This window comes from Vanessa tameamea, chromosome 9, assembly GCF_037043105.1.
Source record: "Vanessa tameamea isolate UH-Manoa-2023 chromosome 9, ilVanTame1 primary haplotype, whole genome shotgun sequence".
Classification (NCBI taxonomy): Eukaryota; Metazoa; Arthropoda; class Insecta; order Lepidoptera; family Nymphalidae; genus Vanessa; species Vanessa tameamea.
In genome coordinates this window covers 10,552,423-10,613,370 of record NC_087317.1, presented here as the reverse complement: position 1 = coordinate 10,613,370, position 60,948 = coordinate 10,552,423, and the positions used below count along the sequence as shown (strand labels likewise).

The window sequence follows — 60,948 nt, the reverse complement described above, 5'->3', positions numbered from 1 at the left end:
TTATATTAAAAGTGAAGATATATTAATCAAGAACTGTTCGTAGTCAATCATAAAGAGGACTTATCAACAAAACACTCGTGATATTGAAAACCGTACGGTTTGTTTTGGTTCTTTCCCATTGGAATAGAGTATAGTTATACATAGGTACCTAGTTGTTTTCTGTCTACAGCGCACCCAACGACACAAAATAGACCATGAGTGAATGAACTGGCCGGCGTTTATTACTTCCATGTCAGAAGGGAATAGAGGGCGGGGGCTATACAATGATAGATAGACACAATTATGTCAGCTAATCTATCTGGAGGTCGAAATATTTCGTAACGAAGTAACAGTCGCCACGCCAGCTGCGTGCCGGCTGACGTGCTGTAAAGAATATATTTTATATAAATTAATGACAATGCCTTGAGTTATTTCTTAGAAGCGCCAAGGTTGGTAATTCTGGGAAGTGCGGGCGTGCCGAGTTACGTAGAGAGCGAGCGAGCGGCGCGATGTCGCTCCGCGTGCGCCGCTGCCCGCTGCCGTGTGTTTACCTCCGCTTCGTGTGAGCGGCGCGCTACCACCAGTCGACTTTCGTGCACGACAGAGGAACTACGCCGCGACGGCCCGTAACGTCGAACTTTCACCTCCCGTCGCGATATCTGTATCTGTGATAAATACACCGGCATCGAGTGAAATTGAATGTGCACGTTCTTAGAAGAGGTTTCTGCGACGGCACGCGGACGAACGGCCGCCAACGTCGTCGATTTCTGCAAATTAATTTCTCCAGTGCATTTCGCTTCCACGAAACAGCTTATAAAGAGTTTACCGAGAAGCGAACGGCAATAAAGTGGATTTGAGGAAATATCAGTAATTATAAGTGAACTGTGTGTTTCCGTGTTCTGTTGCTACATAAGACGTTTACATTGGATCCCAATCACCCGATCGCACCTCCAATGGTGGTCAAACTACCAGGTGAGAATATAATTTATATTATGATTGCACTCGTTATTATTAAATAAATAATATAGTCTGCATTGTGTCAGATGAAAGTCATCACTGATTTAAATAAGAACACGAATACACTCAACTTGTATGTGGCGCCAAGTGATATCGTAAAGGTCTCCAGGTCATCTACATTACAAACTTTGCTGTCCCGGTTCCACATATTTCTCGTAACAGTGGTCGTATTTTCGATTACTACAGAACCATAATAATTTAACGTTCGCACGAAGTTTCGAAAGTAAATTCACTTCACACATACAAGCCGACTTTCAACAGATTAACACTTGCTCACCTTGACGAGATATTATACTATTCGATGAAAAATCCTGTTCCGTGCTAACAAGATTTTTATTTTCATTTGAAGTGTTAATATATTTTTATTTAATAATGTTATTAAATGAAATCTAAATGCAATGTAAAATTTTAGTTTTAGTTTTGTTTTCAGTTATTAAATTGTTAATATTGATTATAATAAAGAATATTGTTTAAATAAGTTAAATTTGATACTTGCTATATTATTAGACATTGTGGACACGCTAAGAAATTTGAATTTTTTATTAAATATCAATTGCATCAAAATACAATATTATATTCGTTCGTATTGTGTAATCAAATATATTTAATTCCCAATAATTTTGTTATGTAATATAGTAATAGTTACCGCATTTTTAAAATACCATTCACATATCAAATGCATAAAAATATATTTTACATTAAAACCATATTTTCAATTACCACTAGTAATTTAATGCTTTTGTGCAATTGGCCTTGGTTTCGATAAAAATGATAACTAGGCACTAAATTACTCAATTTTTCTATCAATTGAGGGTGTAATCTAACTCTTAAGTCAAAAATATAGAACCAATTGGATATTTTTCAAAAATTACGTTTATAGCACAATTGAGTAAAAAAAACCTAGAAATAAAGTTTTATACTAATCAAAGGTTTTATAATACTATTGTGCCGTGATAAACTTATTATGACAAAAACAAAAATTGATACAATACCTGGATCCTCGACTTTCGTATTGTCTAACGACTATTTTAATTTTGATATAAAATTCACTTGCGAAATCCTTAGTAACTGTATTATGACGACGTAATTTTATCATGTTTGATCTAAGCGTATTTCCTTTCGTCATATGTAAACAATATTTCTATTGGACTAACACATGCGTAAATGATAAATCTTAGCATTGCGAAGTCAATAAACAGTTAAGTAGCAAATTTTTACGCAATGTTTCTTTTTTAATCTTGTTAGAATGACGTAACGATGCACGGTTATGTTGATACGATATCGATATGTAATCGATATCGTATTCGAGTAGCCAATTTTAAGTTAAATAAAAAATATTGATTGATTATTTCCTTTTCAAACTGCCCACTTAATCAAAAATATTGATAGTAGAATACATGACTTATCTTCTACGATAAAACATAATATCTTATAACACTAATTATTTCTTCTCTTAGATTAAACAATGTATTTGAAAAAATGTATAAGAGTAATTAATTTTTAAAACTATTGTTGATTGTGAATTTGAGAATAGTTAGTTGATTAGTTTAATAACTTATTTGCTAATCGTTAGTTCAAATTAAATTGTGTGCATGTGCAATGCGTGAATGTTATCTACGTAAATTTAATTACACTTTCATTTATACATTTTAAATATGATTTAATTCTAAATAAAATGTCACACTTTTAAGTAAATTACCTATATGTAAGGGTGTACATCGATCGACTTATTCTGTTAAAGGGGACCTTAAAATATACATGAGATATTTAAATACCGTTCCATAGAACCTCACGTTTCGTTTCGTACGAACATAATTTAGTCGGGTACATGTAATATACAGAAATCACTTTCTCCAACATAAATAACAGGAAGCAAATTTTTAGCCTAGCTTTTTTTAACTCTACACTATTTGAGCTTTGTCTTAAAAGTTACCAATTTTTAATATTTGTCTAATTGATATAAATATTGCACAAAACATTTTATTATCATAGAGTCATAGTTAATAATCATAACATCGATTGAATTCCTAATAAAATCAATGTGACGTTCTCAATTTCTTATACAGACTTTGCAATAGACTAACTTAAACACAATGTGCACCTTCGGATGCCCAACCCTATTTTAATAAACCTTATCAAACCACTGGTATTATATTAATCCTAGTAATCCAAGAGAATAAATAAACAGACTGTTAAGCTGGGGTTCGACCTGTATAATTTGAACGTAATGTAACATGTAAAAAAAATGTATGATCGTCCGTTTACACAGTACAGCAAGTTGAGCGTCAAGCCGCAAGATCCACGTGATTCATTCGGTCGTCGGTAGTTCAACAAATATATTTGAGTGTTTCGTTACAAGTCTGGTCGCGACGTCTATTTTTAACTAATATCGATATTATCGTCTGACATCTTCACTTCTTCTATATTTGAAACAAACAGGTAACGCACATCTTTAGCAGACGACGTAACGTGTCACGCCTGTTACGAATGTTACGTTATAATGATATCTTAGGTATTATCATAATCTATATTTTAATATATAAAAGCGTAATACCACTCATGGGTTAATCACTCAATCTCATAAACTATAACACCTACAAACTTAACATTTGGCAGGTAGGTTCGTTATAGGGTTCGTTATAGGGTAGGCATCCGCTAAGAACGGATTTTGCGAAACTACACCCCTAAGGTGGCTGGAAGTTTGTATTTTATATATTTCGCGCGGGTAAAGCCGCAGCTTCAGTTTAGTTAGTATACCTCATATATTCTAAGAAACCATTTTTTTAATCAAATTCAATTTAATATCCTTATTATTTTTACCAATTTAATACTATTTTAACTCGTCGTTTTTTATATTGGTAGATATTTTTCTCAATCAGAAAGAAATAATTCGACTCTTATTTCTAAAAATAATGCTGTCAAACACTAGAAGTTAAAATGGCGTTTGGCGCCAATGATATTTACTTTAACGTGACAGACCACGTATCCTATATATAATACTTATTAGTAAAGATTTGTAGAAATCCAGGAACCTCGTCAGTATTCTAAGGCTATTGCTGTGCTTAGGTTTCGTTTGAGCAAGCCAATGTATTAAGAGGTACAAGGGAAAAAACATCTTAGATCGAACCCAATAACAATATTAATAATAAAAACTATGTAGATAGATACAGTGGCTCCTTTGGTGTAAGCTAAATAAGTTATTTCATACACAGTAAACAATAATTTAAGAGCAAGTATGTGCACTAGTTTAATGTATAATTTAGTTACGACTCAGCGTTTAATTGAGAAGAACATTCCCAGTTGTTTCCAACGGATGCTAAGTAAATATAAAGTTTCCTTTGTTATATCCAAGGTACATTACCTTAATAGTTTAATTCCCTGTCTCTAAAACAGAACATTAACTTAATAAATATTGGCATTTGACTATTTTTGTAATGGAATTTCTTCTATATTGAAGGTGAAAAGTGATTGTATTCTATGGAATTGCAATTATAATTACAATAGCAATTCATACAATACCGATTTACATACAAACAAAATGTTAAGGCAGTCCTTCATAAACATATTAAACAGTTAACTTTATTGTTTGATTTTCCTTTGTTTAAATACTTAGAAACCTGCATTCCTGTTCATTTTATAGATTATAATAATTCTAAATAACATATATATGAGGGTCGTACGCACCACATAATATTCATTTACTAGCTGTCCGTCAAAAGGACTATTTATAGATCTATTCAGTTACAAAATAGCATTCAATTAATTGATTTATAATAAAATAAATTTATGATATACTAAAACCTTATTGGTATTTTTTTTTGAAGGACGCGCCTTCATTAATAGATCTATAAGATAGTACGATGATGATCTTGACTGATTTTGGTGGGATGCGCCCATCGCAGACATTAAAGTGAACAAGTGTTTGCGTAAATCGATAAATATATGTTCATTCTGTATTCCATCACTCATATTCCGATAGCACGGTAATTGAACACAACCAACCAAATAGTTAGAAAATCCAAATAACTTGTCACCCGTCCGAAAACAGGGCCACGGGATCTGCAGCCGTATAAAATGTCCAATAGTCTTACGAGGTAGTTATTTAAGATAATAAAAATGTCTAAATAATAGTATCGTAAATATATTCGAATCCGGTTATAATTACCGCACCTACACGCTCCGCTACCTCCTCACTGCAGACCGGTTACCGCGAACAATCGCACATTGTTCTTGTTTTACCGGGAACGCAGGTAAAACGAATACGGGGAACCGTGCATTTGTTTCGCTAACAGAGACAATAGAGTTTTTTACCAGCTATTTTTAAGTTTCTAAGAGCACCTCGACTCATTCTATTGTTAAACCTTTATTATAGTATGCCTTGTTCTAATTTTGGTTTCTTAGAAGTTATAGCCTCTGAAGATTTTCTCTAATAATTGTGTCAAGGAAATTATTTCTGTTGAATATACACGCATTTGATAGCACGTTAGTCATCGATATTTTAGTATAAGTTGTATTAGATACAGACGACAGACAGACAGACACGACACAATACAATTATTATATTATAAGTACGTATTTTTGTGTAAATGTTATCATTTATGAAAAGTTTTTATTTCAAAAATAATAAAATAAACAAAGAACCATGGAAATAAATGTAAATAAAACTTACTAAAGTACACGCAATTTTTATATTAATAATGCAAACATCCCAATTAAAATGATTACGTCCGAAGTGATGAGTAACAATGAAATGAATACTGGGTAATTTATCATAAATTTTCACTCAACATTTCATCTTTAGGAATAAAATTAATATTCATATTTTTATTGTCATCGCGTTTGCGGTATTTAATTTAGTAGCAAATTATAGAATTATTGCGGCTAATAATTAGCATTATTCATTGCGATGCGTTTGACATAATATATTAATGCCTGCACTACATTGCATCTAAAAAAATAACCGGCTCTGAAATAAAATAAAAGTGTAAAGGTGTGACTAACATTTTTAAAATTTTATAATCTATAAATGAAAAATTTAAATGATCACATTGTTAACAATATTGCACAATGCAAATTAATGTGCCAGATATTTTTTATTTTTCTTCATAATTCATTGCTGGTGAGAAATAAGTAATAAATACTTACATCTTTTTCTACGAATTGACAGGTGACAGAAATAGGTATTATGCTTAATAAAAACTCATTATCTCTTTGAATTTTATCAAATAAAAAACACAAAGCAAATTACTTTACTCGATTAACAACCGACGCTATATTTAATGAGGCTCTTAACATGTAAAAACGTCGGCTTATATCGCAACGATGATTAAAAATATCTTTTTATGCATTGTTATTCAGCATTTATGGGCGTAAATTCTAATAAAGCGTTGTGTATTCGTCATAACTATACACCGCCATGCTTTTATGGTGACCGCACTTGCATAATGTAGGCGGCATAAGTTTCCTCGAAACAGTGTTAACGACATCGGTCGACTATGAGTGCTACTTATCTTGTAAGCCAACTTTAACGAAACGAACATCGTATATTAAATAAAGTTTCTAATACAATGTTTTTGTATTATGCAATAGATAGAATTAAATATTTAAAATTTTATTAAAGCTTCTTGTGCGTAAAATTGGATTCGATTGATTTTTAGCATTTGTAATTGAATTACGTACGAACTGACGTCAAATGACGAAATTAATGACAAAACCGGCTTAATTATATTTATATACTGTATTAATATTACTAAAAAATCATTTCTAAAGTATATAAGCATTAGTTAAGGTTTTAAACAAATAAAATTCAATATTTGTATACATTTTTTATTTTTCTACAAATTCATAGATATTATTGTTATAAACCACAGTTGATTCCGTTAAAATCCTTCACTTCTGTTTAACTTCTACGAAATTTTAAATATCTACTTATGGATTAACGTCGAAATATGTGTTAAATCAATAAACAAATCAATATTGTCTATTCGTTTAAACAAAGCTATTTTATTTATTTCTTATTATTTGGTCTAGGGTATATATAGTTTATATTTTATTTCATTATTTTTTATCTGTAGTTTGTACCGTGTAAATATTTATCGCATTCTTAATTACGCTCGGTAAACATTTTTAACTGCCAACACGTTCGATCATTCATTAAAATACTTCATTAGTAGAATTAAAAATAATTTGTTTCACCGCTGTACTTGAAAACTTGCTGTTTCGATAAGAAATACTTGCCTTTATGTTAAAATATGTATCTACCTACGAATTCATGCAACAAATAAACTAAAATTAAAGGCTTAACTTTGTATTTATAGATTTTTTCTTCTCTTGCACTTTTAATTACGGCTTTTATTTTGAATTACATGCTATTTTAGATAATGCTCAAAGTTATTCAAGTAAATGAAGATGTTTAAACGTTTAAGAAAAAATAAAACACATTTTATTATAAATTTATATTTTAAATATCCTACCACAGATAAAAAAAGATTGTTTTCCTTCCTTTTGGGATTTAAGGTCTTGAATTTGTTTGTGCGATGATAATATGTAAGTATTAATAGGATTATCATATTTGCGCTAAAGTTTAATAATAAAATTATTCATTGGTCCATGTGCATGTCCGCTCACTTACTAGGTCAACGAACTATCGTCATTCATGCTACAGATACTCGATGCGTGGGAAAAGTTTATATAAATAAGATATGATAATGGTTATGTACTTTATTATCAAAAGTTTTTTATGTTCTACTTACGTAGTTCGTTTTTATATATTTTTCGAAAAATTACTTTTAATAAAAAAAAAAAGGTACCAATGACATTGAAATATGTCCCCGAATGACCTTAATGCACAATGATATTTATTTACATTTTCTCTCTCGTGTTTTTTGAAAGTGGATATTTCATTTACAGTTTGGAATTTTAAATGAATTAAAGCGAGACAGAGTCTTTAACAAGCGTGTTATCTCTAGAATCTATAAATAATATACAGTCTAGAACTCTAATGTATTCATGTTTACTATATAACTTGTTTGTGGAATACTAGTACATAAGTAGTATGTTTGTAATAAAGAAAGGAAATAATTTCGTGGTCATATGCGAAGTCAAACCTCTAAATATTTCATCATAATATGTATTAACATATATATTTTAAAATATGTTTAATGACTATAAAATCACTGATAACATTTAAAATACAATGAATTAAAGATTACTATTCAGTATTAATAAATGAACATGAAATATTATCATAATAGATTAAGGTAATTAATATATATAATAACCGTTATTTTTTCGCCGTAATCGGGTAAAAAGATTCAAAGTGCGCTACTAGGAAAATGTGCGTCCGATCGAAACGTAGGAACGAGGTGGGATGGGTGCGCGCGCGCAGGTACGCTTGTTCTCAGAACATGAAGTTTTTGCTCCTTTTTCGATTCGAGTTTACCGAGAACCCGGCCCGGTGGCGGGTCTACTCGGAACGCGTAATTAATCCTTAGAAGCCTTCAGAGGGTTGTTACGAGAAATCGTCGTATTTTTTTTTATTTCTCATAGAGAATTGACTTGTTGCCTTTGAACTTCGCTTCGATTGTGTGCTTCAAAGATGGTTTAATTCAATTTCATGCATTTATATTGTTTAATAATTGAATGTTTTTGTCCCTTGCATTTTTACTAGTAAATTATTTGTTTTGGTTATTCTTGAACATATATAAAAAAACATCATTATTATTCGTTCTGTTATATATTTAAAGGTACAAAATAGTTTGAGATTATATAAACGTTAATTTGCATAATTGCTTTAAGTTATATAACTTAATATTTATTGGAACGAAATTGATGGACTTATCTTAATCGTCGTTTAAGCCTTTTTAGTGATAAATATGTATTAAACGTGGGTAAGGTTTATAGCACAGAAATGTGTGCGCAAACACAGGTTCACGCATTATATATTCCCCCTCTCTCATAATCCGGTATAAAATCTGAAACCGTCGGAAAAAGTTCGAACTCAGGAACAATTGCTGTCAACACTATCAATTTTCATACTACGAGTTGATTGACGACGCGACTCGATTTAGAACTAAGACATGGGAATCTGCAGGCTTATAAGATAGACGGCGAAGTTAAATAAATATAATTGTATTGTTTTTAGTGCTATATTGTCCTATAAATAATTATGATTCTTAGTCAAAAAGAGCATCTGGTTATTTGTACTATCTAAATTGTTCTAGTTTAGATATCAATTGAGCAATATCGAATTAATTCACTAAGGTCATTTTCCACGGCTCTGAACACATACATTATGTAGATATGTATGTATGACGTCCGTCTCACGGCGCTGGTAGAAAATCGTATAAGATATATTCAAATAAAATTATGCAATCAAGCTAATTTTTGGTCTGTGAGATTATTTTAAGCGATTCTTGGTCTATCTCTTTATTTGTAATTAGTTTTTTGAAGCAAATCTCCTTTGGACGCATTAAGAGTGAAAATCAAAGTTGAATTTGAATAATACCATTCCAGCTCAAAAAGGATGGAGAATGGTTTGAGAGGGAGATAAAAATATCTCGCATTTAGTTTCATTTCTATCACGTGTACCTTAAACACAACGCACGCTCGTTTAATGAATAAAAGACCGAATAGAAATTAATACAAACGAATTTGAAAAATACCCTACATTAATACTTAGTTATTAAGTACGATTTTTATACAGTATTCTTAAATATACACATTCCAGCTGTTCACCGACCGCTTCGCTGGTCAAATAAGGGGGAAGAATCAACGGAATTTAAAAAACTACCTTTTTACCATCTACGGACGATTCGAAGTTAATTGATCAGTGTAATACCAATACGTTCAGTAGTTTTCACGTGACAGACGCACAAAGAAAAAAAAAATATATATATGTAGTTAAATATAAAAATAACGTAAATCTTTTACCTACCGCCTTAGGCTAAGGCCTAAGGCTAATTAGAATAATTAACGATTTGGCATGGGCGATGGTTACCTTTCATATCTTTAGAAACACTCAAGTAAGTCGAATCAATTCGTCTCGACTCAAGATGTATACGACCATCGACAAAAGTAAATCTTTTAGAAAGTGGATATTCGTATCGGTTTCTTTTATTGGCGCAGCACGAACACTAGAATGAAGAATGGAAGTCGATTTTTTTTCGTTCGTCGCTGTCTGTCAATCGATGTTTTTTGTTCATGGAAAAAATACTTGTAGCCCGAATCGCTGATTATCTCCGCGGTTGGACGCAACAAATATCGTTGACCTAGGATGGGGACCGGTAGAAGCATAAAGACGCGCCGATTCCAAGAAACTGGGCTAGTTTAAAATTTCAATGGCCAAGTACTGCGAAGCCGATCACCATTTTTTCCTGACGTATTGATTGAAACAATGCTTTGATCTTAGATAGTTTGCGAGAGTGATCCGCAAATGAGGGCGATAAGGTCGAGTTTAGAATGCTTGGGAAGTTGGGATCGATTTTCCTCTCCAAGTTCGTTCCGTTGGTTTAATATTTAAAAATATACTTCTATTTTTTACATAAAATTCTTTATATTTTTACAATATTAACAAAAATCTACTCAAATAGAAAACAGATTTTTGTCAAATTTTGACCACACTGGAAATAGATAACTTAATAAAATATCATTGTCAGCTGTTGTAACTTGATACGGTGAAGGTTGAGTATCACCTTACGGTCAGTCAATCTGTCTGCACGTTACGTTCTTGGCGTCATGACGTAGAAACTACGTGGACGGTAAATAAAATATTTACTATTAAAACTATGAACTATGTGGGTTGTCGTGATTGTATTGAAAAAAATTACAAATCTCGTTACGGTTGAGAAATTTTAGTACAAGAACTGAAATAAAAACGTGAATGGAGGCAAATTTGTAATCCAATAACCCGTTCAACGAGTTCACAGTAGGAAACCCCTTTCACTCACAAGCGCGGGCGCGGGATAAAAATAGTCACTCTTATTTACAGATTACAACATCTAATTGACCGGCTATAAATCTGAACCTATGCCGGTAAAATATAACGGAACGCGTTTATTTAAAAATCGAATGGGCCACGGAACGGCTTTCCGAGAAGCGCGGCGCAACGTCGAACGACCAACCGGTCGGCGAAGTTCTCGGAACACGCGAAGGTTGCTCGGCTAAACTCTTACATTGGAGCGGAACGTTCATTGCCGAACTCTTAATGTGCTTTTGACTCCAGCATACATACACTATACTTGACTTTTTATTGCCAGTCTGCCGGCTATCCTCATTGGATTTAGGGCAACGTAACCGCCATTTTGCGTTTAGTTTTGTATAAACAAGATCCATTCCACGTTCAAATTACTTTCATTTGCTTTTTAATGAATGTATAAAAACGCGATGGAAATAAAAAGGACAATTACATCCTTGAGAAATGATGATTAAAAAGTATAAATTGCATATAAACAAAATTACTTTACCGTGTTCTACCTCAATTTTAAAGGATTTTTTCTCCGAAAATTACTTAAACGATGTTATTATAATAAGAATTACTAAAAACTCATTCAGATGCGTCTGAGGGTTAATTTCGTGCTCTATTTTAGTTAATTTTAATGCTTATTATGCGTATTGCAGGTATATCAGGTAAGCATTCAAATTTCTGAGTACTTAGCTTTCTACTCGGTTACAAGAATTCCACAGCGTACGTGTGATGAAATTGATTCTCGTTACGCTGGTTGGTGTCAAAGGCCAGGAAGAAATTGAGGCTATCTCATTTGGCAGTAAATGGGGTTACCAGCAATATGAGAAATTCAACACACGGCTTAGAATAAAAACGACTCAAACAAATAAGAGAATATAAGTAAAATTTTTTTTTATGAATTGTTTACCTCAGTTTTTTTACTTTAATTATTGTTAAATGATTCGCAGAAGTAAAAACCAACTCAAAGTCGTTTTCAATGAAATGTCAAACCTATTAAGTTGCTTAATTATATTATCTGCAAGCGAATAAACTCGACTTGTGAGTAATTGTGATATTTCTGACCACTACCATCCATCTGGGTAAGCCATTTCATTTAATATCAAATGAAATGCCAAGGAAAGTTGTCATAAAAATTGAAACAATACTATATTTACTACATATATAATTTACATATGCCAGAAGTATTAATTATTTACATTAAGGAAGTAAGAAATAAAATATAACGTGAAATTAAAAAAAAAATAACTACTACTACTGGCCACGCTGAATATTTGCAAAAATGCTAGAAAATAACATTTTCCTCTTGAAGCCCTGAGGAATTAAGACGGAATGTTAAATCTTTATGATTTTTTTGCACTATTACCCGCTCCATAGCTTAACGTTTCAACTGAACAAATAATGAAACATATTTAAAACTATTTCATTATTGAATGGATATTAATATATATATTAAAGTTAAAGAAAATGCTACTTGCTCTTTTAAAATTTAGTCCGAAAACACCGTAATGACAATCCAAAGTCAAAACACATACGTAAACATTTTATACCATGACAAATACATTCATATATTTGTCAAGCACAGAAACTATTTCCATAACATTTACGAATAAGTATTCAATAAAGCGTTGCTCTTATATTTAAATTTATTCTATTGATACTCAAATTCCCCTGAAGATTTTCTAATATTTTTAAATATTAGTACATACTTTGTATCGAAATACTAGTTTTCTGTAGAAGTTTCAACCGGTATAAACACATATACAAGTGCCAGAGTTACGAATTCCAGGAAGCTTACTTCTGCCGGCTATTAATATGCCGGCTATTTTCATTCTAGATATCTTAACGAGTTGCCCCAAAAGTCTGGTGTTTGAATTTAAAAAATTCGTATCAGATGTTATATTTTGCACGTGATTTATTGATAAGTGTAATCGATTTTAACGTTTATTGATATATGTTAAAAATTGTCAAACATCCATTCTTGTCAGCAATCTGAACCACTTAAAATGCTAATATAGTTTGATAAGGAATTGTTCATTCAAAAAACAGCCAACAATGAGTAGTATGTCATATATTTTAATTTTATCTTGACCTAACAATTTCAGTTTCAATATTTGTATGATTATATATCAACTTAATAACTGTCGCACAAACAATATAAATTATTGCTATTCCATCTCTCTCGAAAAGATAAAGTGGATTCTTATAATATCAGCGGACGGGTAGAATCAGGTCTAAATATATATAATTTTAGCTCCATACTGTTTACTGATAAGTATTTAAAATATAGACTGCTACAAAACAGTATTGTTACATAAGGATTATTAAAACAATAATGTATTTACATACGTAAATTGAAATAGGTTATCAATAAATTGATATGTACAACTGGTTATTAAACAAAAACCTTCTTGACGCGAATATCAATTATTTATCTGTTCCGAGAAAATTATACGTTCGAAAACAATTTGACGCTCGGAATGTCTGTCCAAAATTACAATACGGCGAAAAATATAAAAGCAAATGAGCGATATTGTAGTATTATTATATTACGAACTTCGTGAAGGCTATTTGAATATATTTTAATGAGAATAGTGTCACTTTATGAATAGGTGTTTTATTTTCAAACTCGTATCGCACGTGAACAAAATTTGTTATACGTGAATATTTATTTTATGGCTAACTACCTATCCATCCCGGTTTCACACGGTTAAAATAAGAGTCGAATACAACTTTTAGATTGAAGAACAAATATAAAAGATACATAAATGTTTTGTCCGGCTAGGAAAGTTGAAATTCTTGGATTTTCTCTACTATATAATGCACGTATTATACATACAAACCTTTCTCTTGAATGAGTCTGTTTATTGATGTAAACCACATTAAAATCCGTTGCGTAGTTTAAAAGATCTAAGCGTACAGACGGCGGAAAGCGAGTTTGTTACTACTTATACTATGTTTTTAAAGACGAGAAATCATACGAGAAGATTGATTACACGTTGCCACCTTTACTCCAATAAGCAGTATCAACACTGTAAAAATATTATTATATGTGTTTATTTATTGATCGTCGTTCCAATAATTTATTTATATCAATAGGTATTTGTAAGTAAAATGTTTACTTAATTCGATGACAAGAGCAGCCCATAGGTATACATATATATATATATATGTCGGAGGAGCAGGATGCCGAACAGTTGGGTTCGGGGATTGATCCGACATTTGGAAGAATCATAATAATATCAAAGGATTATATATATTGTCAAAACATAACGACTCGCGTTGCCATGACACTTACAACTCCATTCGGGGTGACCCGCTCTTAAAAGTAAATCAGCCATCAAACATTATTGCCAACTATTCATTAATTATCCAAATCAACAATCAAAGTAATCTCGCCCCGTTATATATGGTAGTAATAGAAGTGTGTTCACCCACTAACTACTATTTTTGCGGGCTTAATGTTGTGTAATGCAGAAGCTCGTAATTGTGTTTCAAAGAAACATATCGAACGAAGATATAAAAATGATAATTATACTGTTCAAAAGTTGCTCATACGAAAGAAGGTCTTCGTTCCATGCCACTGGCAAATACTTTGGATAGTAATATAGGTATTGGGTGTTATTATTCAATTCATGTGGTTTTTTTTTATTCATTCTGTTACATGGGCCACCTAAGTAGTCATCATCTCCTATAGACATTGGCGCTCTAAGAAATATTAACCATTACACCACATTACCTAAGCTAAGATAGTATGCCGGTTTGCCTGTAGTGTTCACACATTCTTCAAAGAGAAATACATAAATACTAAGTATTGCTGTTTGGCGGGCTTGCAGAAAGCCCTACTACCAAGTAACGTTATAGTGTTATGACAGACATAATCCGCTAAAACCATTTCCTCCGCGTTTTGGCTTAGCCAGTGTCATGTCATGTACTCGCACAAAGCCCTACAACTGAGTAAGTTAATTCATTGTCCATTGCTACCTTTACTCCTAGCAATATATGTGGTATGTTTTGTTAATAAACATTGAGAATCAAAGTAATTGATACTGTCGCCGACGTTTAGATATTGTGTTACAAAGGATTCTATAATTTTACTGTAAATAACAAATAGCTTTGCATGTCGACTTTGCTCTTTGGATTATATTAACTATAAGTGATCGATATCGGAACTGGAACAAAGGTACGATATTTTTCTGTTAGAAATTGCTACTCCATAGATATCTTATATAAAAATGCTAGCTGTATATATATTAAATTCTCATGAAATAAATATCGTTTCTAAAAGATCTTCGTATCTTAAAGTAAATTGCATCGTCGCGATAGATATTGCTTCTGAACAATATATGGCACGATTTGTTTGATACAATTTTATAAATAATGCTTAACAGGAATAGAAAGGAATCCACGTTTGAAATTTGAACGAAATTATTTTCGTGTCGTAATAGGTTCAATATTTTAATTTATATCATTTGATCCAATTGCGATAGATACATAGTTATATTGCAATCAATGTAGATGTATATTGTCTTTTAATATATTATATTATATTACACCTTGATTTACTCCCCCAAATATGTTCTTTTCTTTCGAATATTTAATGAATAATCGATTATTGCTCATACTCGTCTGCATGGATTATTATCAAAGCTAAAACTGTTAATAGATAGCTTCTAATTCATTTTTAAAATCCTAAGCTAATTCCTTTTTTGAGTAATTATATTCAAAAAGATAAATCATAGCTTTGTTTTTTGTTGTTTACTTTCAACCATTTTAAAACTAGAATATTTACTATTCTTAGCGAAATGTTTAAACGTCGTCCATTTCTCTTCTCGTTTCCGACAGCCGGACTCTTTGAACATTGCGGGTGTTCAAGCGAATAATGACTCGTTTTTTTGTTGATCCCTTGCTTTATTCACAACTGTTATGTTTCAGAAGCACAGTTTGAAATACATAGTGTGTTTTTGTATATGTTGGTTAGCGACGCAGTTGAAAGCCTTATGATCTTCATCTGTGTGATGAAATGGGCGATCTAACTCGAAGAAATTACGATCAAAACGATCGTTTATTAATAGGCAATAAATAACACAAATATAATATAATGCATTCCAGTAGTCATTTATAGGATTTCTTTAAATGCTTTGACATTAAAAAAATAAAAATATAAACCTGATACCAATGGTTACTGCTTAATAAACTATTACAAATACTGAAGTAGGAAATCATTTAGATCGGTTTTCTAAGTCCAAGATTTAAGGAAATTAATTTAATTTATATCTGTTTTCACACAAAACTGTTTCAAAATTAATCTTGCTTGAAAAATATGTCCCGAATTTGATTGAATAAATAATCAAATGTTCTAAACAGTTAGGACTATCGATAGATTTGTGGTTGTCTGTTAGACGGAAAAGATTGTCCTATGTTTTTGATTTTAATGATAATATCATTTATTCAAGTCTTATAAGAATTTTAGACACGCCATTTTAAAAGAATATAATTATCATCTTATTACCGGTTCGGAATTTAGATTTTTTGAGTAGAACTAGTTCAATAATAGTAGATATAAAAATTACACGACTTGTCAAATGTTTGATGCCAATAAAAATATATATCTTTCTGAAACTCAAAAAGTTTGCTTATAATATACAGCCAACATTCCAACGAGAACAAATTATGAAAGAATTACGAAATTTTCAATCATATATTTTTTTGTATGCGGGCATTTTTCTACATATGTTTTTTCTTTAGTACAAAATAAATTGGTTCTGTATAAAGCATCTGATATTTATATTCAATTTATATTTAATTTAACTAATTAAGTCAAAATATACTGTTATAAAGTTTACAATAAGAAACGAACGAAGAATTTTATTTTGATTATAATTGTATATTGGGGTAGCTTCGAAAAGGAAAATGACTACCATTGTATAAAAAGTTAAATAATAATCCCTGAATGTCCCCCAGCGAAGTAAAGTTCACTCGTTTTGGAACTTATTCCACTGCGCTCTAGTATGGACTTATACACATTTCAAAGAATTTTGTACGACATAATGGCGGACTTCCTCACGACGTTCTCGTTTGCTTAATTTGTATTTATATTTCATCGTGCTTGGCGGGGGTCTTTAGATTTAGCTCAACTTGTTCATTATACTCTCACAACAAAACACAAAATGCCCTTATTTATATGCAAAGCTTTCTTACTCTTAGTTACTTTTTCATATATATGAATGACATATATATGAAAAAGTAACTAAGACGAGGAGGGAGCGTCGACGATATAGTCAAAGTCATGCCTCCCTCCCCTTTTATTTTTCTGACACATTATTTTCCTGGGACCATGATGTTATATAAGAATGTTGATACTAATATTAATTATAAGTATTATTTATCGCAAAGTCGCTTCAGATATATTTAAAGAGTTACGTTAATTTAGAAAATATAACCTTTTAATGTTTTCTCAATGTTTTGTTTTATTTTTCTATTAAGAGACAATGATTAAAAGAAACGTATACGAAACCAACAACGTTATACTCGATGGGTCTAAATGTTTTCCGACTTAGGTTTTCCATCTTAGAACTCATTTTATTGTTGCGTATCTAAAAACGTATATCAAATTTCAGTACAATTCGATAGCGGGTATGAGCTAAAATCAATGATACTTGGGTGCGCTAGGCGCAGGTCAAAGGCTTTCCAAGTTATGTAAAAAGTATAACCATGCAAACACAATAGTAATATGTATTTATGAAATAAAGCCTATTTCATAAACAACTTTCAAATGTTGTAATCTGTGCAACGAATGACACAAAGGATACTGTTTCGCTTATATTAAATACTGAAACCAATTATAAAGCAATCATCATTCGCTTTGTGGAATAGATTGGTTGATTCTAATACATTAATCTAAACATTTTATATAATGGCCATGTTGAATCCAGGTCATTTATGTAATAAACGATTTTTTTCGTGTATATAAAATACATATATGTATATATTATAATATTAGACCAAAAGGTAGTAACATAACTTTAATATTTTTATTTTAACTGACCAAAAGTTATAGCATATAATCAAATAGTTCGATATATTCGATAGTTAATGAGATTTTAGAATACTCTTATTTACCTCCTCGTACTCTCGGGACGGACAAGCTATATCTTAATTTTGTTTTGTTTGTGTTATTATATTTAACGTAAACAAGATAACATATATTTTTGCGGTAAGTCCCGTAAGAGAAGAAGATTTTTTTTAAACTATCTATATTAGTTACCCTTAGACTTGAAAAGACAATAGCCAAACAGTTTACGGTCGTCAAATCGCCAACCTTTGCTCTTTAAAAAAACTCACTCTTTAAAAAAAACCTCAATGTCATAAGACTTATTCTTTTCTTTTAAAAACTTTATAACATAAAAAAATATAAATGAATGAATTAGACAAAATAAAAGTAACAGTCCATGTCCTATTGCTGGACTTTGTATCCGATTTATGTACAATGCAATGATTATATTTCTACACATTAAGTATAACTTATGTCAGAAAAAGATTTTAACTTCATTCCAAAATTCCAAATGTAGTCATTCGTAAAAAGAAACGACTTACGGATATTTCGATGCATGCTTATTGCTATTATTCGCTCCAGCGTACTCGTACATAAAAAATTGAAATTATATATTCGGATATTGCTTCTGTGAATGCTCAATTAGTAACTATAATCTCATATTATGAAATATAGTTCCGATAGAGCGGGCTGAACATTTTGGTAAAACAACTAATCGAATGTAAAATCTAAAGCAAATCCCGGTAGTGCGAAACGACTCGTGTTTATGTAAATACGTCAAAAAGGCTGTGATTATTATATTAATTATTATTATTATTATGACTAAATATTAAAAAAAAAACTGTTAGATTAACGGACAATAAATATAAACTTTAGTCTAATTTTAGATTAAACTAATTGATGAAAACAAGATATCGATTAAAAGGAATCGATTTTTGATAACGGAAAGTTATGTCAGACTCTTGACTAGACTATTGACTAAAACCCTGTGGTGTTCAGTTGTTATATGGCGCAACCGCGGGTACGCCGGTATATTTAATATACCTAAACTAACCCCTTAGATATATAAATAACCACCAACCAATGAAAAACATAACGCTCACATATTTTTGCAGTCGGTTATCAAGAATATCGATTAAAATATAAATAGGAAATTAGCTAAATTAAATATAATATCCCTTGATTACATTTTCCTGTAATTATCGATAATTTCGTTAATTATTGCATTTAAAGTAGCAATTAGTAGCAGATTGGCTCGTTTCGTCGGAACTGACTTTGTTCTTAATTACATCGCTTTAAACACGCTGCCTGGAATTTTGATAGACCGGTATACTTATTACTTTAATACCGATATGATTGTTAATCATATACGCTTAATATTAATTGATAAAACCTATAATATCTGGTTTTATTTACATTAAGCACTTTCATTACCGACGTTTTTTATTTTTATAATGTTGGTAAAATGTAGTTTTATCCCAAGAGCCAACAGTCTTTTTTATTTCTTATATATATGAATATTTCATTAGTACCTACATTCATTTAAAATTGTTACAAATACTAGATATAATAAATATGTAAAATTTGTTATATACTATATGTATATAGTTATATTGTAAATAAAAATCAGACCCTCAGTCATTTAGCTATCCTGTATCTGTATATCTAACCTTGTATTAAAAATAAAAAATAATCTCTATTAAAAATATTTTCATAAATAATTCCAATTAAATCCGAAATAAGAGTGAGATAGATATAACGAGAACATCGATAAATTCCGATAACTAATTACATTTTTATTGACAGATGATCAAACTTTTATTAGGCGTCCTTCCACGAAATCCTTCCATAGCCGCCGTTAAAAACGTTGATTTTTTATCGCAAACACGAGATTACTTTAATATCGACATGATTATTCGCGGAAGATCTGAATATTCTAAGAACGAAATAATGCTTGATATAACACTTATTTAGTTACGTGCAGAGTTGGAACTAAAATATATTTCATGAATACCTACTATAGGTGATATGTTATGATATCGTTAGACATACAACAAACACAGCAGAATTAATATTTACTTAAAGAAATTTTAGAAAAAACAGCAATAACTAGCACGTAACAAAAATTACTCTTGTGCCTCAATGTTTTACTCAAATGTTAAATATAAGAAACATTGCATTCGACATTTAAATTTTTCTCGCGCTGAAAAAACGCTTCCTTACAAAAATGTAAATCTAAATATTCTGTATTCAAATTATTTAGACTTCATTTGTTTCTTAGTTAGTGGTAAGTTGCTTGGATTTAAAGATGATGTAACTACTATTTACGTGTTATAACATGTAACATATGCAAAAGTCATACATGACGAGATAGACGAATAGATCATAGACTCTGATCAGATAGAATCTTTTCATATTCACAGATGGTAAAAGAATTAACCTATAAGTGTCTTATTAGGCCATTCTTACACTTCAATTGTTTCAAGTCAGTTTATTAATATTTGATCAAGTTTTAACCATATATTATCATGAGTTCGTTACCAGCTTAGATTTGAAATTGTATAAAAAAATATATTCTTAAAATTTTGTAAAGGTACATATTAATATAGAATCACCGATCGAAATTGAATATTTGTCATTTTAATTAGATGGAATAAAATGATGTGGTTATTGAGTATATATTTTTAATATGACCATACATATAATTAATTAATTAATATTATATTACAACAATTATGCAAACCCGTCTAAGAATTCGATAATATTACTAACTAATATTGTACCAGTAAAATGGTTTTAATTTTCATTCGACACTCGTATGTTTTCATACGATGTTTTCCTGCGGCACCGAGCACCAGATGAATTGTAAACAATGCAAATGAAAACTCATTATTCATTATTAAAAGCGCGTCCAACTCACCAATATAAACATTTGTTTTTCTTTTTTTAATTGAATGTGACATTCAATTTTAACTATCAACACGTCCAAAGAGGTATAGACGCCTCAAACTGTTTACCATAAAGTTCAATCTTTGCTTAATGGTTCTTAAGCAATACATCTGTTAGGCGCAATGAATTATCTATGAAATATCTATTAAAAACTCATTAATCGTTACAAAATATATAGTTATGATGTGATATTTAAATTGTTATCGATAAAAACAACACAGCACTTATAACTACCGAAATGTTTGTTTAATTTTCCTAAAGAAGAAATGATGCAATGATTACAGGTTAATTATTTGTAATCAAATCGATTAATATATAATGTACACATAGACAGATAATAATTAATTTATTATCGTTTCTTAATACTATTTAAATAATTTATTTCAAGCTATTGGTATTTAAAGTTGTTTTAATTATACGTAACACTTACAAACACTCGAGAAATAAAAAATAAACATTATGCATAGTGCGTGTCATGACTTTTATTAAATAAAATAATTAATAATAAAAAAACCAATCAAAGTCAATGTGTTTATTTATTTTATAATAATACTAGTTATTTTTTTGTAGTTATGCCTAGTAGGTACTTAATTCGCTGATGTGCAGGCATTTAATATTCTGCATGTCAAAATTAATTCTTTGATATGTTTTATCTCCGAATTCTCATGTATTTTATTTGTGTTTAAAAACCATGGCGGCACAGAAAACATTCTGAGGACTCCTTCGTGTGTCGAATATTAGCATCGTAGTGGACTAACCACCAAGTCAGTAAAAGAACATTCAAAGGCGAGGGGCCTTGCTTAGCTGTGAAACATTTACGGGCTAATAACATAAATATATTCGAAGTAATCTACGAAAAAAAGCCGTTATATTTTCTTGATTATTTTTTACAATGTATTTATTAAACATTTAATTTTCAACATATCTATTATTATTTTTTAAATTAGTAGGAGTATTGTCATCAAAAGGGAAGTAAGTGTGTACAGGAAGTCGAAGAAGCGTGTGCTATTCGATTTGACCAATGAGACTTAGAGTCTGTACCAACCTTTATATTACGAAAGGATATAAATGTGGTAGTTGTTACTACCAAGGTGAGATAAGATGTTTCCACATCATGTACGACTACTGTGAGGCTCATTTTTAATTATTTTATTAACTTTTTCATATATCGTTTTGTTGCTGTAGATGTTTAGGCACATAAATTAAACCTTCCTGAATATTATAATATATATTACTGCCGAAGTAGTATATCTTCAGCCCCTTCGTCGCAGACGTGCTTAACAGTTTCAAAGTACTTTTTAAAGACATTTTTTTAGCTGGCGCCGTCTACGTACTGTTATCAATATTCACTACGATAATATGATAATAGTGACTCAGTCATTAATCGCCATAACAAGCATGCTGATTAATTCACGTTTCGATAAAAAGAAATGATTCAAAATTTACGAGTCAATATCATTCGTGCAAAGGATGGACAAAATATCCATATTTTAATTAAATCAAACTCCGTTAGTTACGTAGTAAAAGTGAATGTATGAAACTAAACAGATGAGATCATAAATGTTTTATTTAATTTATAGACAAAAATAAATAAGCAAACGCAACTGAAACTATTTTCAAGAAAGTTTATGTCTGTTTATAGCAAGCTTCTAAAAATAAAACAAAGGCCAACCTTCGCCCTAGGTGAGTCAGATTTAAGTATAAAACGGTAGAGCGGCACTTCAAGAGAAATCGCATACACGCCATGACGCGACCTTTCCAAGTAGTGTATCATTACTCGTTTTGTTTGTATATTTAACTACACGTCAGTACAATCTTTGCTGATTATTTTCGACACAGGTTAATTACATTAGGGAAATATTTACTTTATTTGGCAAAAAAACGAAAGCCTTATAATGGAACCCGATACTAGAAAAGCTAATAATTTAAAATGTTTGATAAAAAAAAACGTTAAATCCAATAGGCAACGTTTTTCTATACTTAGTCGATATTGCCTTTTTTCTATTACACAGACGAGATCCTCAACGAATTAATTATAATATTACACAGATGAAGTCATGCGATCTCCGAGTCGTGACTCGTGTCTTAACATTTATTTATAATTAGTCTACAGCGTGTTGTGATAATTTGTTTTGTTGAATTATAAAACATATTGCATTCTTTATATAAAGCAACGTTTTCATTGGTAGAATAATTACTTAGCTATTCCTTTACCCAGTACACAATAACTTCGAATTAATACCAAAATACAACAAGGTATTGTAGCGATATAAAAAGAGTGACATCATTCTTGTATTCGAAATTCAAATTTGATATGGTTAAGTTTACTTAAATGTTAAAATTTTAATCAAATATTTAAATTGTACTCACACCGTTTCAAAATAAATTTCACTTCACGAAAAATGTTGTATATAAGTATATACAAATGTAAGTTTTATATAATTGACTAATTGTAAGTTTTAGGTATTCGTATTTAAAGATGTTTACGACTGTTAATAAGTGACTGAATAGTATACACACTCAATAACGCACGAATATTAATCACAATTAGGCTATTTGTTGCATGTTAATGATCATTGATGAGGTCATAAGATCTCGTGACTCGTGTCGTTGGACCACGCTCACGATTATAATAAGCAAGTTTTATTCATACGTTGTCTTTACGGTTACGTCACGTTATTTACTAATATTACAAGTGCATAAGATTCTTCAGATGTTTATTATTGCGCTATGCTCGAACGGTATTTAATAACATTCTAAATATGAAATCTATTCAACGATACGGTACTATAAGGAATATTTTATTCAATTTAATGCCTTCGCTAAGTTAGATTATTGCATTTTTATTTCATTTTAATTAAACAAATGGTTTCCAAATTAATGATTTCTTCAGGTTCATATATATAAGCTTAAATGCAATAATGTTAATATGTATATAGGTTATTTAATGTTAGATTCGTATCAAAACATATTTTTATAAATGTAGAAAGAAAATTCGATGATCTATAGAAATGACATCATTTTAATTTTAGATTTATAATTTTCTTGTCAATTCATCCAATCAGATAAAGATTTATTTTATTACGAAGTTCCGTTTAACACTCTAAATTGATGAGATTTTTTAATAAATTAACATACATATTTCTTTAAAACATGACTAGGGTTGGTGACTAATATACAATACAGTTATCTGAAAAGTAACAAAAACTTTAGTGACTCATTATGGATTCCAATATGTAGAATTATTGGTAATGAGATATAACAATATCATACGTTATCCTATACAACAATAATTATAATTCCAGTTAGCGCGGACATTTATCTGATAAAGATAAATTGAGCAGACTTAATTTTGCTGTAACAAATTCGCTATTATATAAAAGCCACAATTTTTTACGTATTCCACTTTTGATTCCAATACGTTGACAACGCCTGCTTTATGAACGTGATAACGGAGGATCTGTCAGATCGTGTCTTCTTTTTTTTAATATCACGTACTATATATTGTTTATTAAATATGTTTGTATTTTACAAATGTATGTATGTAAAAATACAATAATTACGAAAGCAAATATTTCTAGAAATTCAATACATATTCTGTTTTTTCTTATTATTATTTAATGAACTCTTCATTTCCTCGAAAAATCCTATTGGAGTGATTGTTATGAAATCATATTAATTAATTCGTAGAACGAGTAAAATATTCGAATTAGTAACACTCGAATAGTTTTGTTGTCGATTCTCGGGCAGGTTGTCAATACTTAACCGAAGTATTATTAATCATTTTTCCGTGTATTCAAATGCGTGAAATTAACACCTTTAAAATGGCTAAAGTTTTAAAAAACATAATAGTAACAAAAGTTATTCTTAGAAATACGTCGTCATTTCAGGGCGAGTATCGAGAATGATTCTTAGGAACAATGCAAAGTAAAGCGTCGCCAGAGACAATGTAGACGTAGTATCCTCTTGAATACCTGGGTAAAATACGACTGTGGTTATTTTCTGCTTTAATATTTTTTTCTTTTAAGTTTAAGGTGTAAAATTAAAAAAATATATTAAATACAAAAGTAAAAGTAATGATTATATGATAGTTCAATTATTAATTGTTGTAATTTATTCAATATTAAAAAATTAAATAATTACAATTATTTTCGTGATACAAATCAAATTGTTCATAGTATTTTTTTGTTATGTATATTATTATATAATAGTATCGCTATCCATTAATCCATTTAATCCAAGGCTAAATTTCGACCAAATAGATTATAACATTCACTAATCATTATAGTAATTCAAGCAATATTGCTATTGAAAAAAAAAAGTTTTTTTTATTTATTTTGCAATCAATTTTAAATCATTGCTTGTTATATATAAAAAAATACGATGAATAAAAACCTTTTTTTTATTGCTTATTCTCAAATATCTTCATGGTGATACTTATTTTATGTAACTTAAACAAAAGCGACTTTATGTTACTGCAATTACACAATTAATATCAGAAATTCACCATAAAAGGCATATCATGTTTATTTGTATTTTCCAACCGGTTCAAATACCTCGTCTTGTTTACGCCATGAACATGGAGTTCGTAGAAGCACTCATTATGGTACAAAATCATCATGACCACGGACAGCGAAGCATACCTAAGCAATGTTATTGAATCAACAGCTATTGTGTAATGTAGGCTTACAATCATTTTGTTAGTATAATTAAATTAGTCACACATTTCGATGGAAGTTATTTAAATTAGTTTCATAGAATAAAGGGTACGGCCCTTCATAATTTATAGGATTTTTTTAAAACCTACCCAATAGCCAACTTTACAATGCAAGTCAGGTATAAACGGTAATAAAACTATCGATAACCTCGTAAAATAAAATAAAAATGTGATCGAACCATGGACAATTTTGCAGTAGTATGAATGAATAATAAAAAATACAATGTATTAAAAATTAAGGTTTTGCTATTTTATTATGTGCAGCACTGATTGGCATTAACAGATTATTTTTAAAACAATTTCAATTTATAAATATAATATTACCTCAAAGTATATTTTCGCAAATGAAAATAATATTTAAGCTAAACTCAATAAATACTCGCATACTAAACATTATGCTCATTCTATATAACTAAGTTAAAAATACGCTACTAGTTCCTCGATACACTAGTTCCGTCTCATGATATACGGAACCATTATCAGAATGAATTCTGAGAATGTGTATACTCATCGTCAGACCCTAAGTTAAAGAGGTACATACCGAGAACAACGGTATGCTCTGAGAAATTGAAATCGGAGTGCGGCGAGTTCTGTGAACCGCGGTGACCTTCTAAATGTGCACTTATGTTTTGCGAACGGAAATTGGCAAAATATTCTTACTGGTATTAACAAAAAAAACTAAATAATAAATTTTATATATAAAAAATATATAATATATGTAACACTTTTTTTCTTACACAGTAAAAATTTTAAATCCCTTACTCGTAGGGACGTTAGTTAAAAATTAATAACAAATACCACCTTCACAGCCACAAATAAAATTAATATTATTTAATCGATAACATCGAAAGGAAATAATGGATCTCGTACTAAATGTACTATAAATCGTTTATACATTTTCGCAGAATTCATTATATTTTTATCGTTTTATATTAGAGATTACAGTTCAATGGTTTCTATATTGTGAAGTGATTTCACCGAACTATATACAAGGCATTCTAATTATAAAGATTAAAAAAAAACGAATAAAATATGTATGTCGATTTTTTTTGTTAAAATAAAACTTTCACCTGACAATAAAAAAATATAAGACGCGTATAAAACTAATAGTTTCTTATTAAAAAAAAGATATGTATATACCTATATGTATATCGGTATCGGCATTATTATAGTTTTCTTTACCTTTAGTATTAGTTTAGTATTAATATTGTGCTATAAATCACACGATAACAGAAAATATGCATTGAAAGATATTTTTTGTAATAGGTATGTGGTTTTCTGCCAAGTTTCCCATATAAAACAAGATATTAAAATTATCAGCATTAAAGATTTCAAATCGTTAATGACCTCATCGTATAGTTTGCACGACATTTATAGGTATTTATAGTAGGTGAGCAATTTAAGAATAGAACATAAGTTGTTATTTATCATCAGCTGCCTCTTACCAAACTTTTGAAAAGTTTCCTTTGTAACAAAATAATATAATGCGAATTGTATTAAAATGTATGATATAGAAATTGAATCAATCTGTATTCTGTATAAAAGATTGAGCAGCTGCGTATCAAATGTGCAACTGCGCAAGCGGCAGATGGCTTATGGCTGTGAAAGCTACTCGCAGGTAGGGGTTTCTGAGAACGCCAAATATAATCGCACTACGGGGAACTCACTCTCTATGGCACGTTCGAATTTCGAATGTGGATTGAACACCTGCGTGTTCAATAGCATTCGAAATTCAACAATTTAGTGTATAATGTTATCCTGATTCTATGTAATTTTTTTTAATGTACAATGTCGTGTTATATATATATATATTTTTTATATCATAGCTAGGTGGACTTGCAAATGAGTTGGAACTGAGTTGTTATGTCCCTTCTGCCATTTGTTGTACTAGCTCACTCATCTTTCCCAGGCGGGCACAAAGTCTATATTAAAGTAAATCTATCTTAATAACTATCTATATAGGTATTTAAAAAGGGATTTACATCTAAACCAATTAAATGCGTTTTATTTTCATTTTAATATCCTTATTATTAACTTAATGTAAACACAGTTTATTTTTGAAAACCATGATAGATAAACAACTATTTAACATATGGAATTATGTGATTTAGTTAATTATTTTTTGATTTCTATGCATATATAATAGACATAAGATGGTTTTGATAGAACTCGTAAAAAGTTATAGCATTTCATGGAAACGTTCGTGACTAGAGCTGCACGCACAGTTACAGTGGAGTGAACCCACTTGTAACCGGGTCACGCGTTACTTAACGCATTTCGGTCGAAGCCGCTCTTTTTTGTCGGTCGGTCCTACTGTCACTTTTGGTCATTTTTTCCCCTACGTTAATTCTCAGTTTTCAGTTTCTAGTCACTTAACTTTTACTGTTTATCTGCAATGTTATATATTGTAACTACGTATTGGATTTTGTAATGTTTCATAAAGTCAAAATAGCCTTTTTTTAAATATAAGCTTATAATTAAAATAATTGTCATTATTGATGTCATTGTTTCTATCTTATAATCACAGTCTTATAATAAATATTAAGTTAGGTTATGTTTAGTTTTGCTTAACAAAAACAAGCATGCTAAATTTTCTTTTTCCTAAGATTTTTATTATTCATTATTAACTAGAATGAATTGAGTAGAATAGACATGAATGTAAGATTACGCAGAATCGTGCGCTACGTACAAATACAATACAATGAAGATAGCAAGCAAACGACTAGATAACTGGATAATTGTTGTTGGTTAGTGAATGAATTCTCAGAAATAGTGAACGTTCGAGTTTCGTATCACTCGGGTGTCGCGGCCGTTCGGCAGCGTCCTCCGAGCGTACATCCCCACTTCTCGTTTGCAAGTTCGCTCGTCTTCACTCTTCACTCTTCACCAGTCGGCAGTCACATTAAGTCGCGATCCGCGTAGTATTTAAAAGATCGTCGTTGCGTGTTCGCGCGTTTACTTCGAGTGTGATGCCGTATTCGTTGCTTTAAAAAGCTTTACAAGTGCTGTCATCGTAATTAATTATTATCCAAAACCATAACTTTTCTCTTTGGTATTCTGTCGGTGTCACAACACTAGTGTCAATTTTAATGAAAATCACAAACTCTTTACAAGTACTTCTAGTGTTACAAACGGATCTTCTGGACATTTTAATTGTGTTTTATAAATTTGATAATTTTATAAGTTAGGACTAACAAAAATACTCAAGTAATATATGTATTACGAAATTGTATTTGGGATAGTTTCACGTTTAAAGAATTGAATTGTGTTTTTGGTAAAGTGATTAAACCGTGGCCTCCGGAGACGAGGCGGGTGGAACACGTAACAGTCCACCGAAAAGTGAAAATCATATGTGCTTAGTTGAAAGACGGGAAACTAAACTGAGTCCTTTAAACATGACAATAGCTACGAGGTTACCGACACAAAGTGAGTTTTACAATCACAGCGTTATTTCTAACAATGTAGTTGAAATGTAACCTTAAAATTATTTGCAATAGAATATGAAGTCAACGTGAATATTCGTAGAAAGTGTATACACAAATGGTATTTTTGAGGTTAATGGGGTCATGTCATGTCAAGTATTCACTTGATATTGAAACAATATTATTATGCGCGTGCATTTTTTTTCTCACTCTCAACTATTTTAGCATTAGCAGCCTGTAAATTTCCCACTGCTGGGCTAAAGGCCTCCTCTCCCTATGAGGAGAAGGCTAGGAGCATATTCCACCACGCTGCTCCAATGCGGGTTGGCGGAATACATATGTGGCAGAATTTCGTTGAAATTAGACACATGCAGGTTTCCTCACGATATTTTCCTTCACCGCCGAGCACGAGATGAATTATAAACACAAATTAAGCATATGAAAATTCAGTGGTGCCTGCCTGGGTTTGAACCCGAAATCATCGGTTAAGATGCACGCGTTCTAACCACTGGGCCATCTCGGCTCTAATTCAACTATTTAATTACTCTTTATAAATATATTTATTCGATCCAACTATCATATTTTTTTATAATTCAGTATTAAATTGTAAAAAAATGATTAATAGGTAATAATAATACCTATCAAAATACATTTTCAATTTATACTTTTATTGATATTAATAATTAATGTGGTGTATTCTAGATATATTATTTTATGCATAGTAAACTAATTAATTGTCATGATTCAAAATAAGTTTATAACAATAAAGTGTTTCTATCTTAATATACTAAACTGTAAGTTATTGTTACAGATGCTTGTGTGGAAGTGGGGGTGCCGCTCGACAGCTGGTCAACAGGTGTTGCTTGCTGTCCAAACTGCAGGCATGAGCTCCGGGTCTCTTTGGCCTGTGCTAAGGCCCACACGCAAACTTCTGTGATACCAGTCACACCACCCTTCACTCTCCAGCCAACATACTTGCCACAATCTCCTTTATACACAACACCATCATCACCATTAATACCATCCCCATACAATGATGAGTTGAGACGGTTAGCTGATACGCTGAGAGCATTAAGGCTATCCGGGTGGTATTATGGCAATTTAGATTGGCAGGTTTGTACCTTAATGACTTTAAAATATAAAGAAATAGTTTAGATCCTTTAAATGTAATCAAAGCAAAAATTATTTGTGATTATAATTCTCTAAATGAATGTAAATGATTATATAATATTACAGTGATTAATTCTTTGAGCAGACTTTTATGTCAATTGTGTATTAATAAATTTTCTTTCTATCATTCTAGGGTGCTCGAAATTTACTTAAAGACGCAAGTGTCGGTGCCTTTGTGATAAGAGATTCCGGTGACAGAAATTTCATATTCTCACTGTCTGTACAAACAGAAAGAGGACCAACATCTGTCAGGCTACATTACGAGCAGGGATTCTTTAGGTAAGCATTCTCTTTTTATCATGACTTTCAATAATCAGTGAGGATCTTATTATCATAATTATAATATGTTAATATTCATTGCAATGATGTTACTGATAATATTTGTGCTTTAATTATTGAATAAATATGAAGACAAACTTAAAATCAAGAGTGGATAGGCATTTTCTAGACAAATGTACTCTACCTCAAGCTGTTTTATAACTTTCTATCACATGTGATAATGCACCATGCATAATAATACTATTTTTTGTCATGTATGTCATTATAGTGATACTATTTTTTCTTAAGTACGAACAGTAGTAATATCATCACACAAAAGTAGTGCATAATCAGACAACATTATTCATGTTATCATGACATTATCTAATCTAAATACTGTACAATGAATCTTAATCTCGGCGCCCGGCAATTGTTTTCGCTACTACAGAATAATTTTAAAATATTTGAAGAAAATTGAATGAAGAGAACTTACATTTATTTTATGTAAAAATTTAGCCTGTATTCAATTTTACATCCAATTAATAGTTAATAAACAAGAAATACAATGGTTCTCATTAAAAATAATGTTAAGATGAAAATTATAAACCTATTTAAACCAATTCTACATAAAGCTTGCACAACAAAGCAGTGAGTCAGTTTTTGTGAAATCCCTTACAAGTAAATTCCATTCAGAGTAATTTATTGTTTATGAAACAACTTAGAAGTATTAGATAATAAATTGATTCATTATTAATTTATTTTCTTATATACCCTTTTAGTATTGAAAGTGTGTCATTGTTCTTCCGAGTATGGTGATTTTTCTGGGTTAAATTACTTGACCTAATAAAATATGTCATAACATATGCATTGACGTCATTCTGTCAACAAGGGATGCAATACAATTTTAATATTACAAGCTTTTAACTAAATAGTCACTAAATTTGTTTTTCTTTTTTATAGGTTAGACTGTGATCGGCCACTTGCCAGGTATATGCCCCGGTTTCGTTGCGTCGTGGAACTCGTGCAGCATTACACTCGAGTCGGCGAACGAGGACCAGCGGGCACAGTTTGGGTGGACCGTGAGGGATGCCCACACTCGCCAGTCCTTCTCAAAGTTCCTCTTAAGAAATCACCACCGACTCTACTTCATGCAGCTCGCCTTGCGCTTCACAAGGCCCTAGACTCAAACCCACTCACGCCGAAACTTTGGTGTGCCCCCAAGCACAGGCTTTTACCTCTCCCCTCCACTCTAATAGACTATCTCGGCGAATATCCATACTCAATCTAACGTTTGGATCTGTTCTTTAGTCTTTATGTAGTCCAATCGCGTCATTACGATGCCTAGTGAAGATATTAGGGTATTAGAGCAAATATATAATGGAAATAATATGGACTATACAAATATTAATTGCAATAAACTAAACACTGAGTATAGTCACATAACATTAATTTATGTTAATTGTACAAATGTACATTATTGTTATAAGCTAGTACAGGATGCTAGACATAAAGGGCAGGCTCCTTTATAAAACTGACTAACAATCATTTATTTTCTAATAGTTAAATTGTAACTTCTGTATTATTTATAAGTATTGAATATGGGACTCAACTATGGTATTTAGTGAAATATTTACGCAGATGTTTTTAAGTGTGTCTACTGTCTAATCTGTATATATAGATGTTTTGAATGTAATGCAAGACTGAATTCTTGGAACATCTATGAAATCAAGTGTAAATCGCCACATAAAATTCAGTCAGTAGTAATATTATTGAAACAATATGTTTGTTTGATTAAGCAAATATTCATAAATGCCTAATCTTGTCCATTATATTAAGAAATCATCACACTATTTTGTAGAGCTATATTTTATTATTTATTTCTCGACTAAAATAATAGGCTAATTACTGACACTTACACAATATTTTGTTTTGTTCCTATTTAAGATAATCATACTGCAAAGTGAATAAATTATTAAAGTGAATCTTAAAATAGTTTCAGTTTCGAAGTTTTATTTAAAAAATATGTTTAACTAGTTACGTAACATAAAAATTAGAACTAATAAGTTGAGGAAAATTGCTCCTAATATTAATAATCGTCTGAAACACAGTAATATCAATATGTGCCATCAAAACATTTGAATACAAAGTCATGATTACTTATAACAGATATTTTGAGGCTGAATATGTAAATATTAATTGTTTTGTTTTTCCTATTTATTTTTGAATTGTAATTAGTGTAGTAAAATCTTAATAATTCAAAATGTATACCATGTAATGGTTGCTTAGTGTAGTCTAGGGATTTGGCTAGTGATGTTCACTAATCTAGAATAAAACATGTACCTTAAATAATCTCAGATAAATTTTAAGCTTCACAAATATTTTGTTAGCGCAAAATTAATATGTATAATACAGTGTGAAAAGTGACTGGTGTCAGCCTCAAATAACATGCATTTGTTTTATTTTGAGGCAATATGTTAAATTAATATAAAAATTGTTTATCAACATACTTATTTTTATACCATTTCTGTAAGAAATTAAACACCAAGTAATTAAGTGTGACATAATAGAAGGATGTGTTTATTCGTAGATTTATGTATGAAAAGAAATGCAAATAATTTATATACAAAAAATATACATTCGGCCTTTAATTTGTTGTTTTATTCACCCGAGAATGGAGTGTACGAAACCGACCCGCTCCGGTTTCACACGGATAAATTTATTAATAAATTTATATTACATAATTTATACCATATAGTAGACAACCGAGACCTCTACACACAAATAAACAATTTTTACCTCTATAATGTTAGTTAATTACTAATTAGTATTAGTGCAGATATAGAATTTCTACTTTAGAGACCTGAAAGAAAAACTGAAACATCGTCAACATAAAGAGAAAGATAAAGATAGCCCTAACCTAATATTCTGAACTGTTACGCGACTTTTTTTGCCACTGCATTCAAAAATTGAACATAATCTTTTAGTGTGCTTCTGTAATTTATTTAAGTTTAGTTTAATCATTACATAGTATAAAACAAAGTTGCCGACCGCTGTCTGTCTGTCTCTGTGTATGCTTAGATCTTTAAAAGACGCACCGGAATTCTATGCGGTTTTTTTTTATTAAATAGAGTGATTCAAGAAGGTTTATATGTATATAAACATGCCCAATATAGTAGAGAAACACTGATAATTTTAGAGGTTCCTAATGTGGTGTCGTAAATTTACACATTCTTATTTAAAACGTTGGCCGGACCCTACGAGATAGATCAAAATAATGTATTACAGTATTGTATACCTTAAAAAGTTCGACAAAAAAGTCCGCATTTGTATATTTCTTTCTCTGAGGCATAACTCACAATAACCATTTTTTACTTACACTTTCTACGAGAAATAATGACTTATTTTAGAAGAGATTTTAAGCAATACAGCATTAATCCTTATCCAATAAAGTACCTTAAATACATTGTGCATTTAAAATTGATCTATACGACACTGTACAGCATGTAATTTAAATGACTATTTTTCGAATATATTACAGATTTAATACGCAGGGACATAACGATTTGTATTGTCTAATGACTGAAAAAATGTGAACGTTGTATACAAACATTCTGTAGAATATTTAGTATGAGCATTGCACCCCGTGCGAAGCCGGGTTATATTTAAAACAAAGAAATTGCGGTTCCGCTCGCCTGAAATTCATCTTGTTATAAACATCCTTGTTCAGTCATATTATATGACTACGGATTGAAGGTGAATTGTTATATATGCTAAATATTTAAATTATTAAAAAGCAGCTATACTCCCGTGTGGATATCATACATATGTATGGTCCAGACTACAGTCTACAACAGAAAAGCTCGATTACACAGCACGCAACTCAACTTTTCGAAGTTTGTCTATATTTACTTTTAATTTAAAAAAATCTTAATTTATCGCTGGCTTTAACGGTAAAGCAAAACGTAAGATAAAAAGTCTGAAGCATGTTGTTCACATCAGCAAACTCCGATCGCCTTTAATCCGCACTGGGCCAGCTGTGTAAGCTATGCCTAGTTCGTAGAACATTTTCACTCAGGAATGAAGTATACTATAATCATTAATCAGTGATGATATTACTAACACTCCAACTCCAAACCTTCTTCATCAATGGGGGAGGAGGCCTTAAGCTTAACCCAGCAGTGTAACATTTACAATTTGCTACAGCTTCTAATATTGTTAGAAAGTCATTTAATAATACACATTAAATTAAAATACCCGGCCACGCGTTGCTATGGCTATATTATTCGTTAAATTATATTGTTTAATAATATTTACTTAAAAACGCTGAATATAATGATGTTATACTTTCAAATAAAACAGCGATATTTTTATTGATATAACATAGATAGCAAAGATTATTTATCGTATTTTGAGACTTTAGTTATCGTAGAGTATTCTTTATCTATGGATTAGGGTTTATGATCAAAGATTCAAAGAGTCAAAGACAAAGACCAAAGTCTCCAAATGTCAACCGGCGTGACTTGTTATTGAATATTGATTTTATTTATATCTTAAGTATTTTTGAAACATTTTTCTCAAACTAAGAAATGTAAGGCATTCTTTTTAAACTATTCATTACAAGCCATGTCAGCAAATGGTAATGGCGGTAACTATGCACCTCTCAAGCAATTACTGTCGGATTCAGAATCTGAAGATGATCAGAAGTTAGAAAATGCCGTACGCATCCAGGCTTCGGATAGCTGTAATAATTTGGATTACAATAGTGGATTGCAATCGTCAAAGAATTACAGTATGAGTGATATGGATGAGTACAATTCAAATGAAAAAACAGTAGAAAGCACGATGGATAATGTAAGCTTCTTACAATCCGATATGTCAAATAAAATGTCTTTTTCACGACGCTGCGCATTTATCGCATCAATATTTGTTTGCGTCTTTACCATAATAATATTTCTTTGGGGTATCCCGTGCTCCGACGTCGGCAGTTGTATTAATAATGAGTGGCAAGATAAAACTACGAGCTGGGAGATTCCCTACGACGAAATAGAGTTGTCCGGAGCGGTTCAGGTCGTAGACGGAGCTATACCTAATACAAAAAATCTTATATTCATATATCGCGGTAATCATATGAAAGAGGAAAAAAACAATAATGACAATGTGAATGGAGTTTTATTGATTGTAGGTAATACTGGTAAAGTCGGCTGGTATACAAGAGAAACTAGAATACCAACTGAAATAGACTGTCATCTTATTGATGTAAATCGCGATAAGCAGAAAGATTGCATTGTGTCGGGTTCAGAGGGACTGCTTGCTGCTCTCAACCCCTTGTCAGGGACATACTATTGGTATATTCTTAAACAAGGCAAAATATTCAGTGATATTGCAGCAATTGATTTTCCGATAGTAATAAAAGATATGGACAAGGATAAGGTCTATGACCTTCTGACTGTCGCCACCATGTATCCCAATGCCAATCATAATTCATTGTTGATAATATCTGGAGCAACAGGTAATATTATCGGCGATCCAATGACCGTTCATGATTGTCTAGTGATCAAGCTCTTGACAGAGTCTAATGGTATCACATATCTTTGCAAAAATGGAACATCTGAAGCTGTTCGGCAGATAACATATCCGTGGCTATATAGAAAACTATTGAAGCTAGATCAGTCAACAAACCATTCAGTTCCTATATCTATGGTTTCAAAGAGGGTAAACATCAGTTTAAAAAAGAGTATGAGCAGTGCTAATAATTGGGAAATATATACAAACGGGCCTGGGAAACTTATTGTTGAAAATTCCGGGGACTGTCCTAACTCATGTAGAGTTAATCTAAAATTGTTGCTCGAGAAAAATGGAACAACAAATGTAAGTTGGGAGTATTCTGCAAATCACGTATATGCCATGAAGCCGAGTTCATTTGCCTTTGCAAACTCTATTAGGGGTTTTGTCTTGAAATTATGACAGTGGAACAGTGCACACTTAGCAAAGGGTGCACTTAAAATTGATGAAGTAAGATACAATGTACAAAACCAAAGCCCAAAGAATACATATGATATCTTTTATTACCGACCAACGATAAATGTTGCTTCTATTTCATCTTTTATCAAATATGCAAATTTCACAGCACATGATATTTCGGAGAGGATTGTTTTGGTATCATTTGATAACCTTCAAACATATGTCCATGTAAATGTGAGCCAAACTGATATTGTACAAATTTGTGTTCGTGGTTCTATTGATGCCGGAACACCATTACCAACATGTCAACCTGATTTAGAGTATCAAGAAAAGTCTTTAGTCATTGCAGATCTAGACGGAGATCAGTCTCACGAATTAATATCATACTACAGTACCTTTAATCCTCCAGAGTCATATTCTCCAAAGAAATCTCAAGTATACGACGATTGGCGCTTGATGTCAACCGTGAGAGTTATTAGGCTAGAATCAGAAATACCAAAGTTGTTTGTTACAGATAACTAATATTTAATATTTTAATAATCATTGGCATATGTGTGCTAGTTTTAAGATATGTTTTTTCCAAAATATTGCTATGCATGCTGTATTTGGCTTGGCAGTGGCTTATATCTAGTCATCAAACAAATTTATATTACAGTAGATACATTGTAAATAATCAATTTTAATCATATAGTTACATAGTTGTTTGTTTATTTCAGACCAATATAATTCAATATTTATAAAATTCTTGGAGATGTTTGTAATGCTCCTCATACTGTTAAACATCTGTGTTCAATGTTGATATCACTATAAAGGAATCATCTTGTTATTAAATAAATCTCAAATCATATATAAATTGTTTGTTTAATATTTGTAATAGAATTCTGCTTTATATTGATGTCTTAAATGATAGTTTATTGTATCTTACAGAAGTTATTTATGAATAATTATTGGGATTTTATCTTTTTACAAATATATTTTATTGATATTTTCCTATACTATAATTTAGTGTTCAACTGTGTGGTGATAAACATTTTTTTAATTAAAATAAATAAGTGTCTTAGTTATTATCAATCAGTTTAATGTGCCTTAAGAGAGGCTAAGAGGATTGTTTAATAAAATTTTATTAAGTATTTGTATTCACAAATTGTATTTCTTATTTAAAATAAAAGTATTAAATATAAAATAAAATGTTTATTTATTCAATCAGTATAAACTGTAATGGCCATATTTTAAGGATTATGCGGTGATTATTTAATATGGTTAAAACACTTACCAATATTACAACAACAAGAGTTACAGTTAGATTATAATTAAGAAAAATACTTGCTTTGAACCATTCATGTGGCATTACACATAAATTTACATTGCTCATAATAATACAATTTTCGAAGATCAAAAACGATTCCAATCTTTATATTTCTGATAAATGATATAACATGTAATTATGATTGCAGCAAAAATAAAACACTTTTTATGAGTTGTTATATTGATGCTGATTCTTAAGAGTGAAACGGAAATCAGTGAGTACAGTACAGGATAAAGTCCAGCGACGGATTCATTTCTAATCGATTATGTATGTGAATTTATTTACTCTGCTCTTATTTAAGAGTCACGTACCTACAGTTATAAAATCTCGAAACTATGGTAATTTTAAGAGAACTAAACATTGCCCTTTACATGACTCATGTACAAAATAATAAGTTAATTACTGTAGGTATATAAAGCATGTATACATTCAAAATTATATCAAGATTTTTAATGCCCACCAAATTGGGTTAGAGATTAGAGTATTAAATAAACAACACCATCTAGCCATTACTCTTTACAACTAGTTATTGCAATCCGGCGTAATTTTCAGTCTGACCGGATTCCCATCGAACCGGCCGGATCGGTTCAGATAAATACGATTTGATAATTATGTCTAATAAGTGGCACAATTACCACAATAATGAGTTTGTATTATAATTAAAAAAAAATAGTTTCAACAAATTACGGTAAAAAAAAAAATTAGATTTTTAGCAGTAATCCAAATTAAGGCATGCTTTACCTGTTTCGTCTGTCACATATGTTTGCAGTTACATATCGTTTTTAGTAGACAATCTTTTGAAAAGCTTTACCACTTTTCGCACTTATTGAAGAAACTCATTGTATCTAAGAATTACTTCTGCCTTAGAAAGATAAGCATGACCAGGATCAGTTATTGTAACTGTAACTCCTTGTTCATCATCATTCGTTGTGTCTTCATCATCTGTATTTGATTCATTTGATGTTGTTGGCGTTGTTGCCAGGCGGTCATCTGCCTTCTCTTCATTATTTTTATATAAAATATCGACCATAGCTAATCATAGCTAATGTGCGAAGCACAGCTGTTCATAACAATTCATAAGCTTACCTACTTTGACCATGACTCTTGCTCATGCCAATAATATCAGTTCAGTATCAAAACCGAAGTTTTTTTAGCAGTGCTGATAGTATGTTCTGCAGTACATTAACGATGTAATTTAATCAAGCCTAGATTAAAGAGTTTTTAACAATTAAGCGCATTTAAAGTGTCTACTCAAGCAACAGTTCTATTATTTTGCCAAAATTGCTAGCACCGGATCCGGTCCCCAGATCCGGTATATTGGTACCGGATCCGGTAGACGTATAATGATGCCGGATCCGCCGGACTACCGGATCCGTTTTTCCGGATTGCAATCCCTATTTACAACGTAATATATATTTTTGTAAGTTCCTTACGTCTTTTCAATAATTAGCATAAGATAATACAGCGCCTATATAAAAGAATACTAAAAAGTTGCTGCCCAAAAATGACCTACAGCTGGACAGTAGTCTACTCTCTTCACAAGGAGGTATAGTATTGGTGGTGGGCCATTCTATAAGGCTGCTCTAATGTATGGTAATGGATGCACATATTCCTTTACCGATCAGCTCGTGAGACTGGTTTTGGACTCTTGATATTGATTCATTCTACTGTCAATGTTATTTGCTATTTTTAATTATTACTCGTGCTGATAAAAGCAATTAATTAGTATCTACACTTGTAATAAAACTTCACTATATTTATAAATATGTAAATGTGTTTTCTTTATTATTATATAATTAAACGAATAATTATTATCAATTTTGTTTGTATTTTTTAACAAATCTCTTGCGTATTAAGTTATTACAGAAGACCAAACCCACTGCAGTAAACTAAAAATACATTTAAATTTCTCAGTTCACCTAACTGGATCTATCGGCTATTCCTTTGCCTAAATGTAATTAACATATAAAAACAGAGAGCGTATAAAAAAACAATGTTAAAAAAGATCTTAAAAATAATTGCCTATGCTAATCTTAAATATTATTAAGAAATACATAATAATATGCTACATAAGAATTTATATGATTTTAAGACAACGGTATTAATATCAGAGATGGTTTAATATATATTTAGGTCCAAAGTTTACAATCAAGCTTTCTAAATGAGATTTTATTATAAAAAACAAAAACAAAGACCGACTAAAACCAATTATAACAGAAAACTTCTTAAACACTATCAGCTTTACCAGCATTATCAGCTTTAGGTTGGTGTCTTCTTTTTTCGAATACCAAATCTATCATGACGGAAAGAGACAACAATACTACATTTTATATATAATATAAAATATTTCTTAAATGAGTTTGAGAGTTAATTAAGATCTTTGTAATTATATAAGTATATTTAAGTATAATAGACAAAATAACACTTACTCATTTATGTTTTAAACTTAATATAACGCTTTGGTCGAAACAAAAAAGTGCTGTATCCATGATATTTATAGACATCTTTTACCAAAATCACTTAACCACTCTATCACAGTAAATATCTTATATCCTTAAAAAATATTTTATCTATTATAACCTTATTGGTTACTTTTCTATTACATCCTTTAGGATTCGATTTCGAGTATCAAACCAAGAAGTTAAATAACAGAAATGGTTAACAATAACATTTTCAAATCAAACTGTAAACACATTAAATATAAGTTTAATGGAAGTTAACCTTTTTTGTTAACTATAGGAATAATAAGAATGTATTTATGAAATAAAAAAAATATACCAATCGATATAAATCCTGCGTAGAGTATGTACAGATAAAATATAAACAAATATTCATTTTTATTTAAAATAATTCTCTTCGGCTTATTTAACTAAATCACAAGTTTCTTACTGTTTAACAATTGCAAGTTATGGCAACACTAGCTTTTGTTTGACATCCGTGTCGTCCACCACTGAGTATTCCGTCAAGTTCACCAGTTCCCCGGCCGCTAGTTGCTCAGCTATGCTAAAACCGTTCTCGTCGAATAGTTCCACGGTAACCTCATCATAATCTCTCGCCCTGTTAACAAATACATAATATGTAATTTTAAAGTCACTTAGTACTTCTTTTTTGAGTTACATGTTTTAGTAGAGGAAGAATTGGATAGGAAGGAAAGGTATGTTCCATGTGTAAGCTCAATAGCACAGGTACGTATGGATAAGAAAAAAAAAAAAATATTTAGGCGTCATAAATATGCTATTTCCGATGTTTGGGCAGTTTAAATCATTGCAAATAATGACGACTGTTCGTCAATGTCGATCAATCATAAAAGCCTAACGTTGTAGGCCTGGTCTCTCTCTGGTGTTATTAAATTGTCGTTCTATTGGAATATAAAGAAAAGGTAAAGAAAGAATGCCCCAAATTGGCGTCAGAGTGAGCCTCCATCGTAAATGGTCGAGCAGAAGTGATACAAGCCGTGCACTCACACGACGTGCGCCTGCACCCTGCGCTCCTGTATGAGCGCGGAGAGCGCGGCCTTGGCGGCGGCCCAGTGGCGCGAGTTGGCCGTCCGCGCCACCACGCCGGCGAGCGCGCAGCGGCCGGCCTGCGCCTCCAGCGACCAGAAGCGCGGCTCCAGCTCGCGGATCGCGTCCTCCTTCACCCACACCACGTTGCCGTAGTCTATGTAAATTACCTAGAGGTGTTGAACAGATCGTTTGATACCAGTCATTCTTGTCCATTTTCCATTCCACCACAGCTCTCTTATTGAGTTGTTCCTGCTCCTGGAATCCTCCGTGGAAATAGCCTTGACGATACAAGGGTTTGATGTCCTGACATTGTTTCCCTGAGAACGAGAACGGGCTCTAGTGTCACGCTACATCCGTTGATAAGCTGGCCCCGTCTCATATCAGGGAAACAGTGTTTGACGCCGGAATTGCCGCGGAAAAAGCTGAAGCGATTATTCTTCTATTATTGCTACTTATGTTCCATTAGCAGTTGAAACAGTTGGACCAGTGTAAAAATATTAATCAAAGATATAACATCGCTTCATTGCCTCTACTCGTTACTAGAGTAGGGCTGGTTCATTTTTCGCTCAGAGGATCAGAATTGCGATTCAACAGGAATGCTGCTAGCATTCTTACCACCATTCCACACGGTAGTGATTTGTAAAATAACTATTTTTATTTTTTATTTAAATATTATTAAAGCCTTAATGGAAATAATTCTTACATAAATAAAAAAGAAGTATTATTTCATGCAACATTTATGTTTAAGGTAAAATTTTAAGCGCTTATAATATAGTAATTAATATTACTACTACACAACAAACCGATTTTCTGTTAAGCACATCTGTAAGTACCTCAAGCGGACGTGTGGAGAATTAATCCATCTTAAAACATTGCCAGGGATGATGCTGTCGTTCAGGCGGCCTTAAACGTCCACCAAATAAGTTTTGTGACACTGCGTTCAAAATCAATCGGATAGGAGCAAACATACATAATACGTGTCATAGAACTGAATTAGTCGTACCTCTACGTTCTGGTCGGCGCGAGTGGAGGACACGACCCTCGCCCGGTACCACTGCTCGTCCAGCGGGTACAACGCCGCCACCAACTCGCCCGGCGCTGGGATCATCTGGATGGTACCACTCACTTACTTTTAGGTTTACTCCTCATTCATATATTGAGCACACGTCATAGTTCTGTATTTGCATGAATCATTTTATTTTAGATATCAGACTCATTACGGGCCTTCAATTTTTAAAAAAAATATTTTTTGTAATAGACGTGCAGTTGGGCCACTTACGTGTTAAGCAATCACCACTGCCCATAGACATTGGCGATCTATAAACTATTAACCATTACTTACATCAGAAATCGCCTGGGTAAACTTGGGAGCTAAGATGTTATGTTCCTTATGCTTGTAGTTTACTACTAATACTACTTGTGTCTATGGGACTATTAAATTAAATTAATTATTTAATAATATTTTCGTCGTTCAAAGCTATTTTATTTACTTTAAATAGAGTCATACTGTACATATATGGATATACTTTGACAGTTATTTATATGAAAAACAAATTTGTGTTTTTATCAACTAAAATCGAAAATGTACTAAACGACTGCAACGGTAACTGACTACATATATTACAATCTAAGATAACTTGAGTGTGGTACATTTCTTACCTTTAGAGGCTTATACATCATTCTAGTGGCCGGAGAGTTCATGTCAAGAATTAAAGCTTCCAGGTTAGTAGGCGGGAGGACCACTCCGAAGCTTGGGACTGCTTCATTTCCTACAAGAAGTTCATTGATTGTCAATTAAAAAATATATTTATAAAAAAATTACGTTTTTTCCTTTATTGCCAAGCATTAGAGTACAGATTTGGAGTAGGCTGGATACAGCGTGCTCGTGCTTTGCACAAGCTTGACACGCTACTACTTTCGTTTGTGTTCGTATATTTGTATCCTTACAAACTGTATAATCTCTTCTGGGTAGTAAATCTAGTCAGTGGATGTGTTACCTACATCGTTAAGTAATTTTGATATTTGACATATTACTTTGGTATAACGCTACAGATATTGAATCTATTTTTATTTTACTAACAGTTGCGTCACAATATATTTACGACAATTTTATATATATATTCACAGTATGATTGATAACTTTGATAGAATCAGCAATGATCATTGTATGTATACTGTACACGAGACGTAAGGATAAGCTTATAACGCCAAGTTTCCGACTCCGCAAAGTCAATAAATCCTTCTTGGGACAAGATATTCATTTCTATAATAGAATTCCACAGATATTTTTAACTTTGCCGATTTATAAATTGAAATAATTCGTAAAAAACAAACCATTAATAAATAAAATATATCATTCAACGCAAGATATAGATGATAAAAAAGCGGGAAGTTAACGCTTGTTGACTTTCAGACATTATATATTACACACAGAGTAGTTTAACTATTTTTTATTTTAAATGTTGGATAAGATTAATTTCTGAGAATCTACATTCCGAACCGGTGGTATTAATATGGTTTCAAGTGTATGTAAAAGCCTAAATGCATAGAGTATATTTTAGTTTTGTTTTTTTTTTCTTTGATGCTCAATTAGCTGTAATTAATTTTAAAATCATTTATTGTAATGTTCAAGTATGGCTTGGGTGACGTCATCGTAGGTATCTAGCCTATTCTAAATCTGTGGTTTGCAGTTTATTTCATCACGCCGCTTCACTACAGAAAAAACATTCGACACGTGAAGACAACGTCGTCTTAAACTTTCCTTTCAAGACATACGTTTTGTGAGTTCGTATTTCAGTAATAGCGATGAGTGAGCGAATGAGTCCTACGAACCAGATTTCTTATCCGTCAGGAAGTGCACGTAGAAGCGGTTGAAGTGCGCGACGTGCGTGACGTAGACGCGCAGCCACGAGCCGGGCGCCGGCAGCGGCAGCGGCTTGCACTTCGCCGCCACCGGCACCTGGTCTAGCGTCCAGCCGTCTGGAAATACAAATAGATCTTCATTGTGATTATTTATCTTTATTGTCACTCCATAGTTATTCTGTCTACAGTCAAAGAGTTGCTATGTAAGCTGATGTCTATGGATTGGGAGCATAAACGTAGTGGTCGTTCGTCATTTGTTTTATTAATTTTAGATAAAATTTGATGACGACTATGATGATGAAGTAGGCCAGCTCCTGTTGCAAGCAAACTATTAACTAAACGTTAAATTTGAGTATTTTCCAGAATAGTTAACAATTTAAATAGCAACACTTAAACTTACTTTTATTGATTAAATTTTTAATTTATTTAGATTTGATGCTCTGAAATATAAAGTTTTAATTTATTTCAAGTGGGCTCTAAAAGTAATTTAACCGCGTCTACCTGGATGTTTCAAGACGTGCCTCTTCGTACAGCGCGCTCCTTTAAAGCAAGTCTTCTCCGGTCCGCCCTTGTAATGTTTGCAGATGTCCATTTCGTCTCGATTGTGGTATCCCTGAAATATTATATTCAAGATATTTCCAAGATAATTTCCAATTTCTCCTAAATAAACTCACCGTGACTGTACTGTTGAGTTTATTTTGTTTTAACTATCTATTTATAAGACAAATGCACATATCCTCTCGGTAAGTCACTCATCACCACCACATCACTACCGTTAAGAGTTATTGGCACTGTAATAAATATTAATCGTCCCTTACATCGCCAATGCGCTTCCAACCTCGGACCCTAAGATGTTATGCGCTCGTGCCTATTACATTGGGTCACTGATCCTTCAAACCGGATAACAATAACACTTTTTGGTAGTATAATATTCGTAGTAAATTCTTACCAATGCCATTAGATAAACAAATAGATTGATAGATATAGATTCAAATGAATTGCAGAATTTCATGTTTTTATTACTATCTATTTTTAAAGCTTTCTTTCATTCGATTTGTTTTAAATACGATTAACGACTTAAGTTCCATTTAAATATCGATATCTGTCATTATACTTCGATTATCCTACCGTGACTGCCACCAATGGGTTATCATATTCTGGACACTGCGTGATGTCGAAGTTTTCATCTTTTAATTCTGAGACACATCTAGCTCCCGCTGACACCTCGGTTGAGACGTTTGATTTGTCAACTGTAAATAATGGCTTTTATTGAAGTATCTAACATTTCACAATACAAAGGGGCAAAATAGCTCTTGCTAAATTTTTTATTGTTAAGAACTGTGTGACTTGTGAGTGTTTGCAATGCAAACTTACTAATTATTTTAAAATATTGGCAGAAGAATAATGTTGTTTCGATCGTCGCGAGTTTTGAACACGTCAAGATCTGATTAGACCAACGACGGAAGCACTAGTGTATAAATGCCTAAACTTTAACACTTAATTTAAAACAAACATTTTTTTACTTTAATCTTGTGAAAAATAAAAACAGCATTTAATTAGTTTGTAATTCTTCTGCATTCCACTGAAAGTTTTTTAAGTAAACGAATTGGAGTTTCTAATCAAGTTATTATTAGTAATAAATCATATTTACTTCTTAACGCCAGTCCTTCTTCCACTAGCAAGTCATTGAGCGTCTCGCCCGAAGGAAAGATCACATAGACGTCCAGAGATTCCGATGAACTGAAAATAATTATACAAGTATAATTCCATAAGAGAATATATAAGAAAAAAACATCCTCTAAACGCGTTGTATTGCTTCTTTGATCTCAAGAAGATTTTAAATTTACTATTTAAGGTCAAGACGTAAAGCATAACCGATGATTTTGAGTCAAATTAAAAACGGTTGAGTCACCACAGATTCATGTGCTTAATTTGTATTTATAATTCATCTCGAGCTCGACGGTGAATTTAAGAAATAAAACCCATATTTGGTGTATAAGACTTTACCACGTGCCACCAACCTGCATGGGGGCAGTGTGGTGGAATAAGCCTCAAAAAGGGAAAGGAAGCCTTTGATCAGTAGTGAGACATTGCCGCTGTTACCTAATTTTTTTATTCCACATTGTTCCTAGTGCGGGTTGGTGGATCCATAGCAGAGTCTAAACAGACACGTGCCGGTCTCTCACGATCTCAATTCTCTTTCACTACTCACTAAGACATGAATTATAAATACATAAAAACTTAGTGGCACTTGACCGAATTTACACATTGACCTTGGATTAGGTTGCATGAGTTCTATCCATTGAAACATGTCGGCTCAAAAAAAAAAGTTTAGTAAGAGATTACACTGTTTTTTATAAGAAAATTTAGTACACCTAAAAGACCTCCGATATTCTCAAGTTTAGATGATGAAGATTTTTTTTTTTAATCAACCTGTATAACTTACTTGTCATCTATTTTGATACTGCATGGCTTCCCCATGAAGCCCTTAATGTACACCTCCTGTTTCTCCAACAATTCTTTGCTCCGGTAGCCCAGTAAATCTACCTGTTAACACAATATTAGTGCTGAGTTAGGACAGATCAGTGTTTCCCCGCAGGCAGATCCCGGTCCGCGAACTTGGACGAGACCTCTCCCTACGATTTCTCGTGTCAGATGCCCCGCTGAGAGAGACGTCGGAGGGACGTAGTCTACCCCTGTGAGACCGTCATGGTCCAGAAGGAGAAAGCTAAGCGGGACCGGGAAATAGCCGATCCTTCTCGAAGGTGACGACGAAGACTTCATTTCGGCCCTCCAACAGCCCGAACGCCGGGAGTTCAAAAGATTGGGTGTCACCCTGGAGCCGTGGACGCATGAACTGGGAGCCTTGCGTGTCTTTTATCAGACGACAATGAGGGGGCCCGCAGACGGGGTGGGCTCGCGCTGTTGTACACAGTACCGAGGAGGGCGAGGGGATAAAATGACCTTCACTCCTTGAAGAGAGCTCATTAACACGATCCCGCAGCCTCTTCGAAGTGCCGCAGACGGCCATCGCAGTGGTTTTAGCAGGTAAGAATTCCAAATACCTCAGTTTGACTTCTAATTTAAAAGGTTAAAAGCCCTTAAAACAGAACAGACACGTGATGAATTATTCGGTACGAACATTACTTGGCGTGACGTAGTGTTTTAATTGAGTTTTCAGTTAAGTTGATTGAATAAATAATTACATGTTGTACCGAAGCAGTACCTGCAGCAGGACGAAAATCGATAAAAGATAGATGGCGTAAAGCTCGAGCTGAATCCAATAAAACGGATAAAGGTAATCATGTAGTAGTACTGTGATTCATCCTGACTACCCGTAGTCAGTCTGGTTACGGGCTGTGAGGCTCATTACTTTCGGAAATATGTCGGCCAGGAAAGATGACAATGTAAAAATAATACAAACCCCCGCTAGATGGCAGCACCGCGCGAAGGGTGGCTTCTTGCAGAACCTCGGAGCGAGCGGCTGTATCGTGGAGATGGGGGCGCTTCTCGTCTCGCCCGTGTCCACCAGGAACACCTCCGCGATACTCATATCCTCCTGGTACCCGACATTATTGTTATAAAGCTATATATATAAGCTACCTATATAACATTGGATATGTTTATATTAATTAAAATATGTTATGATTATTTTCAATTAATTTTATTTGTAAAAAAAAAAAAAATCGGAAATCAGTGTGAAAGATTACTAATACGATTTCTTTAAAATTAAAGTTTTAGGTTTTTTACATACACTTTTTATACAAAAATAATAAAATAACTTAAACTTTCGTCGCGTTCAGCTATGCATCGTTTGTTCAACAATAGTTAGTCCACAGCTAGTGGACTGCTAGATACTCTTTTCCTTTTAGCATTGATTTGGAGTTTATACCCACACGACGCTCTAATGTGGTTGTTCAACATGTGAGAGATATTCGTAGGGAAGATGTAGGTTTCCTTACGATGCTTTCCTTCACCGACAACGAGATGCAAAATTAAGCACATAGATTAAGTTATCGATTAAGTTAAGCGTGTTCTAACCACTGGGCTGTCTCGATCATTGTACATAAATATAGCTTACGTCACTGAGTCTTATAAAGAGCCCTCGGTAATAGCAGTCACTGTCGTGCGCATAGTACGTGCAGTATGTGAGCGACATCAGCTCGTCTAAGTTCATTTCTATCGTATTCTCCTTGTAATAGCTCGTCATTTGTATCATCAGTCTGAAATAAACAAATATTACTTTAGCAAAATATGTACTTACACTAAAGGGCTCCAAGGCGGGAAGTAAACAAAATTATTAATGTTTCTCAAATAAGGATGTGTACAAATTTTAAAGGAAAAAAAAGTTGACGCAAATGGTTACTCCAGGGAATAGCGTCTATAATTACGAAATTAATAATATTAAATCGAACGTTTTGTCGTTATCTTAATAACCAGCAATGAAGAGAGACATATAAAAAATGGGAGAAAATAAAGGGATGAGAGGGAGAGAGAGGGAGAGAGAGGGAGAGAGAGGGAGAGAGAGGGCGAGAGAGAGGGCGAGAGAGAGAGGGAGAGAGAGGGGGGAGAGGAGAGGGAGAGAGAGAGGGCGAGAGAGAGAGGGAGAGAGAGGGGGGAGAGGAGAGGGAGAGAGAGGGGGGGGAGTGAGAGAGAGATAAATAGAGCTCCTATATGTCATACAAAAACTTTTAGAATATCTTCCAATTCACACCTAAAACCTAATTACAATATAATTTAGAGGTAGCTAGAATTTAGATGTAACCAATAACTATAATAAATATTCTAATTATTGGTTACATCTAGTAGTTCTATTTGGATTGGATTTGGTGTATGTGTTTTTTTAGGATAAAGAGTGTCCTTTAATTTATACTGTAGTGGGCAAACGAGTACGCTCTCTAAGTAGGAAGCGACTACCACCACTCATGGACATCTGCAACATTGGGGTGCTTGCAGGTGCGTTGCCGGCCTTAATGAAATATGTCCGAATATCCACAACCTATTCATTTATTGAAAGTATCATATATATATTAACAAGTGAATAAGCTCAAGTACCTACTGTTTAGAGTTCAAACATAAGTCCCTAGCTAGCATTATTTTTTCATCACTTACTTGCACACATCATCAACGTCATCGGCTATAACCCAGAAAGATACATCATCTACATGCATGATTGTTGCCGAATACACATTATCAATTTGGAGTAAGGCCTGTGCTGGCAACTTGCAGTCATCAAAAGCCGGGCCTGAGTCTAAAAAGAAAAAAAAAAGACAGAATTATAAAATGTATAATTACACTGAATGATAAAGGCACCTAAAGATGACACCAGAGGAATATTATATGAATATATTTTTACCAATAATCTATGCTAATACTATAATTACTAAAGTAACTCTTTACTAAGTCTTTCACAACTAAACCATAAAACTAAATTTGATGGAATTGGTAAGAAGCAAGCTTGAATCCAAAGTAAGGACATGGGATTTTTTATAACTAAAACCAACTCCCTAATGTGCAGGGAGAGCTGCACAGATTTATTTAGATTAATATTAAATAACTGCCTCATTAGTCTAGTTTTGGTATCTCCCAAAAACCTTTCTTAGCTGATGCTTACTCTAAAAAAAATTAATACCCGTATATGTATCAGTAATTACATAAACATGCATTGGAATCATAAAGTTAGCTAGCTTGGCTTGTATTCCTATACAAGGGCTATCAATGTTAAATCGGTAAGGAGGATAACATCATAAAAAATAGAAACATCTTACCATCCAAGGTAAGTCTCTTTGTTTCTTCTGTTATTTGACATTGCACTTCCTTCTCACTTCTGTTCTCACTTCTGGTCATTGGAACACTTTCCGATGAACATGACGAACTTGAGAATGCTATTAAAAGCTGATCCTCCTTTGGTATTTTCTTACGATGCGGTTTTTCTGATGGATATTGATTACAACATGACACTGTGTGATCTTTAGACGTTGAAGGTGTTGGTTCACTCAATGCATCTATTAAATTAAATGTGCCAACATGTGGTTGAGGTAATTGAGAATGGTTTGAGACATCATGCACTGGGGTGTAATTGCTAGTATTTGTTGTATCTGTAATAAAAAATGTTGTGATTAACTTAATTGGCATAAAACACTATCATTCTATTATAAAAAAAAAAAAACTGATGGACTCAGTAAACTATATAAGAAAATTAAAGTGTCAAAAGGCAATTTTTTTTTCGTTTGGTGAGAAGGAATGAAAATGTTAGATGAAATTTTGTGTACGAACATATAGAAAACTGTGTAAATATGTATAATAACTAATACTAATATCTTAAATTGCCTCCACTGGTGACGAGAGGACTGTCAATTCAATGGGGTAAGGTTGCTACATTTCTGGCCACCATTCCATGTTTTGTACAGTAAATATTTTTAGTTTTTATTTCTATATAACTATGGTCTTAATGTAAATAATTCTTATTTAGTGATACAAATAGATATATAATTATGCTTATAAAATTTGTATATAGTTGATTGATAGTGGACATCAATTAATACTACATATCTGATATCTCACATTCAATAATGTGTCTAATTACATTATTATTTTTTTTTAATATATAAATTAATTAATTAATGGGTCTACTACTACTTATTAAAAATGTAAAGTATTTATTAAGAAAAAAAAAAAAATATTATTCTTTATTATGCTAAAATTGTAAATACTTACAAACTGACAAAAAACACCTATTGAGTTGCTTTTGTCAGTATATTCATGTCAAAGCCTGTGTTCATTTTTAATTTGATTTGATATAAGGAATTAATGTTTGTACAGTCAGAATCATTACACTTTGTATATATTAATGAATATTCTCCGAATCAAATATGAGTAATATTTGATTTGGAAGAGATTAAGATTGAGAAATATGAGAAAACTAATCTATTATAAAGATAATAGGTGTAAACAAATAGTTGTTTTTTAAATTTCATTTTCAGTTTAAAAAAATATTCATAAATAACTTACCAAGTTTACTTATCGCAAGATTAAAGTCTGTTAGGAGATATGTATATTCATCTAACTGTTTCATACAGCTTAAAAACCGATCTTTTAGTTCTGCAGGATCACAGTTAAGGGTTCCTACAAAGCCTTGAGCCTAAAATACAAAATATATACTATTAATTATTGCGAATATTGGTAAATAATTCGTATTTATTAGTTTTAGCTTATTTACGAGTACATTATTAGGATATAATTAAGTTTTTCAAAATACCTGCATTTTTAGATTTTTTATATTTTGTATCGCATGGTCACATTTATCAACAAAAACATTGATTCTGACTTCCATCTCATGCCGTCGGTGCATTGCCAAAGTCGCAAGATCTACGAAACTCCTAAAACACACAAGAAATTAAGTAAACATATTGGTTATTAAGGATTATTGCTTGTAACATCACATTAAAGCTTTAAAAAAAATACTTATTACATTTTTGTTATTTCGTGATAGCTGTAGTAAAGAATAGGCAAAATTGGTTTAACTAATTAATTGCAACTATGCAAATATACGATTTTTTATTCATAAAGTTATAGATTGCTTGTAAGTACTGAACGTTGAAGGAATTGAAATGTGACTAGAAAGGAAATTCAAGTCGTAACTATATAAAAATTTGAAAATAAACAAGACTTTGACATTTACAGATGTCATTTTTGTTTCTTTTTTTTAAACAGTGAATTTCTCGTTCCTGACAGTGGTGGATAATATGCGTTGTGTTGGTATAAAGTCTTTAAGCAAAGTTTGATTTAAAATATTGGGTTTTATATATTATAATTTTAATTTGTCAATTTATGTCATTAACATATATCATATTATAATTAACCACTATTTTTTTTAATCATTCTACATGATTATAATTTCTACCGACTAATAGATGGCGCATATAGGTTCTTATATTGGATTAAATATATAGTGAGTCTATTGAATGGTAGATGGCAGTATAACCTTTAAAAGGTATAATTTGTTAGATTTTTTTAATACTTGGTTAATAGATTGATGATCTCCATTTACAATAAATATATGTTAATTATTCTAGCCAGTACATCTAACATTACAACATTTCTTTCGTTTTTTTCCATTATGTATTCTATTAAGAAGACAATTTGTGAAGTTTGCTTTTGGAAATATTAAAATATTCAATTCAATTTTAATTCTAGGTGTTTACTAGGCTATTTCTATAATTACTAACAATCCAGATACAATAAATTAAAATATTTTAAAGCTAATTATTAGCTGGTCAGACGATTTACGCACTAGGTTTCAATTAAAGTGGCCAGCAAACTAAACAAGAGCTGCATAATAAATTCAGGAAGGCCCGTTTCGCGCCATTCTAATTGGATTCAGAGGCCCGAGTAACCAATTAGTGAGAGAGACGCAGATATGCGTTGGGTGCCGCTACCGACACAGAATTTAAGGGAGTGTAATTTGTTTAACTTTAAAAAGTATAAAATTATTATGTTGACTAGAGAAAAATGAACTTCGTGCTGTGGTAAATTTCTCGACTTAACACGGAAAAACTGCTCAAAAAATTATACTTTGTCCAACAAAAGCCGTTAATCGAACCATCACAAAGCGACATAGCCGATTTTAACAAGATCGAGAATAGATCGAATTCCCCGCCCTGGATGGTCAAAGGAGATGGTCCAAAAAGGGTGGACCACTTTCTAGAACTTTGATGGCTAAAGCGAATAGGACTACCAAAATCACCGATAAGTAATACGCTTCCATACTAGCGAGACTGACAGATACCAACGAGGACCGAAGACGAGGAATGTTGAGAGAGAAGATAGCTAACAATTAGCAAGTATCTGATAAAAATACAATTTACAATTAGGTACGTAAGCAGCAGACTGGCAGATAGTAAAAGGTTAGGAATATATATTGATATTGGCACTGTTAGGAATATTTATCATCCCCAAACATGCCACCAGTCTTGGTAACTTTGATGTTACATTCAAATCGGAACAAGACAAATCTAAGGATTGTTATTTATTTGGTAGACGTATGTGATGTAATGAGTGGGTGGTACTTGGCCTGACAGATTTGCACAAAGCCCTACTACCAGTTTATTAAATAAATTGTGTCAAGAGTTTTTCAGAAAATTCCCCGAGTAATGAACTTATCGGTGTTAAGTGTTAACTTTCTCGTTCCTCGGAAAATAGAGAAATCATGAAATCAGAAATCATGTTCGTTCATTGTTTGTCAATACATTATTTTGTGGGATATAATATAGCTTACACAGATTGCTAATCTTGCGATTTTATTGAGTGAAAATTGTAAAACTGCACATATTCTTTGTAATAATATTTTTATTATGTATATATCAAATAACACATACAACAAAACACGTCTTATAATTGAATTCGTTTATAATTAAATAAGATACAATAACGTCACACGTATTATATACATGTCTATACAATAGTTTGACATTTTCGTGACAAATATATATATAGACGGCTGACATACAAACTACGTACAATTCAGTTGACGAGACTTTAAATAGATGAGCGAGATATCAGCGTCCCCGTGATAGCTGTCTATTGAACAGAGCGTATTTTGCAAATGAAAATTTAGAAAACATTTATAATAGAATTGTTTTTGTTTTAGTTTAATATCAATTACTTTTTGCAATGAATTACAAACGAGCCGAGATCGCCTAGTTCAACACGCTTATCAAACGATTAAGCAACAATTAATTTTCATGTGTCATGTGTATTCAGGAACTAGTATTAGAGCAGCGTGTTGGATTGGACTTCAAACCTTATCTTCAAAGAGAAGAAAAGGCCTTAGACCAGCAATCTAACATTTACAAGCTGTTAGTTTACTAATTTTCCCATTTTATGAGCATGTATTTATTTATGTATATATTTATTTATTTTATTAACAAAAAGTCAGTATTAATTTTGTTACTATGTAATGTCACGCTTTATTGTATTAATAAACTGCTATAACTACAGACGGCCTAAAATGGAGTAACAGCATTCTTAATAATTCTTCTGACCATATTTAAAATAATCTCATATAGAATTGTATGACCTATTATAATAATGTGACCTCTATAGAATATATGTTTGATGATATTTATAATCAATCAATTGTATCTATAATTAAAGTGGTACACTGGCTCACTAACCATTAAACGGCACAATAATACCGGTAAGTTGCTTGTGTCTGTAATGAGCTTTGGCTCTTTCAACATATTTCATATTGATATTCATAATATTGTGTTTATCAACAGATAAACAAGCTTTTGATTAACAAAATGCGATTTGCTAATAGCATTGTTACATTATGCACTACGGAGCATTCTTGAATTATATACCTTTAGATATAATAGAACACCATTCCACTAAACTAATTATATCCACTTTAATTTTACTCCGAACTTCAAAAACAATTTCGTCAACATTCAAAACACTATTATTCGCGATTCCATAATGAATATCAGTAATATCACAGAGTATTCAAGATCTCGACCAATGATATCACATCAATTCAATGTTAAAGTTGTTTATTTTGCTTTAATGCTCTGTGATCGGACTAGAGATATACATTGTATATACGTAGTGTTATATCGCCAATCTTCACCTGGAGCTCAGCTAAATCTAGTACGAATATTCTATTAATCGCACTGCAGGTGAACTCGCACTGAATTTAGACGAGTAAAGTCATCACGTTATATTTTAAATTATACTGGTTAATCATTTATGGCAATTTACAGTACAAAGTTTTTTTGTTGCGATTAAACTGGCGTCAAACAGCAATAAGTAGGTACCTATGTACTTAGTTTTGTGTGTAAGCTACAATTACAGGCATAAGGGACATCATATCTTAGATTCTTTGGTTAGTTGAGTATCGACAGTGTTTTTTTAACATGCCAATGTCTATGGGCGGCGGTAACATCGCGTAGTTTATTCGCCTATCTATTTTAAATAAAAAATAAATATATACGAGTGTACCAGTTGTTCTAAGTGCCAGCAGATATGCTAATTCCATAAATAACTGACGATTTCAAAACTTTTTAATGCTATACACTAACTAAATTTTCCGTGGATTTATCAATTTATTCAATATTATTAGTATTATAGTAAATTTATTATTCTATTAATATAGCGTAAAACAGTAAAAAGTAACTGTCTGTATCTATTCCAGTGCTGGACTAAGGCTTCTTCACGCTTTGAAGAAAATGCTTGGAGTTTATCTAATCATAAAATTTACTAATTATAAATTATTTTTAGAGACAGTAATCTATAATTATCGGCAAAGGTTAAATTTATTAATTTCATTGGAATGCGTTTTATTAATTCTATGTGTTTCATATGAACATGTATATGTTTATGTATCATAAAGTAAATAATAAACTTAATTGCTGTGATTAAAATAGCGTATTAAAGATTTTCCGGACTCATAATAACTTGTTTTGATATTTACAATACACTAAGTATTGTAAGTAGGATTGCAAATATCAAAAAGACACACCCGTCTTAAGCATAATAAACTTCCGGGTGCAACATCGGTCTAGCGATCTCACTCCTAACCAAAAAAAAAGATTCGATGGTCCAATTCTGATTTAGGACTTTACCAACATTGCGCGGCGCTCAAGTCTTTTGCACATCCTGCACCCTGGATAAAGACGGTCCTGCTCGGTATAATTATAAAGACCTTCTCATTAATCGTCGTCGTATAATATAGTTTGGACTATATTGTTACCAATGGCTGTATTAAGCGTATGTTTTGCTAATGAGTACTATCACCTGCTCTAATGATATGAAAATCATTGTTGTTTAATAAAGAAAAGTCTACTAAAAGTTCTCCTGACCGATTTTTGGGAATAGTTATTAGTTTGAAAAAAATGTTTTGTATCTATTTATAGCTTCAGTTCCAGTAGTAGTTGTAGTAATAGTATTTGAGGTGATAGACCTCAGGATTTTCTGACAGAAAAACTAAACAATGCTTTCGATTCGATAAAAACTTTAACGAAAAATGTAAACATCTTACTAATGTTATAATTGCGAAAGTTTGGATGGAAGAATGTTACCAGCTCAATCACGCTAGAACGGATTTGAATGAAAATTGGCACAAAGATAGTGTTAGCGAGTAACCCTCGCCTCCAATACGGTGTTGTATCATAGGACGTCATAATTAATTATATCTCATTACATATAATGATTATAATCGAAACTATTTATTTTACATTATTATGTACATATAATTGTTGTGATTAGTTGTTTTATAATTTATATTATTTTATTTGGCATACTAATTAAGACTGGCACAATAAATAAACATATTTCTTTTTTTAAAAAGATTGATCTGTCACGAGATATAATTAGATTATTGCGAGTTATTGAGAAATATATTTGTTGATGAATTATTATCACGATTGAATTTATTTTATTATCCTGATCTACTGAAATAGTACATAAGTTATTATTTATTCCGGAAAAATATACCTGACACCTGCACAACCTAACACGCGGGGCACGCTAATTAATTTATAAGATATTAAAAGAGATTTGCCTAACAGTAACAGAGTATAGACATTACAATTACACTTCGGTGAATTTTTAATTAAGCTTAGTATGAATATAATTAATTATGCAAATTGGTAATTAATATTTAACCTTTACTACATAAACATTCATATGGTAACTTATATTATTTAGTCTGACTCATAATTATAAATGTAATTCGTTTTATAAATAGTACTAGTAGTTCTTTACTAGTTCCTGTCAAACCAGCTGTTTTCTTTTACCAGCTGATCCACAAGAGTGTGAATTATCATTTAAAATAAAACGATATTAATCATTGTAATTTTTCAATTAATATTATGTAGTAAATAAAATAGCCTTATGTAACAGCGATTTTGAAATGAAACTTCTCTAGAATTTGAAAATGCGTAAAAACGTTAAAAAAAACTGAATTTTAACTTGTACGCTGTGTGTGCAAAACTTTTTTTATTACTGTGTATTGTTACTAAAGACATATAAAAATACCTTAAATTTACATCAGTGATAATTATAATATAAAAAAAACCTAAAAATAAAATAGGATATAGTTATATTTTAAACAACAAACTATATAGTATCGAGTCGTTGCAGCTGATTTTCTATAATGCAGAGTTAACATTCAAGTCTTCACAACTTTTGTTCAATGTGAAATACTTATAACATTACCTACTAAGAATGCGAATCGGTGATTATTTCTGATAGGCGTTTTGCGACTACTAGCCATTTTTATCATTCCCTAGTCAGGTTCGCGCTTGGGGCGCCCAGAGACTATCATTACCGCACTGCAGGCCGGCGCGTTTAAGTTAATTTGAAGTAATACCCCAGGACAGATACTTACCTTGATCGATGTTAATAGCTTTTATTGATATAGCCTAGATGTTATAGTTTACTGGCGGTTGTTAGGCATCGTAAATTGCGTTAATATCTCCATTTCACGCGCTCGTGAGATCTTCAAATTGCTGGTTGTTATGCCTTTTGAGTTATCTGATAATTCGCGGGCGTTTAACATGTGGATGGATGTCATATGCTGATGTTAATGATATATTTTTGCTTGCAAACGTACCGAGGAGTTGTTATATATTTGTATTTATTACACCTCGATTTAAGTATGCTATTAATTCAAATCTCGTTAAACTACGCTGTGCAGTAGCTACTCGTACATTTATTTTTATGATATCCGTTTTTATATTAAAGAAAATAAAATATTTGCGTACACGGTTTACCGAATGTGTTTTTAAATCAAATTGTTAATAAACTCTTTCCAAGCTATTAATTTGAGCCGTTTGCAGATGAAATAACGGAATAATGCAAAAACTTTCCTTTAACATATAACATCCGTCTTTTTGTTCATCAATCTCGACATATTCTTCGCCCAGAGAATCGAAATTCCTGATACCTATTTTTAATTTTAATTTCGGTCCTTTATTTAAATTAATATTTAAAACGTACGTTTATTTCAAGTTTTTATTATTATAACATTGTCAAATAAATCTTATAACTAAGTAAGCTGCGAATTGATATGAGAACTTCAAAGCACGTTCAGGGCATCAGAATCAGAAAATTCAAACGAGAACGCACGATGCGACGCCGTTTACCTTTAAAGTAATACAGACGTTGAAATTAACATTTAAAACATTCAACTATTTAAATAAAATAATATTTCTATATTTTTAAGATTGATAAAAATTTAAAGTACGTATTTATATGTAAAATTTATGGTGTGATTTAAAGGCATACTTCATAATGTGTCATATGAAGTCTTCCTACGCGAATTTTCAGTACAAATATTGTAGTGCACACATACGTAGGCATAATCCAAAGATATGGATTATTAGGCAAAATGCAGGTATATTCATATAACATGATTTGATATAACACTTGTAAATAATATGATCGAAAAACGACACGGACACCTCATCTATGGAGATGAGTAATAATAAAGATAGTACATTTAAAAATATACCTTGTGATATATACGCGTGTGCGCGAATAGAAGTTTCATTTTTAATGAGAAAGTTTTATTTATTTCTGATGAGACGGCAAAATCGACACGACCGGAAAAGGTTCAGACATAGGACCAATGGCACGCGCATTCCAGTGGTTGAGTTACTTTTTTAAATATACATAAAATAATAGCCAAATACTTTAGACTAGACCAACTTTGAAGTTTAAACATATAATTTGATACAAACCTATTACGTACATTTTGAGTATTGTCAAGTTACGATTTATTCTTACTTTAGCACATTAATTTTATTTTGTATTAAGTGCTTCTCTTATTAAATAGAACATTACTCGAGGGCTAATCCCTTGCCTAATTACGATTACTGCATCTAGGAGTTATAAGCGTTAGCGACTAGCGAGCGTCAATCAATCGCTGAGGAGCATTTACACGAACTATTGTACTCGCTTGTTAATATTGGAATCATTTTTATTTTCGTCAAATATATAAAATGTACTCAGTATGAAGTAATACGTTAATATATCGTGTTTAGTTACAGTGGACTTTGTTACGTCTGATTTATCTTTGTATGAGACTTATTAAAAATCTCAAAGGAGAAATATTGTTTAAAGTTTATTTAGACTAACTAAACTATTGTCTAATATGATTTATTAGAATTTATAATAAATATAATAAATAAATATATTTATATTTTAATATAAATTAGAAATAAATGCTGTTAGTAAAAATATTTCAGCTTTTATTTTTTAATTAATAAATGTTCATTTGTTAAAAGCATGAAATCAATAGATAAACTATCAAGATAAGATTCACGCTAAATAGATGAAATAATATTTTCATACTTCGCACAAGTAACTTAACAGCAATAAGTCACTAACTTCGTTATGAAGTAAACGCAGCACAGGCGGCTCTGAGCCTGTAATTATTATCAGTATCCAGCTGTTTCGCCCATAGCCCATAATTAAAACATAGTTAGAAGAACGGACGCCTCCAGATTAATGTCTTAATAGAAATGTAACACTTGATTACATTAATAAAGAACAACGCATTATCGCGTTTTTAAAACGCCCCGCTTGATGGATAATACCAATTGTACTTAGGGTTACCAGATTAAATAAAATGTGTTGTAATAAAAATATATCAGGATATAGATCACATATTGTATTTAATAATAGAATAATAAATATGAAATTTAATTTTATTGTATTTATATGTTCTAATAGGTATTATTGTTGAAATTGGCAACCCTATTCGATTTGAATATTCGATGATTTATCGAACAACTGAATAAAATGTGTTAAAATTTTGTAATAAATTAAGCTTTTTATTAGAAAGTGTATTCCAATATCCTTTAATTATAATAAAAAATAATTAATAAAAATGTTTTTTTAATTAATATAAGCCTTTTTGATTTGATTTAGTTAAAACGAATAACCTTTGACGCCGTTGTTTATGTATACAATTTTTTTGTTGGATTCTAACAAACATCGAAAATAAGTAAGCATGTATACTATACGAACCGGCTGGTAAAATAATCGTTATATTTTATATCTTACTTATCAAGTCTGAATTAGAAAATCCTAGGATAGGATAAAAATGCTAAAATTACATGTAATTTTGTCAATATTTTGATCCTGAATATCTTACATAAATAATTTTATTTTATTTTCTAATATTGTCAGAACTGTTTTATTATACATATGATCATTGTTTATTTTAAGAATATAACTTTTCATAATATCAAGTATATTGTGCTAATTTCTAACGCAAGTAACTTTTAACTTTATTCGATAATCTGGAGTTTTGGACTCACATCACATTATATTTAAATAAAATAACATTTTAAAATTCTACTTTAATTTATAATTTAAAATTAATATTTAATGTATATCCGTTGTTATCCTTAGTTCATTTCCCTTCGTGTAATAAACAAAGCCACTAACCATAGACAACAAGTGTGAAGCGAGAGAACAAAGGAGGCTTTAACGCAGGAGCAGGGAACCGGTCCGTGCAGTGTAACCCGTGTCATGTTTATGCTTGCCAATGACATGTTAATAAACGCTCCGCGCCACGCCCCGTCTGCACTGTGCCTCTTCCTTCGTACCCCACGACATACTGCCACAGATTATAAAAATAATTTTGTCTTTGCAAACGTTTTTAATTACCTTCTTTCCGTCGATAACATAATGAAGCATTATTTTGCGAGCTTTAAACTAATGAATATTGTTGTTTTATTTTAATAATAATCATATCTCTTTAAATTTCTCTTAA

At 31.7% G+C, this 60,948-nt stretch overlaps 3 protein-coding genes across 4 annotated transcripts; 2 read left to right on the top strand and 1 right to left on the bottom strand.

The window, feature by feature from the left end:
* Nucleotides 1-499: 499 nt before the first annotated feature.
* On the top strand, nucleotides 500-33,175 carry LOC113396949 (suppressor of cytokine signaling 2-like). Of its 2 annotated transcripts, none has more exons than XM_026635040.2 (4): nucleotides 500-951; nucleotides 29,911-30,212; nucleotides 30,403-30,548; nucleotides 31,488-33,175. In XM_026635040.2, exons 1-4 carry the CDS (start codon nucleotides 933-935, stop codon nucleotides 31,813-31,815), a joined length of 795 nt encoding a protein of 264 aa, XP_026490825.1. In that variant the 5' UTR covers nucleotides 500-932; the 3' UTR covers nucleotides 31,816-33,175. The 2 variants fall into 2 exon arrangements, with proteins under 2 accessions (XP_026490825.1, XP_026490824.1); XM_026635039.2 differs by lacking the exon at nucleotides 500-951 and adding an exon at nucleotides 28,887-29,103.
* A 1,831-nt stretch (nucleotides 33,176-35,006) lies between these two features.
* LOC113396955 (protein FAM234A) lies at nucleotides 35,007-37,676 on the top strand. Its single transcript, XM_026635047.2, has one exon. It carries the CDS (start codon nucleotides 35,151-35,153, stop codon nucleotides 36,489-36,491), a length of 1,341 nt encoding a protein of 446 aa, XP_026490832.1. The 5' UTR covers nucleotides 35,007-35,150; the 3' UTR covers nucleotides 36,492-37,676.
* A 2,610-nt stretch (nucleotides 37,677-40,286) lies between these two features.
* LOC113396984 (uncharacterized) lies at nucleotides 40,287-51,793 on the bottom strand. The gene is made up of 16 exons (XM_026635102.2): nucleotides 51,634-51,793; nucleotides 51,421-51,541; nucleotides 51,174-51,303; nucleotides 49,931-50,260; nucleotides 49,275-49,413; nucleotides 48,244-48,385; nucleotides 47,587-47,721; nucleotides 46,609-46,709; nucleotides 45,814-45,902; nucleotides 45,291-45,412; nucleotides 44,664-44,775; nucleotides 44,133-44,279; nucleotides 42,960-43,069; nucleotides 42,304-42,408; nucleotides 41,259-41,467; nucleotides 40,287-40,851 (listed from the first exon to the last, which is right to left on the bottom strand). Coding segments are annotated over exons 1-16 (2,145 nt in total). The 5' UTR covers nucleotides 51,636-51,793; the 3' UTR covers nucleotides 40,287-40,700.
* Nucleotides 51,794-60,948: the final 9,155 nt, after the last annotated feature.

Coding starts and splice junctions, on each gene's coding strand:
- LOC113396949 (XM_026635039.2), top strand. CDS start 29,028: ATGTGCTTAGTTGAAAGACGGGAAACTAAACTGAGTCCTTTAAACATG. Junction 29,104..29,910: donor TACGAGGTTACCGACACAAA/GTGAGTTTTACA, acceptor TTATTGTTACAG/ATGCTTGTGTGGAAGTGGGG. Junction 30,213..30,402: donor ATGGCAATTTAGATTGGCAG/GTTTGTACCTTA, acceptor CTATCATTCTAG/GGTGCTCGAAATTTACTTAA.
- LOC113396955 (XM_026635047.2), top strand. CDS start 35,151: ATGTCAGCAAATGGTAATGGCGGTAACTATGCACCTCTCAAGCAATTA.
- LOC113396984 (XM_026635102.2), bottom strand. Junction 51,304..51,420: donor TAAAAAATCTAAAAATGCAG/GTATTTTGAAAA, acceptor TTTGTATTTTAG/GCTCAAGGCTTTGTAGGAAC. Junction 43,070..44,132: donor CCTGACGGATAAGAAATCTG/GTTCGTAGGACT, acceptor AACTTCTTGTAG/GAAATGAAGCAGTCCCAAGC.